Genomic DNA, 71,623 nt, shown 5'->3' on the forward strand with positions numbered 1-71,623 from the left:
TGCATGCTCTAAATGAAGAGGTGTACTCACAAAACTTATCATGGAAACTGGCATTTACTAAGTAGTCAGTAAGTGACGGCCGTTATCCACTTGATAGGAGACAGACAAAGAGCTCCATCAGTCTCCCCATCTTTGACCAGTCTGCCCAGTGCCTGCACCACCCAGCAGTGCTGAAGGACCAGGACTGGCAGCTGGAGAAGCTGTGTGTGAAGCCGGACTCTTTTTGATCCCTTTGGTTCATAGCCCAGGCATCTGCAAAAAGAAAAAAAAAAGAAAAGGTTTGCTTTACAGGACAGCTCTGCCCTTTTTGGCCCCTTCCTTTGCCCCAAGGAAATTTCTGGTCTTTGAAAGCCAGGTTTTGTGCCATTCTCCAATTTATTTCCTTATTGTTTCGTCCAGTTCTGGAGAGCAGGCTCCCCAAAGAGCTCAAGATTTCCTTTTTTTTTTATTTTTTATTTCTTTGCCTCTTCCTTCTCTGTTTTCCATATCCTGCTCCTCTTTTCGTGTCTAGCTAAAGACTTGAGTCTTATTAACGTTGCTGGCCCTTCACCTCCTCCACAGAGCACTTGGGTGTCAGAACATCACAACCGGGGTGTCACTCAAACCTTCCCCCTGCATCAGGCATCATTCAGATAGCTCAGAGCAGAGTCAGAAGCAGCAGGAGCTGAGCAGTAATCAGGAGAGTGCACAGGCGGTGGGAGGCAAGGTGAGAGCTGAAGCTGAATCCAGCCTCTGCACCCCAACACCGAATTTGAATCTCAGAGTTTTGGGTGAAGTAGAAAAGAATAGCTCTATTGCTTTGCCAGGCGAAGGGGGATGCAGTGGGCTCATGCCCTCAAAACTATGTGTCCTGACCTGGAGCTGGTAGTGAGGAGTTATTGTTATGGTTCAAAGAGGGTGTGGTCAGCTTGTGGACATTCTTCTGATTGGTTGGTGGTGAGGTAATTGGGAGTCGGTGTCATCAACCTTCTGGTTCCAACAGGTCTGGGGTCTGCGTGCTTGTGGGCAGCAGACAGTTACCTTCTCCCAACTGGTGGAGGTTTCAGTATCTGCAGAACAGCTCAAAGATATTGTGTGTATCCCATGAGGCAGAACCAGGACCCTGCCCCAAGGCTGCACTATTGTTTCTTGACTGCTCCTCCCTTGTCTCTGCATCCCCTCCCTTCCCTGATGAGCAACTGTTTGAACATTCCCTTTGGAACTCAGGGAAGGTCATAGAAGCTGAATGAAGCCTATTTCCTGTAATCAAGAAATGGGGGAGCACGGAAAGACTTTTGTGCCCAAGAGCCCCACGGGGTCCTGCTTGGTTTCAGGACCAGCTGTGCCTGCCAAGGTGGAGGAGGCAGCTACCACTTCAGGAGCCAACTAGTTCCACCACCCCCTGACCTTTGTCTAGACCCAGATCTCTCCAGGAGTATCCCCTTCCTTGGGGGAAGGAATTTCCCTCTCTTCAGGGCAAATACACACCCCCTGAGAAAGGAGGAAGGTGCTGCTATTGTCTGTGCCCCAGTCACTTCTGTTTAGCCAGGAGGCCCTCCCCATCCCATCCCACCGGTCTGTCTCAGTAAAGGCAGCCCTCAGGACACAGGACACAGGCCACAAGGAGACCCGTCCAGACACAGCCCCACCCGACACATGCACTCAGGAGAAGGCAGCTCTGGTCTGTGCCCAGCAGTCACAGTCTTTCCAACCTCTACAAGGCCGTGGAGACCTCACTCAGGAGAGAGGGAGGGAGGCCGAGGGAGAAGGACCAAGCAGCAAGTATAAAAAGTCCACAGGAAGCTCGTGCAATGCCCACCAGCCCCAGAGTCAGGCGGGAACAGAGCTGGCTGGCCCTCCAGAGATGGGAGGGGAGCCCTGGGCCTGAGTATGAGGGTGAGGCAGGAGGCTGATGGGCCCCAGGCTGCGCAGCTGGAGTCTGTCCCCTGTGGACAGATACTCCAAGATGCAGAGGAGGAGAAGCTGAGCCCTGCCCAGATAAGAGAACACATATTTCTTATTCTTGAGGCCAAGGAGACAGACTTCTCATATTTCTCGTTCTTGAGGCCAAGGAGACCTTCCCGACTCTACGTGCACAGAAAAGCTCCTTGGAGGTCAAAAAGAGAGTGATGTCAACCTACCCATAGGCCTCTTCACTAGAATCCATCTTGGCTAATAGATGCGCATGCACACATGGGAGGACCCCGAGATAAACCAAATACAGACTCAGAACCAGGCAAAGCAAGATGATGGGGCAAAGGAAACCCAGAAGAAATGCTCCATATAAGTAAGTCAAACTACCACAAGGGCACAACTCTCTCTCTGAGCCCACCCATATGTCTATCCATACGTACTCTTTTTCCTGCTAATAAACACTTGACTTGTTTCACTACTTTGTTTCTTTGTGGAAATTCATTTTCTGCAAAGCCATACGGGCCAGGGCCTCGTCACTGGCCACTGGCCATCATGGTCTAGTGGCTAGGATTCAGCACTCTCACTGCCTCAGCCCAACTTCAGTCTCTGGCCAGAAACAGAAATCCCCTTCAAGCCGCTGCAGGTTAAGGCCACCCAAGATCAAGGGCAGCAAGCAGAAGGGCCAACGGGGCACAGGGGCAGAAGATGAAGCCGTGGTCCTGGGCAGGACCACAGAGGGTATGGGGAAGGCCCAGCAAAGACGCCTCCAGGTCTGAGACTTTGCAAAGTCTGGATAAGAGCTTCTTGGTCTGGGCTGGAGGCAGGGAAACCCAGCTTCCCCAGTGCCAATTTGGTACCCATGGGACCCAGCCAGCCCTCTGACACTCATTTTGTTGCTTTGCTCAGTGTTTGCTTACTGGCTTGCTTTCATTCTCTTTCTTTTCCCAGCTTTGGCTTCCTCATAAACATCATGTTCTACTAAGGATTAGGTGCTTCAGAAGCTTAGGGAAAGGCCAGGAAGCTCAGGCAGGATCTAGGCTTCGAGGATCTCGGGAACTGCCGGGGCCTTCGTGCAGGTGGAATCATTTGTGTCTAGTGCCATCTTCTGGTCATTTCTGAGAACTACACCTGACGGAGCTAAAGGGCCCGCTTGCCTGCAATGCTGAAAAGCCTCCTCGACTTCTAGTTCAGGGAAAAAGCCAGTCTAACTTGGCAAAGTCTGAGCTTGAGATCATTTCCGAGTGAAGCGATGTTTTAAAACTTTCAGACGCTTATAGGAATCATTGCTGGGCCTGGAGGCAGAGCCAGGGCCTGAGCCATTCTTCTAGGAAACTCTGGAACAGTTCTTAAAGGATCAGCAAGTAGCTCTTCCTCATTTTAGTCAATACCTGCATACAATCCTTTTTACATGTGAAAATAACTCTCTGTGTTTTGCCCGTAAGAAAGCTCAGTGGTCCACCTCTCCAGGCCAGCCCTCTCCAAGGCCCCTCACCATACAGCACTTCCTGCCCTGGGCTGTTGGAAAAAAATCACATCTCCCCAAGGCCGTGCATTCCTTGGGGGTTTAATCCTGCTGTGGCTGCAGGCACCTCTAGGTGCCAATGATGCCCCACCCCATTTAGTGACCAGATGGGGTTTCTCCTGCAAACGCCCCCCTCCCACGGGGATCACGAACTCAGACGGCCAGACCCAGCAATACCACTTCAAGAATAATATCCTCCAAAGAAGTACACAAGCATGGAATGGTATTTGTATAAAGTTTTCCTAATGGTGTTTAGAATAGCAAAATACTGGCAATAATCTACATTCCTCTCACCAAGAGAATATAAAATAAATTGTGGATTCCAATATAATAGAAAGCTAGGTAACCATAAAAAAAGAATAATATGGAAAGAGCTCCAAGATATACTGTTATATGAAAACAGAGTACATAGTATGCTAGCATACACAAGAGTATGTGTGGATGGATGGATGGATGGATGGATGGATGGATGGATGGATAGATGGATGAATAGATAGAGTATGCAATCTAATATTTCTAGAACAGTATACAAGAAACCAATAATATTGGAGCCTTTATGGAGTGATTATAGACAGGTATGAGAGGAAGACCTTTTAATTTTAAAACAATTTATTTTAAATAAGTATATTTACTTTTTCAAAAGTATATAAAGAAAAAAAAATGGCCCCTGTCACATGGAGGCTGACCAGGAGCTGGCAGGGAAGCATTCCATGGCAGGCCATAAGCAGAAAATGAACGATACATTTTGTAGGTAGATTGTAAATTTTATGCCATTCTCTGTATTTGCTTCTTTTGTTATTCCAGGGCTTTCCGTAAAGCACTGTTTGAACACTCCAGGCTTGTTTCAATTATGCTGCGGGATTTAGCTAGCAACACCGAAACTGCTAAGATATAGGTTCTGCCTTCAAAGAGTTCCCAGTTTCTTGAGGCGAAGAAACATTTATAATACCTTGCAATTAATACATTTGGATTATCTATTGCTATGCAACAAACTACCACAAATTTAGTGGCTTAAAACAATAATTTATGGGAATTCCCTGGCGGTCCAGTGGTTAGGACTCAGAGCTTTCACTGCCGGGGCCCGGGCTCAATCCCTGGTTGGGGGAACCAAGATCCTGCATAACGTGGCCGGAAAAAAATCCCAATAATTTATCACTCTTCCCTTATGTTTCATGGGTTAACTGGAACCGCTGGGAGATTTTTATTTGAGCTCTTTCACGGAGTTGCAGTCTGGACTTGTGGTAATGGAGTTGGAGTCATCTGAAGGCTCGACTGGTCTGGATGTTGAGTGCTGGCCCAAGGCCATGGAAGCCCCCCATGGGGCTAGTTTGACTCCCTCACAGCATGGCCATCACGATGGTAAATGGCTTCTCCCAGAGGCCGTGGGTCTTCTTATGATGTAACCTCAAGAGTCAGGCAGCTTGGTCAAAAGCGAGTCACCGGGCCAGCCCAGAGTCAAGGGGAGAGGACTATAAAGTCATGAACACTGGCAGGTGTGGTTCATCAGGGGTCATCTTTGGAGAATGGTCCCCACAGGCTAAGATAAGACAAGTCCAGGGTGCCATAGAAGCCCAGATCTTGACCTTGATTGAATATCTGTCCCAGAGCTTAATCCTCAGAGGAACACTTTCATGCTTTTGAAAAAAAGGCTTGTTGGAGAGTTATTATGCAAATTTCAAACCTGGAAAAATGAGGAAACCAATTAGGAAGATTGCAAACCTTGTTTCTCATTTACTGCATTCGAGAGATACTTGGTCAAAAACAAAAACAAAAAACCACACATCCCGGAACCAACTTTATTTAGCTGAAAACTGAGGAGCTTCTGGAATGTCAAGGCAGAATCAAAGAAGCCCTGCTATGGCACGTGGGAGGACCTCTGGGTTCTCAAGACCGCCCCGTCTTCTCTCCACAAAGCACAGATTCACACACATCCTCTGAAAAAGGAAAGGCTTTCTCAACTTCCTCCCTAATCCCCATCTCCTGAAACAAGACCACCATCCCTACTGGGCTTGCTTCATCCAAAAATGGACCCAAATAATCAGCAAGGAAGTTATATGAAATCTTTAAAATGCTGATGAGATTCATCCTTCATCTTCATTCAGATACAGATGATGTAAAGAGAATAGAACACAAATAGGATATCTTACAAAACTAATAAAAAATAGCATCTTTTGAACAAGATTTAGTGATGTGAGGTCATCACAATAGGTTATTAACAGAAAAAAGAAAAGATACAGTAACACAACATTGTAAATCAACTATACCCCAATTAAAATTTAAAAGAGAAAAGATACAAAACTATCCACAGTATTTACCAACACAGGAAAAAAAGATGAGTGGAAAAGACACTGAAAATATTATAGTGATTCTCTCTAGTGGTAAGATTTTTTTTTTTTACATCTTTATTGGAGTATAATTGCTTTACAATGGTGTGTTAGTTTCTGCTTTATAACGAAGTGAATCAGTTATACATACACATATGTTCCCATATCTCTTCCCTCTTGCATCTCCCTCCCTCCCACCCTCCCTATCCCACCCCTCCAGGCGGTCACAAAGCACCGAGCTGATCTCCCTGTGTCTAGTGGTAAGATTATAGGAGATTTTTCTTCTTTATCTATTCCTGTATTTTGTACAATAAGCATAGAGACTTTTTATAGTCAGGAAAAAATTCCATATATGCATATGTATCTACTTTGGTCTCTTCTCAAAATCTGCTTTCTCATTTCCCACAGGAATTTCCCTGTTGACTCCAGTTTGACAGCTTAACCAGGGGACAGCAAGTTAAGGCCTCCCTAGGCTGACAGCAGTCTCCTGTTTGGATTCCACTCTGGTGCTTGATATTGGTACAAAGGAGCTTGTTAAAATGTTGAGCTACTTGTGATCATGTCGGGGGGCTGGAGGGCATCTGGAACGAGAGGTTGCCATGGTGAGGAGGGCTGTTCAGGCAGTAGTTTGAACAAAAGACATTCGACTACTAAGAACAAAGGCAGAAGAAGAACAAGCAACAGCAGAAACATCCTGTAGGAGACTCTCCCAGTCTATCCACTCACTCCACACTCTCCCTCTCAAAGGTGCACTGACCTCCTGCACCTCACAATGGGCATCTTTTATTGTCATCATTACTATCATCAGTATCGTCACCACCACCACCACCATCATCACCATCATCATCACCATCATCATCACCATAATCACAATCATCATCATCACCATCACCACCATCATCGTCATCACCATCATCACAATCATCATCATCACCATCATCATCATCACCGTCATCACCATCACCATCACCATCATCACCATCATCATCATCACCATCATCACCATCACCATCATAATTTACCATCATCACCATCACCATCATCACCATCATCACCACTACCAATACCTCCCCACCTAGAATGTTAAGCATTATCTCATTTAATCCCACTAACAACCTGCTCTATAGGGATTATTAGCTCCATTTTAAAGATGAGGGGCTTCCCTGGTGGCGCAGTGGTTGAGAGTCCGCCTGCCGATGCAGGGGACACGGCTTCATGCCCCGGTCCGGGAAGATCCCACATGCCGTGGAGCAGTTCGGCCCGTGAACCATGGCCGCTGAGCCTGCGCGTCCGGAGCCTGTTCTCCACAACGGGAGAGACCACAACAGTGAGAGGCCCGCGTACCGCAAAATAAAAAAATAATTAAAAAAATAAAGATGAGAAAACTGAGGATTATTGAAGGCCTTGCCTTCGGTCAAATAGCATAGTAGTCAAGTGCACAGTCTCTGGAGCCAGAGAAGCAGGTGTTTGATTCCCAGCTCTGCCACTTCTGGTTGTGTGACCTTGGACGAGGTACTTAATCTCACTGTGCCTCAGTCTCTTCATATGTAAAAAAGAGACATTAATAGTACCTACCTGTATTCATTTCCTATTGCAGTTGCCACAAATTGCCACAAATTTGCTGGCTTAAATCAACACACATTTTTTCTTTTTTAGTTCTGAAGGTCAGAAGTCCAAAATGACACCTATGGAGCTGAGCTCAAGGCCTCTAGAGGGCTGTTTCCTGCTGGAGACTCCAGCGGGGAATCCATGCCTCACCCCTTTGACCTACTAAAAGCTGCTTCCTGCCCCTCCCTCCATCTTCAAAGCCAGCGCTACAGCATCTTCTCTTTTCCCTGACCTCCTGCCTCCCTCTTGTAAAGCAGGGATCCCCAACCTTTTTGGCACCACGGCCCAGTTTCACGGAAGACAATTTTTCCACGGAAGGAGGTGGGTGCAGAGGATGGTTCAGGCGGTAATGCGAGCGATGGGAAGTGGCAGGTGAAGCTTCGCTCACTCGCTTGCCTGCCACTCACCTCCTGCTCTGTGGCCTGGTTCCTAACGGTACTGGTCCGCAGCCCGGGGGTTGGGGACCCCTGTTGTAAAAGATCCTCCTGATTACATCAAGCCTACTTTGATCATCCAGGATCATCCTCCCACCTCAAGATCCTTAATCACATCTGCAAAGTCTTTTACCAGGTAAGGGAACATATTCACAGGTTCCAGAAATTAGTATGTGACTGTCTTTTGGGGGAGGCATTATTCAGCCTAGGAAGGCTATAAATGAGATAAATATAAAGGGAGGGCTACAGAACACCATCTGGCATGATGCTATATAAGTGTTAGTTGCTGTTATTAATAAAAGTCTCACACACACACATACATACACACACACACACACACACAAACACACAGATGACACGGTGTAGCTAAGATTCGAGCCCATGCCAAAGAAAAGCCCAGATGTCATAGGAACCATAAAATCCCAAAGTGGAGTGAAAAATCCCAGATGGGGAAAAAGTTTTGCCTGATTCTGCAACAGACCCAGGAGCATCTGTCTGGATTCCTTGATTAGGAAGTGCCTTGGATTTGCAAGTCAGTTGGTTTCGACCTCAACCAATAAGATAACACAAAATGCCAGACATGATCTCTGAATTATGGAAGGAACTGGGCTTCTCAGCTTTTATCAGGGTCTAGATGTTTCCCCGGGCACAAGGGAAGTTGAGCTGTAAACATAAACAGAATCACAAGTCATGCCCTCAAGCTTTAATAGCAAGTTGGGGAGTTTCTCCCATGTTTTGAAAGGGCAAATAGGCCCTCGTTAATTTCATTCCATCATTTAGCATTTCTGATGGTTTTGACATTCTAAAAAAAATGAGTGGCTGCTAAAAAAAAAAAGAAAAGAAAAAGTCTACTATTTGGAAGACAGCCCGGTGAAACAGAAAAAGGGGAGAACTGGGTTTGGAGCCACCAGGCCTGGACTCCCATCCATGCTCTGAACCAACATCTTTTGTAACCAAGGGTGGACCCCTCCCCTGGCAGGGCCTCAGTTTCCTCAACAGTAAAGTGAAGGGGCTGAGGTCCCCCCAGTTTCTGATATTAGATCATTCATTGATTCAATTCTTCTGAAATGCCTTCCTATTTCCCCTACTCCCTCTCTCACCAAAAATTTCATCTTTTTTTTCCCTTCCCCCCAAAGGAGGCTCTTTACTTTGAAAACACTCATTATTTCTAATTTACACAACAAGTCTAGCTGATTTGAATAGATAGTAGAAGAAACACGGATTTGGGTTTTGCTCTGTCATTTACCAGCTGTGTGATTTTGAACAAATTACTTAACCTCTCTGTTTCCCCAGCCCTAAAACACAGATCATTCCTCCTCATAGGAATGTTGTGTGGATTAAATACACACAAAGAACTTAGAATAGTGGCTCCCATTTAGCAAGTGCTTAATAAAAATTGACATTAACCGTTATTATTGGTGTCATTATATATAATGTTATTATTATCCTTTTCTTTGGCGGATCTCCTAAATCCCACCTTTTGGTGATTTTAATAAAGGCATTTTGAAAAAGTCATTTCAGACGACAAAGTCTCCTGTCCTGGTGCCCCTCTTCCAGGAAGAAAGGAAAGAAAGCAAGAGGGAAGAAAAGGAGGAAGCCAGGGAGGGTAGGAAGGACAAAGAGAGGGAGGAAGAAAATTCAAATGCCCAACATCAGAGGGATTTAATCACAAGGAAAGAAAAACACCATTAAAAGCTATAATTTATGGCTTTCAAGAAATTATATCGATTTGAAAAGGAGCATTGAAATTGTGCCTCCTTAGGAGTAAAATAAACAGCTTTCTGGAGGGTTAGGAGATAATTTTACAGGAAAACTGAGTTTGTTTAAATGTCAGAAAAAGTGATTAGAATATTTGACTTTCTCCTGCAATAATGGGAGCAACTGGCCTGGAAGATTTTCACTCAAGTTGTTGACGGTGAATTTGACTACAATTGAAATGCGCAGACAAAAGCTCAGGTCCCTGATGACATCCAGCTGGCAGCCAGTCAAGAAGCGGATGGTCACCCACGTCCGGAGACCTGTCTCGGGCCCCCGCCCGGGGATTCCCCCAAAACACGGGACTCTCCTATGGCACCTGCCTTCCTCACAGGGAGAGCAATTCTGATCAAACCCACACTGAGCAAGTATTTGCATTTTATGGGGTTTTGTTTAATTACAAAGCTAATACATGTTTATTACAAACAGTTTGTTAATATGAGACTAAAAAATAATTTTACTTAATCACTTGCCCTCACCCAAACCCGATCCCATCAGCAAAGAAGACTGCAGTAAATATTTCAGGACTGGGAAGACACTTCGTCAGCATTACAAAGAATGTCCATTTCAGGGGCTTCCCTGGTGGCGCAGTGGTTGAGAGTCCGCCTGCCGATGCAGGGGACACATGTTCGTGCCCCGGTCCGGGAAGATCCCACATGCCGCGGAGCGGCTAGGCCCGTGAGCCATGGCCGCTGAGCCTGCGCGTCCGGAGCCTGTGCTCCGCAACGGGAGAGGCCACAACAGTGAGAGGCCCGTGTACCGAAAAAAAAAAAAAAAAAAGTCTATTTCAACCCAATTGTTCACAGCATCTATTACAGTGAAATTCTAAAGTAGCATTTGCCAAAGTGTGTCCCTAGACCACCAATGCATGAAAGTCTCTACCAAAAAAAGGAGAAGAGGCGGGTCAGCTGTACCCATTTCCCAGACATGCACGGTGAGCACTATCATACCTAAGGCTCAGAAGCTGTGCAGGAGAAAAAAACACTTTTTAAAAATTTAACCAAGCATTACCCAAAACATCCTGAAAACCCAGAATCCCATGGAACACACTTTAGGAAACACTGCATTTAGAAGCAAAACAAGACGATCTCCTATGACAGTTATTAACTATGATTTTTCTAGATTTTTTTAGCCAATACTATAACATATGAAAATGGAAATAATTGGAACTGTTAGAAATCAGACAGAAATCATCTGTTGGCAGACGTTTTGTTTATCTACAAATTACAAAAGAATAAGCTCTAAAACTATTAGAATTAGTAAGAATTCAGCCAAATTGCTAGAATAAAGGCCAAATATTCAAAATAATGGATTTTCCATAGTGTGGCAATAACTAATTAGATGTTAAGATATTTAATCACAATAATAATTTTTTAATTATGGAGATATACCTATAATGAAAAAAAGTTAAAATTTTCATTAGGGAGATGAGACGGCATTTTATGAGTAAAGCTCAAGAAGGAATGCTTAAATAAGGGAATTAGCAATGGTGTGAATTTAAAGAAGGAGTGAAGAAATTTTGGAGCAAGTTGGCCTTTAACTTGAAAAATGGTGTGCCTCTTCCTTCTGGCCTCCATGGTTTCTTATGAGGAATCCTCTGTCATTTGAATCATTTTGTCTTTATATATAATGCCTCATCTTTCCAGATGCTTTCAAGATTTTTTTTCCTTTGTCTTTATTCTTTTTCTTTGTCTTTAGTTTTTGATTATGATGTGTCTTGACATAGATTTCTTTGGGTTATCCTATTTGGATACACTGGACTTCTAGAATCTGTAGGTTTATGTCTTTTTGCCAAATTTGGGGTGTTTTCAACCATTATTTTTCCAAATCTTTTTTTGGTCCACATTTTATCCTCTCCTTCTAGCACTACAATGATACAAATGTTAGATCCTTTGTTACTGTCTCACAGGTCCCTGGGACTCTTCTCATTTCTTTTTTAGTCTATTTTCTCTATGTTGTTCAGATCAGGTAATTTCTATTGTTCTATCTTCAAGTTCATTGATTTTTTTTCTTCTTTTATATTTGTTCTGCTACTGAGCATATTCAGTGACCTTTTTATTTCAGTTCTTGTATTTTTCAATTCTAAAATTTCCATTTGGTTCTTCTTTATATCTTCTGTTTCTTTGCTGAGACTATTTTTTCCTTTGTTTCAGACATGTTTGTTATTACTTATTGACGCATTTTCATAGTGGTTGCTTTAGAATCTAAATTCTGAATCATTTCTGTGTTAGTGTCTATTGATCCCCTTTTCATATTCAAATTGACATTTTCCTGGTTCTTAGTTTGAGGAGTGACTTTAATTGTATCCTGGCCATTTTGAGTATTATCCTGTAACACTCTGGACCCTATTTAACCTTCTTTTTTTGCAGACAGTCACCCTGTTTAGGTGTGGTATGCAAGGCCCAAGTGGAGCGGAAGATCCCCGCTGGGCCCCACTGACACTATCCCAGGAAAAGTAGAGCACAGACTCACACCACCTCATTGCCCCCAGGTTGGGGTGGAAACTCACTGCCTCTAGATGTGGCCAGAAGTCCAGCTGGCCACTTAGCTCTGCCAGCACCACAGGCAATGGGAGAATTCAGAAGGAACTTGGGGGAGTTTTTCCCTTGGTGTTTGGCTGGAATGGGGTGAGTGCTAGCTGCTAGGCTGCCCTTCTCTCAGACCTCTGGTTAGAGTGAGCAGGCTTCCCTAGGAGAGCTTTCTCTGGTCATACCTGTTGATGGTTCCAGATTGCTGGCCACACACAGACACAGGAACCCCTGGACTCTCACTTCCCAGGTGCCCTGAAGACCTCCCTAAGGGACTTCCCTGATGGCGCAGTGGTTAAGAATCTGCCTGCCAAAGCAGGGGACATGGTTCCATCCCTGGTCCAGGAAGATCCCACATGCCGTGGAGCAACTAAGCCCATGCGCCACAACTACCAAAGCCCACACGCCTAGAGCCCGTGCTCTGCAACAAGAGAAGCCACCGCAATGAGAAAGAAGCCCACACACCGCAACGAAGATTAGCCCCTGCTTGCTGCAACTAGAGAAAGCCCACACGCAGAAACGAAGACCCAACACAGCCAAAAATTAATTAATTAAAAAAAAAAAAAAACTCCTTAAGAAGGGCTGTCAGTGGAGGGGGTCAAAGTGGAGATCAATCAGTCTTCCTGGGTCAAGCCCAAATGCTCTGCTGACATTTTCATTTTTTCTTTTTTTAAAAAGCTTTATTGAGTTATAGTTCACCTGCCATAGAATTTGCTCACGTAAAGTGTAAAATTCAATGGTTTTTATTCGGAGACTTGTGCATCCGTCATCACAATCAATTTTAACATACAGTTCACCCTTGAACAACATGGGTTTGAACTTATACACAGATTTTTTTTCAATAAACATATTGGAAAATATTTCGGAGATTTGCAACAAGTTTGAAAACACCCACAGACAAACCATGCAGCCTAGAAATATCAAAAGAAAAAGTGAGGTATATCATGAATGCATAAAATTTATGTAGATACTAGTCTATTGTATCATTTATGATCATAAAATATACACAAACCTATTATTAAAAGTTAAAATTTATCAAAACTTACACAAACACTTATAGACCCTACATGGCACCGTTGGCAGTCAAGAGAAATGTAAACAAATGTATGTAAAATGCAGTATTAAATCATAATTGCATAAAAGCAGCAGTGATGTAGCTGGTACTGCTAAGAAGCATCAAGCAATAACGATGGAATCAAAAGTGAAAATAATTGAGAGAATGGAGGGAGGTGAAAATATGGTAGGCCTGAAGGAATTGGAGGCCCAGAGAAAGGACGAAGAGAGACAAGAGGAAGACGAAGTAACTGAAGAAACGAAGAGATTCATGACACAGGAAATGGCAACGGGATTTTCTTTATTTGAGGAGGCACTGTTAGTTTTTGAGGCACAGGACCTGAACGTAAACAGTACACGAAGGTTGCAGCAGCCGTTCAGAGTGCAATCCAGTGCTACCATGTCATCTATGATGAGAAAAAAAGAGCTACTACCTAGACATCATTGGATCGTTTTTTCAAGAGGGTAGATAGAATTAAATCCAGCAAGGAACCAGAACCTGTGCCATCAAAGTCAGGCGTGAATGACATTGCAGCTTGCCCTCCGTCTCCCATTGCTGAGGATCCTTCAGCGCCACCATCTCCCACCACCTCTCCCTCCTCCAGTCGGTAACTCTTCTTGCCTGTTCACGCGATGCCAGCCCCTGGATGCCAGCTGTTGTACTGCACTACTGTGCTTTTCAAGGTACTGGACTGTAAGATTAACAATGTTTCCTTTAAAAAAAATCATAACTGCATAAAATTAACTGAAGTACATACTGTACTGGCGTAACATTTTTGGAGCCATCTCCTGTGGCTCTGGAGGGTGAGTTCAAGCGTTGTGAGCATCCACTTGAAACTCTGTGCGACACTAACCATCTCCAAGTGAACAGTTCGTCTCTCCGGTAAATTGCATACCACAGTAAAAAGTGATGTCTCACAGTTCTTCATCATGCTTAGTGCAATACCATAAACCTTGAGTAAAACCATGAGACCCATACGAAGTGCCACCGGTGATGCTGGATGTGCCCCCAAGAAGCAGAGAAAAGTCATGATGTTACAAGAGAAAGTTGAATTGCTTGGTGTGGACCATAGACTGAGGTCTGCAGTTGCAGTTGCCGGCATTTCAAGATAAATGAGTCCAACGTAAGGACCATGATAAAAATGAAAACGAGGGCTACCCTGGTGGCGCAGTGGTTGAGAGTCCACCTGCCGATGGAGGGGACACGGGTTCGAGCCCCGGTCTGGGAGGATCTCACATGCCGCGGAGCAGCTAGGCCCATGAGCCATGGCCGCTGAGCCTGCGCGTCTGGAGCCTGTGCTCCACAACAGGAGAGGCCACAACAGTGAGAGGTCCGTGTACTGCAAAAAAAAAAAAAAAAATTATAAATAAATAAGCAGTCTGATGATATATCAGTCAAGCCTCACCCCCATTCTTCTCTCCAAGTCTCTCCCCAGTGCATATGAATGACTTCTTCCCAATGCCCTAGTGCAGGGCCATGGTTGACTCCATCTAGACACTGAAATGGCCACAACCCCCGATCTGAATCTGCCACCCATCCTTTTTTTTTCTTTTTTTGTGTGTGGCTGCGTTGGGTCTTCGTTGCTACGCATGGGCTTTCTCTAGTTGCGGTGAGCAGGGGCTACTCTTCGTTGCCGTGCGTGGGCTTCTCACTGCGGTGGCTTCTCTTGTTGCGGAGCACGGGCTCTTAGGCACACTGGCTTCAGTAGTTGCAGCACGCTGACTCAGTAGTTGTGGTGCCCCGGCTTAGTAGCTCTGCAGCATGTGGGATCTCCCCAGACCAGGGCTTGAACCCATGTCCCCTGCCTTGGCAGGCGGATTCTTAACCACTGCGCCACCAGGGAAGCCCCTACCCATCTTTTCTGAGGGCACAGGACCCCTCAGCTCCTCCCTAGGGTCTCCTCTGCAGCCCCTTCCCAGCCAACTTCCTACAGAGGCTACAGCCCACTGTAACCACAGTATAATGAGAGGATGAGAGGAGGGGGAGAAGCAAGAAATCAGGGTCCCAATAAGCCAGACCAGTATTAGATTCTATTCTCCGTGCTTACGGAAAGGCATTTGACATTTGAGGGGTTAGCATCCTATTTTATCTATTCTCCGAAGACTAGAAAAGTCCACAAAGGATAACACTCCTTTCCCTTTGCTGAGATAAAATTTGAATGATGTACTTCATGTATTCATTCAATCAAAAAATATCTGTTGAGCCTCTTTTCCGTGCCAGGCACTAGTGCAAGACGCTGGCATTCAATGATGAGCAAGACACAAGTCTGCCTGCAAAGCAGTCAGATGGAGGGGTAATGCAGACAAGCAGAGGGGCGGGTACAGCGCAATCTCAGCATCATCCAAGCTGTTTCAGGGAGCCCTGGTGCGGGGGGCAGGGCCTGCAGGTGGGCCTGCATGTGGATCCTTCTGTGTGGACCACTCTGCTGGTGACTGAGCTCATCCTCCGCTCAGCCCCGCATCTCAATAAGGCCTTCCTGGATGCTTTCATCACTGATACACAGGAATTTTCATTACACATCTGAAGTCAGTTAGTATTTTCATTTATTCTTTCCCACATTTTGAGAGTAGAATGCTCTGCTTTTGCACATAGCTCCTCAACCTTGGCACTACAGACCTTTAGGACTGGATAATTCTTGGTCTCAGGGGCTGCCCTGTGCATTGTAGGATGTTTAGCAGCATCCCTGGCTTCTACCCACTGGATGCCGGTGGCACGTCCTTCTCCCAGCTGTGACAACCAAAAATGTTTCCAGACCTTGCCCAGTATCCCCTGGGCCCCCAGCAAATCACTGCTCTTTGCTTATTCACAGATTTGAGTAGCCCTGGAGGCCTCTGAACATTTCCCCTTAGAGTATAGAGGTGTGCTTCTCACCGGTGTGGTCAGTAAGCATTTTGTGAATCCCAACCTGCTATGGCCAAGCTCCGAGAAGCACAGAGAGCAGTGTTCAGGAAATATGCAGCAGGGAATGGGTGAGAAGAAAGGGCCGCACTATCATCAAAGCCTCCGATGCAGGGGCTTCCCTGGTGGCACACTGGTTAAGAATCCACCTGCCAATGCAGGGGACACAGGTTCGAGCCCTGGTCCGGGAAGATCCCACATGCCGCGCAGCAACTAAGTCCGTGCACTGCAACTACAAGAGCCTGCGCTCTAGAACCCACGAGCCACAACTACTGAGGCAGTGAGCCACAACTACCGAAGCCGGTGCGCCTGGAGACTATGCTCCACAACAAGAGAAGCCACCGCAATGAGAAGCCCATGCACTGCAATGAAGAACAGCCCCTGCTCGCCACACCTGGAGAAAGCCTGCGCACAGCAACAATGGCCCAACGCAGCCGAAAAATAAATAAATAAATTTAAAAGAAAAAAAAAAAAGGCTCCGATGCAGCCTAAGCAGCGTCCACTTAATCCATCAGGACACAGGCAGTCACTGAGGGCTTTAGAGCAGGCAAGTGACCAGAATCAGACTTCAGGATGATACCAAGACAGCAGAATATCGGAGAGACTAGAGGAATGACAGTTTGGAAGCAGGGAACCACCAGGCTTTGGGGACAGGACTGGCAACAGGTGATGGCATTCCGATCTAGGAAAGTGGCAGAGTGAGCTGGGAGTCAAAAAAAGGCCTACAAGGCACCTAGGAGGTAGACCCTACTAGGAACAGGTGGAGAGTGGAGAGGCCAGGGAAAAGGGGCCTCAAGGCTGAGGCAGTGGGAAGCACGGGAAGGGCTGGGGGCTGGTCAGAAGCAGCTTAACTGTAGACACTCCATGGAGTGTCTCCACAGAGTTTGCTGAGAACTGGAGACCAACTTATCCATTTACCAAGAAGCAGTGAATTGTACTGTTTCCATCGCACCTCTGTGGAAGGAGCTCAGTAAAGAGAACGGACATTCGCATGAGTGGTTAGCTAAAGGATAATACTTCTGATCAAAAGTTAATAGTAGAATTCACAGTTATCTCAAAATAAGGTTTTTAAAAAGTCAGTGAGGGAGTTCTCTGGCAGTCCAGTGGTTAGGACTCGGTGCTTTCACTGCCATGGCCCTGGGTTCAATCCCTGGTCGGGAAACGATCCCACAAGCCGCGCAGTGTGGCCAAAACCCAAAACCAAAAAACCAAAAAAGCCAGTGATACATTTAGGATAAAACCAACAATGCAAAAAATATATATGCATCTTTAAGAATTTTTTGTAATTTCCCAATTTTCAACAATTGATTCCATATTTCTTTTATAATCACAGAAGGAACACAAGTCAAAAAAGGGCAGAATATACAAAACATATCGAAAAGCAATGGTCTGCACACTGACATATTCCTCAAAGTGTTTACGTAACCCCTGTCACACCTTTGATTGCACACCAGGTGATATGATCTATTCTCTCCTGCCAGTGAGTATAAAATAAATGAGGATTAAAGTCAAAGTTCTTCTGGAATCAGCTCAAAGAATGCTCATGTCAGTCCTATTCTCTTTTCTTTGTCCTTCTTCAGTGAGGGTATTTGGGAAGTACTCATTATGCCAGACTGTTTGGTGACGCAAGGCAGGCCACAGCCAGTGACCCCGGTGCCCATGTGGCCAGTTCTGTTAAGCAAGATGAAGGCGTGGCCTTGTCCTTGATGGGGTGGGGCCCTGCAGGTTAGGCGTGGAAAGGCTCACCAGCCTCACAAACCTCCCGGCCGGCAACCCTGCTACCCCCCAGCTGATGCCCACCTCCAGGACCGGTCCCGGAAGACTGACGGCCAACCTCTGCTGGGCACCGTTGAAGAGAGCCTGGGTCCATCCCTCTGATCCCCGTCTTTCTTTTGGGGATTTGAAGGTTAACTTTTTTTGCAGGCTCAGCGGCCATGGCTCACGGGCCCAGCCACTCCGCGGCATGTGGGATCCTCCCGGACCGGGGCACAAACCCGTGTCCCCTGCATCGGCAGGCGGACTCTCAACCACTGCGCCACCAGGGAAGCCGAAGGTTAACTTTTGATGCAAAAATATGAAGCCTTAAAGTTGATTGATCTTTCTCTTTTTTAATACTGACTACGGGTCTTTGTCTTAATTGTGTCAACTCTAGGTCTAATTAAATAGCTTCTGATTAAAGTAGAAGGGCCCAGGCCACAGACTGCTCCCAAAACAACCCCTGAATGATTTAAACAATCTTGCAGTCTTCCCCCAGAAAGCGAAAACAAACACTGTACCCTTTGTATTTCCCAAAATATGAGAATGAAAAAAGTCTGGCTTCACTTCAAGGTCAGGGTGAGCAAAACGTTCATCACTGGAAGGTCTGACCACAGGGACGCCGCAGAGGAGGCTGAAGGCGAGTCTTTCCTGACCTCTGGCCGGAGCTGGCTGGCAGGTCCAGCTGGCACATCTAGACTGCGAGACCAGCGTTCTGTCACCAAAACACACAGCTGAAATGGAGGATTGCAGGCCTCTAGCCAGAGCAGATGGCTATGGGTAAATGTTAATTCATATTAAATGACACCAGACGATCATAGTAACTGATGTAAGGGACAGGGTAAATAAGGGATAAAATGACAAAGGACGTAACTAACAAGCCCAACTTTCTTGTCTGAGGATTCTACTTATTTTCACTGTTTTATTCCTTCCCCATTCATGAGAACTCCACCCTCAGGACCTAATCACCTCCCACAGCCCCACCTCCAAATACCATTAAATTAGGGATTAGGCTTCAATATACGAATCTGGGGGGAGACAGAAACATTCAGCCCTCTGCCCCCAACTCCAATCAGTGAGCGACTGTACTCAGTTCTTTCTCTGCAGGGTACTTCATGTGCACCTTACCCCATCATGCTAGTCATCAGCTACCCAAGCTGACTGACCCTTATAACCTCAAAGACAGCAAGAGCCTCTCACAGGTCTCCCTGCCTTCGGTCTCCCCCCACTGGTAACATGACACAGCCAGGATTCAAAACTATGGCTGGCTGACCCCAAAGCTGCTCCCTCTCTTCAAAAAACCCTAACGTCCTCCAATGCGCCATTCAAAGTCCCAGTTCAGGTTTTTCCAAGTCTAACAATCCAACCTTGCCAGACCGTCCCCTCCATTCAAACAGTGACATCCCCACCCCCATTAAATGGCTGATACATTTCTGCTTTGGTTTCAATTATTCTGCCCACCCAACAATGACCTTCTCTAGTTCCAGGCTTACCTAAATCCTACCTCTTTCATGAATCAGTTCAATTATACCTCCTAAATTCCCACAGCAATCATTCACAAGTTATTTAGCAATTAAGTACTATTATTATGACATCTCATCTATTATCATCTTGAATGTTTTTCCCCCCTCAGGCCACTCAGCGCAGCATGTGGGATCTTGGTTCCCTGACCAGGGATCCCCTGCATTGGAAGTGCAGTCTTAACCACTGGATCACCAGGGAAGTCCCTAACATCTTGAATTTTAGCTCGGAGTAGGGAATCCTCATAGACTGCTGATGGGAGAACATACTGGCAGTTCCTTAAAAAGCTACACATAAAATTACCATTTTTACCGTAGACTTCTAGGTATCTATCCAAAAGAAACGAAATACCCACTCCACTCACACACAGACTTGCACAAGAATGTTCCTAAGAGCCAAAAAGTAGAAACTTAAATCTTCATCATCTGATGAATGGATAAAACGTGGAATATCCATACAATGGAATATTATGCAGGAATAAAAAGGAACAAGCTACTAACGTGAAGGAGCCCTAAAAATATTATGCTAAGTGAAAAGACACAAGGGACCATATACTGTATCGTCCCATTTGTGTGAAGTATCCAGAAAAGGCAAATTTATAGAGAAGGAAAGTAGACTAGCAGTTGCCTGGGGCTGGGAGTGGGAACAGGGATCTTCTGGGGAGACAAAAACGTTCTCAAATGGGTTTATGGTGATTTTTGCACCACCTGGTAAATCAAATCACTGAACTGTACACTTGATATGAGTCCACTTTATATGTAAAATGTATTTCAATAAATCTGTTCACGTTTTTTTTTAATTATAGTAGGCGCTCAAATATTAGCAGAGTAACTAACCTTACTGTTTGTATATTTTCTCACCACCCTCGCCCCTGCAACTTGACCCTAATCTTGAGGGCAGGACCAAGTCTCCCACGTACTGTGCTGATTTTCAATACAAGTTGCACCTAACCCAAACCTATACACACAGTGTTCACAACCACTTGTGGATGCGATTTTTGCCTTGTCAGGCTATGGAGTGGGTGATGCCATCAGGAGAGAAATGGTGTCTGTGGATAGACAGGCAGAATAACTGTGTCTGAATCCCAGCAGCTCCTCCACTTCCTAGCTGTGAACTCAGGGCACTGCCCGCTGCGAGCCCATTCTCCAGGCTCAAAATGGGAAAAACTACGGTAGCTACCTCGTAAGATTGTTCTGAGGATGACATGAGATGATCTGGAGAAAACGTTTAGCGCGGTGCTTGGAACATGTAACAGCTCATTGCACGTCGACTTCAAACACACAAACCCGACCACAAATGCACACACACCAGAGTCGTCTCTTTAAACAGGAAACAACCTTCAACAACAGAGGGTACGACTACAGATGACCCACCCCTCTTCTTCTCATCTACCAGGCGAGGGGCCCTGGGATGTCTCTTCTCCCTTCCAAGCCCACTGAAATTCATCTGTGACCAGAAATACTATTAATCATCGAACAGGAGGAACTCGACAGTGCCCACGATTTTCATCATTTAGTTTGTCTGACTCTCCATCCTCTCTCATCCTACAAGGTGGGATTTCACTTCCTGGCTCCCTCGGTGTGAGCAGGGCCACACATCCAGTTCTAACCAACGAACGTTGAGGAAGTGACATGTCACTTCCAAACCAGAGCGTGTGTCTGTACAAGACTCTCCCGGAGGAACTAATAAGCGGCCCAGCTGTGGCTGCACTGTCAGCTACGTGACGCCAACATGGGGCGGGGGACCTGAAATGGTCGGGGAGGATGAGTGGGAAATAAACCTGCTCTATGTCGTTTTGCGTCACCCAGCCTCGCCTGACAAAGTCACAAGGCTCTCAGGCTGTGAAACTGTACATTTTATAGTGTTTTCTTTTTTAATTTATTTATTTTTGGCTGCGTTGGGTCTCCATTGCTGCACGTGGGCTTTCTCTAGTTGTGGCGAGTGGGGGCAACTCTTTGGTGCAGTGTGTGGGCTTCTCATTGCAGTGGCTTCTCTTGTTGTGGCTCGCGGGCTCTAGAGCGCAGGCTCAGTAGTTGTGGCGCATGGGCTTAGTTGCTCTGCGGCATGTGGGATCTTCCCGGACCAGGGCTCGAACCCATGTCCCCTGCATTGGCAGGCGGATTCTTAACCTCTGTGCCACCAGGGAAGCCCTGAAATTGTACATTTTAAATCTCTCACCTAAAAAAACCTTCCTGGGACTTCCCTGGTGGTCCAATGGTAAAGAATCCGCCTGCCAATGCAGGGGACATGGGCTCGAGCCCTGGTCAGGGAACTAACATCCCACATGCCGCAGGGCAACTAAGCCCGTGCACCACAACTGTTGAGCTTGCCCGCCTCAACTAGAGAGCCTGCGTGCCGCAAACTACAGAGCCCACGCGCCCTGGACCCTGCGCGCCACAACTAGAGAGAAGAGAAAAACCCTCACGCCACAACTAGAGAGAAGCTCACGCTCCACAACAAAAGATCCCGCACGCCTCAACAAAGCGCCTGCGTGCTGCAACTAAGACCCGATGCAGCCAAAAATAAATAAAATAAATTATAAAAATAAATAAATAAACAAACCTTCCGAAGACCCTTCATTCCCCTGGCTTCTGTGCCGAGGCACTCTCCCTGTTCTGTCAGCCTCTCTGACCACTCCTCGTGGCTCCACTCCCTCCCTCTCCCCTGCTGGTAACCAGGGCTCTGTCCTCAGCCCTGACACTTCTCAATCCACACGCCCTCCAGGGAGATCCCAACCTGCTCTCCCGTTTCATCTACCACACATACGCTAACGCCACCCCACCCGAAGCTCTCTCGAGGACTCCCCATTTCTCTCACACCCAAAGTCCTGCTGGGCACCTCAGTCAGCTGCTCCGCAAGCACCATCAATCCCACACGTCCAAAAGCAAGCACGCTGTCTGCCCAGCCGCCTCGAGCCACGCGTTTCCCCCTACGAGCCTCACGTTGGCTAGCGGCACCTGAGCCTCCTGGAGGCTTCCAGACCAGAAACCTGACAGTTAAGCTGGATGCCTCCGTCTCCTTCATGCCTTCCTCATTCAACCAACCATCCTGTCAGTTTCGCCTCCCATAAATGGTATTGTATGGGGGGCAGGGGGATGGTTTGTTTTTATTTGTTTAATGCTTATTACAGTCATCAAGAAAAGAAACTGTTTCAGGCTGAGGGAGAATCTTATTCTGGTGTGAGGCATGACAGTGATGTGCTACCTGGGACAAACAGTTCGGTCTAGACCACGAAAGAAGAAAGCTACAACTTCTGAGCGCACAATCATGAAACGATGGCAGGAGCAGCCTGCATATCCAAATCATCCCTGTAGCCACTTGCTCAAGTCAAGGTCTCAGAACACAGCCAAAGGAGCTTTTGCTCTTTATTAAATTCTCTTCAGCATCACTCATTGTTCAAGTTTAAGACAGGGCAAATCCTTTCTAGTATTTATGGGGCTCTCATCTTCTCCTCATCAATATATCTATAAAGAAAGCATCCACTAACTCATCTCTATTCTCTCTAACCTGCTTGATTTTCGTAAGTTGGAAAAAGCAATCTTGGTGTCCCAGAACCAGAGCCAAGGCTTCCCAACATCTTCAGTTAAAATACCAGTTATCTCCCAACCAGGGGAGAGCACAGCAACATTACCTACACTTTACAGTACACAGCTCAGTGGCTGCTCTACCACACAGCAGTGTGGGCTCATCACCCCAGTCTTCTTCAGCCTCAAAAACCATTCAGAACTTACTGCCCATGTAGAAGAGTTCTCATGGCAGCACACTAAGTGACAAAAAGACCAAAAAAAAAAAAAAAAGAAAAGAAAGAAACTGTTTTTATTGCTTTACAACAAGCCGGCAACACACACAACAGAATAATCATACACGTGACACTTGTACATCCCCGAACGGAGTATAAAACCAGAATGTGCTCCTCCACTTAAAACGTTATTTGTGAAAAGTGAAATCCACAACTTCTGCCAAGAACTTTACTGTTCTCAAGCAGAACTGGTACTTAAAGAGGCAAAGAAAGCGATGATCAAACTTACTGCCTATGTCTGATCATGGAATTCAAAGCCTTTTATGCTCAGTCCAGGCAGTGCTATTACCGCACATTTGAGGTGACCATCCTAGGCACTTTAAGACTCTATAACATTTTTCTTTCCAAATTCTTCTGCAGAAAGAGCTGTCAAGAAAATTGTTCTAAAATGCAACTATGCATAGCAATTTATGTCTCATTTCTACTTCTTTCCTCATGATGGAAAATCTGATCGGTCCTTAACTCAGCCTGATAACAGCTCTGATGGCCATGCCAAATATCCTACTGTACAAACAGGAAGCCCAAACCCATATTAGGCATGAGAGGGTGACACTTCTAAATACTTCCTATTATTCTGGACACACTGGCACCTTCCCTTCAGTGAGCTCCAAGATGCTGTGGATTAAGTCACCATTTTAATAATATCTCAACAGCAAAATTACATGGCAAGTACTACCTGAAAATTGGGAGGGGGGCGGTGCCAATGAGATACATGTGACTTGCCCAAAACTGTAAAACGTGACTGTTGGAATAATCAACAACCTGAGAGAATTGCTTACTCGAAAAAACATGACTAAATCAGCTAATTTGTTTGTTTGTTTTTTAATTCAAGGTTTTCTCTTACTTCCAGACAAAGCACAGCATTCTTCAGTCAGAACATCACCAGTCAGGGTGCTGAGAATTAGTGGCTTTACACTCCCAGACCTAGCAGTCTACCTGGCTATTAGGTAAAAAGTTTCATAGCTCAGAAATACATCATATGAAATGTTAGTTCAAGATGTGTGTGGACGCAATGTTTACCTGCTGCAACAGCAGAATGTTAAGGCAACATCAGAACACAGAGGTGTTTCAAAACACTACCCCTACTCCCCACCTGGTAAGCAGAGCCAGATGATGTTACTCAATCCTTAATACAAAAATGTCCCCAAATAATCTGCTGAACTTGACTTTGCAGTTTAATCTTTGATATTTTGATGGCAGTGAGAGAGAACCCTGGGGCTATACTTCCCTTGCAAAAAAATTCAACATCTGATTTACTAAGAAGGTTTAAAATGAGGAAGGAAAATATAAAATAACTTGTCCTTCGCTTGGCAACCATCCTTTTGAGTTAACTATTTTTATACGGTATCCAGGGCATACCTGGGTATGGATGGCTAATTTGGATATAGAAAACATCAAGGGTCACTCCTGGAAGAATCACAAACAAGACAGTAAAGCTCTCCATCAGTACATCGACAGCATCAGGGTAAGCAAGAAAAGAACTTTACCAAGAGGTTGGCATTTACACTTTTTGACAGAACTGAAATACACTGAGTCACAGAGCAAATTCACTGAAACGACAAAGAAAAACTCTGTCCTTGTAAAGGCTATTCTTTCACCCCCAAAAAAAGTGTTTCAACTCTGATACACCACACAACCGGTTAAGAAAATGAAGCGCGGTGTTTAGCGATGGGCATCCTAACGACCGTGAGAGGCGCCGGGCTGGGGTCGCGGGGCGCGCGGAGAGCCCCTACTTCTCCACACAGGCCGCCGCCGTCTCCTTGTTGAAGCCGCGGATGGAGAGGTCGTAGACCACCTCCTCCACTTTCTTCACGTCGTACTTCAGGCCGTCGTAGCGCTTCCGCAGGGAGTCGTTTTTGAGGTTGAGGAGGCGGAAGCCGGAATCCAGCTCGTTGATGAAGGTGGAGATGTGCAGGGGCCGGGAGTAGTCTCCGGCGGTCACGCTGTTGACCGACAGTCTCGACTGCGGGACAGAGAAGCGGGGATGTCACAGCAGGGCTCCTCCTCCTGGCCGCGGCCACCAGGCCCGCAGGCCGCAACACGTCTCCATACTGCCCCTCATAATTCCAGTTCTGACAACTGCTTGATCTTACTAACTTACTTAATAACTTAAGAAATCATTGGCCTTTTGTTGGAGTTTCTGTGGCCTCCAACTTTTCATAAATATGAATAGGTTATAGTGAACACCTTTATAACAGCTTTTTCTCTTCTTTTGAATTACTTTTATGGGATAATTTCTCAGGAGATGAAGGAGATAAAGGCAAGAATAATTTATACAGTTATATAGTTAAATTGTTCCCCCAGACAATTATATGAATTAATGCAGTCACCAGGAATCTATGCCTCACCACTACTTTGAAAGGAGGTATTCTCATCTTCTAAAAATGCACACAATAGTTAAGTGTGCACAGCCACCTCATCGTCTGAACCGCTATCCCAGCAAAACCTAACACACACAGTACACAGTCAATGACTACCCTGTGACCGACAGGTGGCTTAGAAAAGAACGAGGCTTCTGAATTTTTGTACCCATTTTAAAAAACTGACAATGAAGTGGAAAAATCAAAAGAGCAAATGACAAATCACTAAGCTTCTTACCAGTTCACTAGCAAGAATGAGAACTCCTGAGAGATAATCTTCTACATCCAGGTGAAATCCCTTCTCCCGATCTGGCTCAACTAGAAAATATAACAAAGACAAGGTCGTGATGGAAATACAACTTACACCGAAAAACTTTTTAAACTACAGACACATACACACACGTGTAATTTCTCTCAAAGTGAAAAAGGAACAAGTCCTTCAAAACTATCTTTTGAATGTGGACATATCCTTGGCACTGTGGACTTTTCATGCTCTCAAGCAGAATTCAATTTTTCCTTCCATTCTTCTTTCAAAATATAATACCACCAAAGGGTTTCCCTGGTGTCACAGTGGCTAAGAATCTGCCTGCCAATGCAGGGGACATGGGTTCGAGCCCTGGTCCAGGAAGATCCCCCATGCCGCGGAGCAACTAAGCCCGTGCGCCGCAACTACTGAGCCCCCGCGCCTAGAGCCCGTGCTCCGCAACAAGAGAAACCACCGCAATGAGAAGCCCACGCACCACAATGAAGAGTAGCCCCTGCTCGCCGCAACTAGAGAAAGCCCACGTGCAGCAATGAAGACCCAACGCAGCCAAAAATAATAAATAAATTTTCAACCAAAAATAATAATAATAATAATACCACCAAGAATATATGTTATGTCTGAGAATACCTTTGTTTTTAGAAGTGCATGCTGAAGCACTGAAATGACAAGTCATGGTGTCTACACCCGGCTTTCAAACGGTTCACACGTGCCCCCAAGGCACACACAGTAAGAGACTAAGCAGATGGGCCAAAATGTGAACAAGTAGAGGATCTAAGTGAGGGGTACACAGGGGTTCACTGTACTGTTCTTTCAACTTTTCTGTAGGCTTGACGTTTTTAAAAACTCAAAGGAACGCCCAAGTACAAAGAGCAAGCCACTACATATTTTTAGTTTTTCTGTTTCCAAGTAACCCGTTTTCCATTTAGCTCTCATTTGTTTCCATAAATAGAAAGCCCCCCTGCCAAAACCTCAGCTGGCCCTGCAGGTAGACACGCCTGCGGACACTCACTGCCAAGGATCTCCGTGACCGCCTCTCGAGTCACCAGGGTCTCCGACTCCAAGTACACGACGAAGGCTGCCAAGAAGACCAGGCGCTGTAGCACAAACCTCCAGTGCTCGTGAAACCTGCAGCGAGTGTGAGGCACCAGCGTCAGAAAGACAGAACGGGGGCAGCCATGGCCAGACACGTGAGGAGTGGGGCCATTTTCAAATAAAACTTATAAAACGTGTAAGAGCAATGTGACATTTAAGTATATGAGATGGAATCAGCGTTAAGTACACTGGACTGGATTTGCCAGTCCAAATTTATAACAATTACTTACTATAATTTTAATGAATGAGAAGCATGGTCCAATTTTGATGAATGCAAAACTTTACAACCAAAGGCTATGGACAAGAGCAACTGTGCTTTAGAAGTTTAATCAGTAAATACAATAACACTGCTCTGAGAAAAATAAATGTGGGCGAATGAAGATTGATGAGTGCCACAACTGTACATCAGCCTCAGCACCTGACTGTGTTATTCTCTGAACTGAGTGCAGGGTATCAAGAAACTCCTGATTCACACACATAGGAAATAACTACCATTTGCAGTCACTAACCAGGTGAACTTAAAACCTTGGGATACTGCGGTTAAACCAAGCTAGGAGCCTGAAAAAGAAATAGAAATTTTACAACCCCTAGATATTTATGCTATGCCTCCTGATTTTCAAATGTGGCAACAAATTCAAGACCATCTTTCAACAAAACCCAGGCCAAACAAAACATTCTGAGGTCCAAATCAGCCAGAGGGCAGCCTGTGTGTGAACTCCAAACAGCATGGTCTCTAAAGACCCTGCCAGTTCTATTGTCCTACTTCTCTAAGCATCAGTTATTACCTTACAGCAGGGGTCAGCAAACCTTTTCTGTGATTGAGGCTTTGTGGGTCACTTTCAGTCTCTGTCACATACTCTTGTTTTTTTTTTTCTTAACAACTCTTTAAAATATAAATATATTTATATAAAATATAAAAGGCCACAGTAGTTTGCGGGCCCCTACCTTGAAAGAATCTTGTGAGGTTATACTATCCACTCCCCACATACATGTCCTAACTATTCCTTGCCTATAACGTGTCTTAAAAGAACATCTTCTCTAGTGAGAAAGCAAGCGTAAGTAGAAAAGTTTAGGTTCCTATTTACTATATTTCATCAACACTCAGTTTTTCCCAGTTTAACATCTACGAAATCATGATGTATTGTACAATCTACATTTCACAATTATGATTAACAAATTTTTTCCCTAGTGGTATGAAAAATAACATTGTATCTTAAAATTAATAGTGTTGTACATTCAAGGAGATACAGCATATTACCCACATATGTCACTTGGCAGTGAAATTCGATATTCAGTATATTTATACACACACACATACACTGCCACTTAATCTCATAACCTTAACAGCAAAGATAGGGTTCATCCAACTTCACAAGTATACTAGAAAGATATTCTCTATTTTGACCTTCACACAATACATATTTTCTTTTAATTACCTTTTCATTGCAAAAATTATACATGTTCCTTAAGAAAATTTTGAAAGTAAAAGGGAGAAAAAAATAAAATCAACAATTTTGTCACCATTAAAATACCACCACTATTAACAGTTCCATTTCCTTTCTGTTGCTTCTCCTAAGTAGAGGGATTTTTACCGAAGCAATCATTTTAGTACATATAATTTTTCTCTTGCCTTTTTTTACTTAACGTTATAAAAGATGTTAGTTGTCTTACAAACCTGTAATACTGTTCAGCAGGAAACTTGGTCTTCAAAGACGTCAGATGTGTTTTTACTGTACCAAAATGTTCTCGAGCTTTCAAACACCTCTTTGGAACTGATCACAAAAAGATAATCAAACATAATAATGACAGACTGAGCAGATTTCAAATACACTTCTTGCTTAACAATCTATGTAGTCTACCTGGAAATTTTTTTTAAATCTCATGACCAAATGTAGGGTATGCAGCTCTGCTTTCAATCTGGCTCTCAAAATTTCATATCTAGCTTCCCTACTAAAAAATAAACAAACAAAAAATTGCTAAAAGGGAATATGTTGGGTAACGTACTGGTAAACTGTCATAAATAACCTCATCTTTAAGCTGCCTTTCCTAGTCAGTCCCCAAAGGATGCCTAAAATTGGACTGCTTCTAGCTCCCATATTTGGTCAAAAGGCAGCTTTATAATTATTCTCAATCAGGCTGACCAACTCTGTATCACCTAGAAAAATGACTTGCCCCTGACACCTGTTAATTACATCATTATATCATTATCTATCTGAAACTATATTTCAGCTCTCTCAGTTGTGCTGACTACATCTTACAATGGAGGTTCCATGTCTAAACTTCTCGTACTTGATACCCAAAGAAGAGCTGCCTGTAAACACATTGACAACATTTTACACTGGCCATTTCATTATCTACAAATGCATATTAAATTATTTTCAATGACTGAAAGAGTGGGTTTAAGAAAAAGAGCCAGATAAAAGTTGCTAGATACACAAGACAGCTATGAAACTACCACAATTATCATCAGTATAACTCTATCACAGGAGAAAACATTCCTATTTCCACCTACGTGAAACTAGAAAATCAGCTATGAAACTACCACAATTATCATCAGTATAACTATCACAGGAGAAAACATTCCTATTTCCACCTACGTGAAACTAGAATATCAAAATACACAGAATTCTGGAAATCTGTAAAATGATCAACTCACCCACTTCACCAATTTTTACTCACCATAAAGCATGAGAGACATTTTTCAGAGTAAATAATACAGATTTGATATGCCTTCTGGATGTAAATTAACTCTTTAAATGAGAGATCAATAAATTGGATAAAAACCTTCAAAATCAAAACGAAGAACTTACTGTCCTGAAACCCAGCACCCTGATGGACCCCTTGCAGTAGCGTTAAAATCTCTCGAGCTGTTTGTTCTAAACTCTGTACAACTTTTCGGATTTCCTAGAAAGAATTAAAGATGAAAATATCAAATAAATCCAAATAATCATTATATTATCATAGCCTCAAACCAAATATATACTAAATAGCATATTTGATCTATGACACCTTCACGTAGATTCAAAACACTAGCAACATTTACAAGGACATGAATGGTGCACAAAATATCCAGATTTGAATTCTGACTTTTCCACTTACTTCCTCTATGAGACCTTCGGGAAGTCACTAAAAAGCCTTGGATTCCTGATATAGACTTCAAAGGCTAATTGCCACCCACTCACCCAAAATATCCCACTCCAACACTAAAGGAGATGAGGCACCCACACGTAAACCAACAAGAGAAGAATGAAACGCAATACAAGGATCGGGTATTTTTCATTCACTCATTTTACAAATATTCACTGAGCACATTTTTAGGCACTGTGTAACTACTGAGGAACCAAGCAGGCAGTCCCTTCCTTCCTTTAGAGTATAATGCGGGAGGCGTTTAAAAAATAACCATCACACAATTTTTTTTAATGGTAACGCACTACTAGAAGTAAACATAACAGGGTAAAAAATTATTCACATTTTGACATCAAGGAGGTGAACACGAGACAACCAGGAAAAGAGTGGAAAAGTAGTGCATTCCGGGAAAAGTAAGCAGTACGTGCAAAAGTCCTGAGGCAGGAAGCTATTTGGGGAACTAGAGGAATAAAAGGGAGGTAAACTGAGCATAACACACAAGGGAAGAAGGCGTAAAATGAGACTGGAGAGAGAGACCTGTGAGTCACAGTAGTCTGGATTTTTATCCTACGTGGAATGAGAAGCCATAGGAGAGTTTTAAAGAGAAGGGCACACGTGCTTTTAAGACACCAATAAACAAACACAACAAACACGTGTCGTCTGAGTCCCATGCGCTAACTGAGGCTTCCACATAATCATACGCTAAAAAGGAGAAAAACTGACACCCAAATGAGGTAGGTGATGCCAAGGAACCGAGCCCCGAACACAGGGAACCAGAACCTGGCAGCAGAATCGGTGGCCGGGGGAGGGAAGTGCCCTGAGCCAAAACAAGACGGGAGCAACCCACCCCCAGAGGCTTCCCCACCGCTCGAATCTGAGCGACGGAGGAGGGCCGGGCGTCGCGGCCCAGCTAGGCAAGGAGAGGGAAAGGGGATGGGGAGAGAGGGGGCTCGCCTCTCGGATGTCCTGCTCGGCAGCCAAAAAGCCCTGCAGCTCCACGAAGATCTCGCTCACAGACATGGCGTCGGCCGCACGAGTGTCAGCCAGGGCGGCGAGGGTGGCCAGCCGAGTTCCTTCGGGAGACAACCGGCGCCGTCAGTCACAACGCCCGCCACCACCGCGGCCGCGTCCACCGGGCCCTGCGCTGGGACTGTCGCTGGGGTCCTCCCAGGCCCACGGCGCGCAGAAGGCCGGGCTGTCCGCCGCTCTGCCTGAGGCGCTGTCCGGAAGGCATAGCAAGGTGGGCAGGGCTCTTCCGACAGGCATCACCGAAAACAGCCCGGGAAGGGGTCCTCGGACCACGTGGGCCTGAGGACTGGGGCTTGGGTTTAGAGGTGTGGGGCATCCCGCTATTAGCTCGTGAAGTCCACCCCGCTGTCTTGTTGGGTGTTTGGTGCCAGGAGCCCTGCACGATGCCAAAATCTGAGGATCCTCAAGTCCCTTATATGAAATGGCGTAGCATTTGAGTATAACCTACGCACATCCTCCTGTAATACTTTGCTTACTTGTAATTAGGTATTAGTTGTTATACCTAATAAAATGCATTAAGTAAATAGTTGTAAATACACTGCGAATAATATGTACATAGTTGCTGGTGCACAAAAATTCAAGCTTTGCTTTTCGGAGCTTTGGAATTTTTTTTTGAATATTTCTACCTGGGGTTGGTCGAATTTGCGGTGCGGAACCGCAGATACGGAGGGCTGACTACTGTACATGGTGTTTTATCCAACAGCAGTTGGCGGGAAGATGCTTCGATACTGAAGGGTACGCATATAAAGAATGTAGATTGCAGTCTTCGTAAAAAGGGAAACAGTACATTCGTCTCTGCAAAAAAATACTCGGGAAAAATAGTGTATGCGGGACTGTAATTAAGGGGATGGATTGAAAGTGAAATTTTTTTTAAATTTTAACTTCTCTGTAGGATTGTGTTGCCTTTTTTTAGATTATATGAATTTTTAAGCGTGCCGGGTGGGAAGTTTCTCTTCTTCTCAACTACTACCTTCCCTCATTCCCCTTCCTTGAGGCACGGGCTGTAATGATTTCTTGTTTAACCTTGCAGTTATTCCATACATCTACCCTACAAATACAAATGTGTATGTGTGTGTAGGATACACTCCATATGAATTTAAATGATTACTTATATCAACTAAATGATAGTTTATTGTTTGCTTTGCGCCAGACGTTATTCGAAAACTTTACATGAAAGGTCATATTTTATCTCCAATATACTTCTGCGAATTTGATACTATTTTTATCTTATAAATAATGTTACTATGTTAACAGCTTAATTGACTTGCCTAAGGTCATATGCAGCTATTACAAGATGAAGCTGTAATCTAAATGAGCTGTCTTCATCACCATGCTATTATCATCATATATATATTGAAATTTCTTTTGGGAATTCGCTGTGCTTTTTGCACATCTTACTATAAAGTTTTCATCTTTCTCATTCAATTCTAGTAATCCTTATCACTTAAAAATTAACATTTTCTCATTTTTTTTTACCATTTTTAAAAATAATTTTTGAAATGCAGACATTGTTAATGTGAATTTTTTTGTTTTTGGTGGAATGGACATGTCCTGTTTATTAACACAGTCCCTTATGGGCTATTTCGGTTCTTTCTATTATAAATAGCATTGTGATGAAAGTCACAATTGTGATGAAAGCCACATTGTGATGAAAGCCCTTATCAGTGTGTAAAATCATTTCCTTTTGATATACAGATGGGCAACAGGCACATGAAAAGATATCATCAGGGAAATGCAAATCAAAACCACAATAAGATATCACCTCACACCTATCAGAATGGCTATATGAAAAAGAAAAAAGGGACTTCCCTGGTGGCGCAGTGGTTAAGAATCCATTTGCCAATGCAGGGGACAGAGGTTCGAGCCCTGGTCCAGGAAGATCCCACATGCCGCAGAGCAACTAAGCCCATGCGCCACAACTACTGAGCCTGCACTCTAGAGCCCACCAGCCACAACTACTGAGCCCACGTGCCTAGAGCCCTTGCTCTGCAACAAGCCACCACAATGAGAAGGCGGCACACCGCAGCAAGGAGTAGCCCCCGCTCGCCGCAACTAGAGAACTAGAGAAAGCCCGCACAGTGATAAAGACCCAACGCAGCCAAAAATAAATAAATTTACTTTTTTAAAAAAAGACGAGATAACAGGTGTTGGTGAGGATGTGGAAAAAAGTGAACCTCCTATGCTGGCGGTGGGAATGTAAATTGGTGGAGGCACTATGGAGAACACTATGGAGATTTATCAAAAATTAAAAATAGAACTAGCATACAATCCAGCAATTCCAGTCCTGGGTATTTATCCAAAGAAAACAAAAACACAAATTTGAAAAGATACATGCACCCCAATGTTCATAGCAGCACTAGTTACAATAGCCAAAATATGGAAGCAACCTAAGTGTCCATCAACAGATGAATGGATAAAGAAGATGTGGTATATAGATGCAATGGCATACTACTCAGCCATAAAAAAAGAATAAATTTTACCAAATGTGACAACATTGGTTGACCTGGAGGGTATTATGCTCAGTGAAATAAGTCAGGCAAAGAAAGACAAATACTATATAATATCACTTATATGTGGAATCTAAAAAATAAAACAAATGATCAAACATAGCAAGGCAGAAACAGACAAACAGATACAGAGAACCAACTGGTGGTTGCCAGGGAGGAGAGAGGTGGGGGGAGGGGCAAAATGGATAAGGGGATTAAGAGGTACAAACTACAAGATATGAAATAGGTAAGTTAAAACTAAATAAATAGATAAGTTACCAGGGATGTAATGTACAGCACAGTGAAAAAGCCAAAATTTTATAATAACTCTATACAGAGTATAACCTATTAAAATGTCAAATTACCAATTGTACACCTGAAATTAATACAATGTTGTAAGTCAACTATACTTCAATTAAAAAAATTAAAGTTAGAAATTTTAAAATGATAATAAGATCATTCTTTTGATAAGTCCTGTTTTTAAAGTCTTGACATATTTTGCCAAATCCCTCTGCAAAGAGCTTGATTTCATTTTCATTCCCCTGCCCACCAGGGCCTGAAGGAGCCCGCTTGGCTGCTCTCTCCCCAGTGTGAATATTAACACTGTAGACATTCTGGGCTAATTTAAGGGTGAAATTATACCTTATTTAATAGTACTGCAGACAAGGTCATGGGTGGTGCACGTCTGCAAGGTTCATTGAAGGGCAAGAGGGGAGAAACAGAAGTCTGGTTGGGAGCTGTGGCCTGCAGTCCGAGAACAGGAGAAGGGGTTAGGGAGTCAGTGCAGAGAGAGAAAAAAGAGATGGGCCTTGGGCTGTGTAAGCAGGAGATTTTATAGAGCTGACATAATGACAGCTAGAGAGGCCAGTGCCATTGACAGAAGAATTTATTCCTTGCGTCTCCTGAGAAGACAGGGCGCACCGTGCCAGGCAGGGCCACATGGGGAAGCACCAGGTTTGGTCAGGAAGGAGGAGCAGGAGTGAGGGAAAGCCAAGCCAGAGCCTGTGTCCCTGTGTCCCTGTGGCCGCGGGCAGGGCGGGGCGGGGCAGGGCAGGGCGGGGCGGGGCAGGGCAGGGCGATGAGCTCAGGACTGGCCAATGTGAATGCTTCTGGTGGACTTCAGGCTATAGGAGTGGTCTCAAGTTGCCTGGTACCTCGCCTTGGCATGATTTAGGGGAGGGGATATTGGCTTGGTGTGTGAGAGTCAGGTAAGGAGATGCTCCAGGCTGAGCCCTTTGCTGTCTCTAACAATTGGCTAGCACTGGGAGGGACAGTCTCTCTGCAGCCAGCAAGCTTTTTTTTTTCTTTATTGAAGTGTAGTTGATTTACAATGTTGTGTTAGTTTTTGGTGTATAGCAAAGTGATCTATATCTATCTATCTATCTATCTATCTATATATATATATATATATTCTTTTCCATTATGGTTTATTGCAGGATATTGAATACAGTTCCCTGTGCTCTACAGTAGGACCTTGTTGTTTATCCATTCTAGATACAATAGTTTGCACCTGCTAACCCCAACCCACCAGCAAGCTTTTTAAGGTGTCAAAACATCAGAAAATGCAAACATGATTAACACAGGCTGGGAAGAGGGCACCAGGATTCAGACTGCAGGACCCAGGACACCATGACCCACAGCCCCACTGAAGGCAGGAAAGGATCCTGGGATGAAGGAGGGCATTGGTGAGTCAGTCCATGGGTTTTCAGAGGGAACCTGGGCCCTCTAGGCAGGCCCCACTCTCCACTCTCCCCACCCCTATCCCCCCGGCGGTCCACCCAGCTTTGCCAGGGTCACTGCCACACTCGGGGTCTGGATTTGGGGCTGTGCATGATGTTAAACCCAGAACAGGGCAGGATGTGGCCCAGGTGACAGTCATCTACAGGACAGAGGAAAAAATGTCCCTCCCAGCCTCAGGTCATGTGGCCCTAAATGGTCTGCAGACTGAATTTTTAGTTTGTCCGGTGACATGCATTGAGGCTCCACTGTTGAGCCGGGTGACACAGATGAGAACTGCTCCCCACTTCTTCCCCTAAAATTGTCCCTATCAGTTCCATGCCCAGAAGCCCTGTGTCTGAGCAAGGGGCAGCAGGGCAGGGCCAAGCAGGCTGACTCTGGTAGCTGGGCCCACGTCCCAGGAGTGGCATGTTGGACGGCCCTGCAGGGACCAGGCAGAGCGATGGAAAGGGGGGAGAGCAGGGGAGGAGGAAGGTGGGCAGGGCTGGGCAGGCACCTCAGCCCCTGCCGGTGCCCACTGGCTCCCCTCTCAGGACCACCCCACAGAGCCCTCTCCTCCCAAGGCCCAGCTGCCCGGACACTCAGCACATCCCTCCTCGCCCTGCAGCTGGTCCCGCTCTGCCGCCAGCCCCACCTCAAATCACAGCCAGCAGCCCTCGCCATGCTGGACCCCCAGCCCATAGGTGGTGATGGTGACACCATGGGAAAGGCATGCCACTATTCTGTCCCAGCAGATATGCGAGGGCAGTTGGGGAAAAGGAAGGGAGAGACCTGCAGTGAGCACACTCAACCATCCAATCAGGGGTCTGCGGAAGTGCCTGGAAGCATGTGGGTTGTTAAGTGCCCAGGCAGGGAGGGCTGGGGTGGCCCTGGCAACGTCTGCTGGGGACAGGATGCAAAGGCAGTGTGTACGGGACGGTCCAGCTCAGTGAGAGCCGTCCCACCCAAGCAGCCTCCCTGCCTACATACAAAATCAGAAAGAAGGAAGAAAGGAACGGAGGGAGGGAGGGAGGGTGGAAGGACAAACACAGGCGACACTAGCCTGTCACCTGGGGCACGCAGAAGGCCAGCTGCCAGTCTGATCGTTAGGAGTGCAGACTCCCCCACCCCTACCCCAGGAGACTTAACAATCATCTCACCCAATGTCTTCTTCACGGCTGAGAAGACTGAGGCCCCACCTGAGAGGAGGACAATCTCCCCTGGCACATGGCTGGGGGGTTTCTGGACTCTCTGACCAGGATGCCACATCAGCTCCCGTGACCACCTGCCCAGGTCCCACAGTGACCCTTGGGCCCTGGGCAGCCGAGGAACAGCAGAAAAAGATGGTCCCCAGCAGGGCCAAAGCGTGTGTCACGGGAAGGTGCTGTGAATGACCCAGACTCAGAAGCGGGGAAATGAAACAGGTCCTGTCTGGGCTGCGGTGCGATCCAGGGGCTGAGAGACCCTGTCCCCAGTTAAGGGCTGACTTCTGTGGTCTGGTGAAGGCCATGGAGAGGGTGGCCTGGTAGCCTTCTGTGAACATCCAGGAGCTCCTGCAGCACCTGGCCCTAAAAGGCAAGACAGGTCCAGGACCAATCAAAGTATTTTCCTCAGAAAACCATTTCAGGCTGCACCAAATATGGTAACTGTATTCATTTCCTAGGGCTGCCATTACAAATGATCACAAACTGAATGGCTTAAAACAGAAATGTCTTCTCTCACAGTTCTGGAGGCTAGAAATCCAAGTTCCAGATGCTGGTAGGGCCATGCTCTTGAAGGCTCTAGGGAAGAATCCTCCTTTACCTCTTCCCAGATTCCTGTGGTTGCCAGCAATCCTTGGCGTTCCTTAGCTTCCAACAGCATCACTCCAACCTCTGCCTCTGTCCTCACGCGGCATTCTCCCTGTGTGTGTGTGTGTGTGTGTGTGTGTGTGTCCCCAAACGTCCTTCTTCCTGTAAGGACATTAGTCATTGGATTAGGGCTCAATTTTCTCCAGCACGACCTCATCTGAACTTAATTACATCTGCAAAGACCCTGCTCGCATCACAGGTACTGGGGTAAACACTTGAACATATCTTTTGGGGGGATGCATTTCAACCCAGTTCAGAGATCAGTTCCCCATATCTCTACTCCTGATACTCAAAGTGTAATCCTCGGAGCATCAGCCTCACCTGGGAGCTTGTGAGAGACACAAAACCTAGGGCCCTGCCCCCGACCTAGGAATCAGAATCGGCAGTCCATATGCTCTTTCAATTTTGCGAAGCCTTGGGTCACCACCTGATTCTTTGGGGGCCAGGAATTCCTGGAGGGGACTGAGAAGATTCGAGAGGAGAAACTCCCAGAAAAGAATTGCCAGTTTGCCTTCTTCCCGTCTTTGCTCCTCCCCTCCGCTCCCCATAGGAACTAAGAGATAAGTCAGGTATTCAAGCCTGGGAAAGAGAGGGTTGTTCACACACACACCTAAGGGAGGGTCCTTCAGGGAACCATAGAACTTGGTCTGTATCCTCTTGGTCAGTCCCCCTCTGGGGGACACAGGGGCCAGTATCTGACTCATACATCAAATATCTAACTTTGAGAACAGCCAAGATGCCTGCCCTGCAACAATGCAAAGAGGAAAAAGCATCTCCTACAACAGAGACAAGAGAAAATGTGGTCCTTACTAAAGGATGAGATCAGCGTACAAAGGCCCTTCCAAGGCGAGCACCTGGCCACAGAGCTGACCTCAGCGGACGGGTGGAACCACGGGCGGGCAGGCTGCCGAAATACTGAGCATCAGGCCGAGGGAACACCTCCAAAGGGCGGCAACCCTGGACATGCCCTGCGGCACCGGCCAAACAAGCAGTCCCTTCCGCCCTCTGGCCGCGCTGAGCTGCGCGGGGCCCGAGGCCCCGCCCCCGCCCCCCCCAAGCCCCGCCCCAGGCCCCTGCCGTCACTTCCGCTTTGGAGAAGCAGAGGGCTCGGCCCTTCCGGGAGTGCGGCGTGCGTCTCTTTCGCCTGCGAGCTGGCGACATGGCGGCCTTCACTGGTCCGGCCAAGCCGCTCCTGTCCCTGAACCCGCAGGAGGATACCAAGTTTAAGAAGGAGGTGGCACAGGTTCGCCGGCGCGCAAGCAAGGTGAGCGGCCAGCGCGGCCCGGGCCGCGAGGGGAGGCGAGGGACGGGGTCTGGGGGTCCTGCCCGGCGCGCCTCGGCCTCCCCACACCTGTGCTTTGTCTGGGGTCACCCCGGGCGGGCCCGGACCTCACGAGGTAGGAGGCCGAGATTTCCCCGGGAGGACCGAGAAAAGACGAGGTTGGGCCGTGGGCCTTAGGGTCCTCCGTGGGGTAAGGGGTGGGTATGGGGGAGGGGTGCACGAGGAGAGGAGAGGAGAGCCAGCTGCTGGGTCGGCTCTCGTCCCGCTCGCGGATCAGCCTCACCCCGGAGCCGTCCTGCTTCCGCTTTGACCCCGAACTGGGGAGGTTCGTTTGCCCGGTTAGTGGTTTTGGAATTCTTAAAAAACAGTATTTGACAAGCTCCATTTGCTGCCTAGGAGTTGGCACTCCGGGCTGGGAGTGGGAGGCTGAGAAGACCGCTTACTGCTTGATGGTTGTCCTCTTGGGGAGATAGACATTACACAGCCAAATTTTTTTTTAACCTTTATTTTTGTTGAGGTATAGTTGATTTACAGTGTTGTGTTAATTTCCGCTGTACAGCGAAGTGATTCAGTTGTATGTATATGTGTATGTATGTATATACATATATATATTTTCCATATTTTTTCCACTATGGTTTATCACAGGATATTGAATGCAGTTCCCTATGCTATACAGGAGGACCTTGTTGTTTATCCATTCTCTATATAATAGTTTGCATCTGCTAACCCCGTCCTCCCAATCCATCCCACCCCCACCCTTGGCAACCATTCGTCTGTTCTCTATGTCTAAACAGCTAATTCTTTAGTGTGTTATGGTAAGTGGAAATACAGAGTAGGTTCTTGACCTCTTGTCTTAGACTGAGAGCAAGGAGTTTCACAAGTTTTGTTGCATTGTGACTTCTTATTACAAAGAAAATATTTGCCCGGTCTTTGTGTCTTCAGCAACAGGAGAAACAAAAACTTACTCCTGGAGTGATCTATGTGGGCCACTTGCCTCCGTCGCTTTATGAAACCCAGATCCGAGCATATTTCTCCCAGTTTGGCACTGTGACAAGATTCAGACTGTCCAGGAGTACCAAGGTAGGATTTTTGTATTGAATTAGATTGTTTTATTTTCCAAAAGTGTATCATCCTTGACAGTTTATGGAGCATGTTTGCATGTTATCACTTATTACTCTTCATTCCAGAAAGGGGTTGGATAAGGTCTAGAACCTGAAGCAGCCATGAGAGCAAAATCAGTATTCCTGTAAATGTTTGCTTTGCTTTTTAAGAAAGAAAAGGTAATTGCTTCAAGTCCTCAAAGTAAATTGACAGTCCCAATAACTGAGTCCTGTTTGTCTTGTGACTGCTAAGCCAGGGGTATGTGAACTTCAGTTTGAGGAGCAGGTTCATACATCTTGTATCAGCCTCTGATATGTAGCATCACTGTGACAGCAAAGGTTTGTATGGTGGGTAGTTGGGTAAGGACACTGGAGCCAGACTACCTAGGTATGAGGCCTGTCTCTACATGTTATTGGTTGTGCGACTAGGGACAAATTCTGTAACCTCTCCATGCTTCTGTCTTCTGATTTTCATATTTGTAAGATACCACCTCCTAGGAGTATCTAATCGAAGATAAATATGGTAATAAGTGTAAGATTCTTAGAACGCCTGACACACAAAGTACTATATAAACGTTATTGTTTTATCATACCTACGTCCTAATAAGGAAAGGTTTATGTGGTTTGTTTCATTAATAGAGGAGTGGCCCACTTTAGTTTCTTCCCACACATACACTTTATTGGTTGTAACCGTAGAGTTCTTGTTATTGGAATCTCTTTTTCTCAGTATGGTTTTTCCACATTTTCCCACTTGAGTTAAAGCAAATCAGAGTTAACTATTTGTTGTCACTGCTCTGTTCCTTTGTTTGAATATACTACAGTTTATTTATCCACTCTCCTGTTGAAACCTAGGTTTTATCCAGTCTTGTAGGTGAAGCTGCTAGGAACATTCTTGGTGCAGGTGTAGGCAACTTTCTCTAGAAGGGTATTTTTCAGACCTTCAGTCCACAATAAGAAATCTACAAGGCAACACACATGTACGTGTACATAAACATAAATGAAAAACAAGTCCCAGGAGATGATACTTAACCTTTCTATTCAGTTTTGTAACAATACTTTTCTGACCTACTAAATTCATTTTGTTGCCCTCTAAAAGGTCAGACTCTGAGTTTGAAAAATAGAGCTTTACAGCCTATCCTCAGGATGACTGAGTGCAGAATGAGTTTCTCCATATTGAGTATAGCTGTTCCCCAACTTTGTATTCTGAAAATGTTCGGGTCTACAGGGAAGTAGAAAGAATGGTGTAATGAACGTCCCTCCCCTGGATTCACCCGTTATTAATATCCTGAAACATTAGCTTCATCTCTTCCCGTATCTATAAAAAGGTACACACCTCTGTTTTGTTGAACCTTTTGAAGCAAGTGGCAGTTGTAATGCTTTAATACTAAATGCATAATCATCAATTTAAGAATGAGGACATTCTGCCATGTAATCCCAGTGTAAAAATCTCATTTACTGTCCATCATCACATACACCCGTGGTCCCTGCCCACCCTGGGATCCAGTTAGGGTTCGTGCATTGCATGTGCTTGTTTAGCTCTTCATCCTGTCTTGAACGGTCTCTTTACTCCTGTTTTGCTTGTTTGCTTTTTCTTGACATAGGCTTTTTTGGAGAGTTTAGGCTAGTTGTCTTGGAAAGCGTGCTCCTTGCTGAGATGCACTGGAATGCATCATTTCCAGCTTTGTTGCATAGTAGTAAAGCTACCGCCTCCCCACACACCCTGGTTTTGACTATTTGCTTGGTATTGCCAGCATTCTGGGATTACTAGGTCGAGGTGTCGGCTTTTAAGTTTTTGGTTTTTTGGACACCTGACGTGTATTTTCACGTCAGGTTTCAAAAGATTTATTAGTTCACAGTGTGGTACATTGAGCTAGATTTCACAGTGTTTTACACTCCACCATCCTTCCTCTCCTGAGTTGGGATTGTAAAAGGACTGTCAGATTTTTAAAGTTTTACCAGAATCGTCCTGTTGCGGATAACTGAACTGAGACTCTGGGTTGTGGCCGTGTCTGAGTTGTTAGTCGCTGGTGCAGGTGGTGCTAGGAGTGAGCCTCCTGGCCTCCAACTCTGTTGAGCCACACACCCTTTAAATGGTTTCTCATTTCCAGGATCACATGACCAGTTCTGAGCCATATCTGAGAATATGTTGTTTAATGCAAGATTGTAAAGTATTTCTAGTCGTTGTCGCTAAGAACTGGATCTGTAGTGGGGAAAAGTTCTTTTTCTACTGCCCTCCTAAGGTCCCTGGCTGGCACCCTGTGAATTGGACTGCAAAAAGGGATTAACAAGACCAAAACAAACACCTAAAATGTATGCTTACACATGGGACTGCTTGGAGAGGAATAACTCAAAGGGTTGGTTAGAACTTGGGCCTATACAGCATCTTGGCAAAGGAGCAAAACATTTTTGGAGGAGCGACAAGACGAAGGAAAAGTGCTTTGAGTTTTTAGGGCTGCAAATTGTGGGAAGGCAAATATACGGGAGACTAATGATGGATAAGGTCTACTTCGTAAAGCTTATTGTGTAGAGTCCTCTAACTTCTGTCTTTCTGGTAGAGGGAGGAAGACACCTTTGTAAATTCATGTCCTGTTTTTAGGTAAATAAGGGGAGGACAGAGAGTTTTTCTTGTATCTGTTTCTCAATTCCTTCATCTCAAAATAATCCTACGCCAAAGGAGCGGATGTTGGGCAGGCATACCCTGCCACCCTGCAGTAACATGTTTTGAGTACTTGACAGACATCTTGTGGAGCGCTTACGGATTATTTCATATTTTCCTAGCAACCCTCTGAGAGTGGTTATAGAAGGAAAAACTGAGGCTTGAACATTCCTTACCCGATTAAGTGTCAGAGCCAGGGTCCAAACCTGGGCATTCGGACTCTAGAACTCTTGTTACCGAGCTCAGTGAGAAAAATCCACTGTATGTTGCAGTGCAGAGGCCAAGAACTCCGGATGTCCATGTCAGAGGATGTCCTTTGCCCCCAGCCGTGGAGAAGCCCAGTTACTAGTAAACATGACAGTGAATCAGTATTTTATTAACTTTAGAGACACTGAGGAGTTCATTTCTTTTCAGTTTTTCCATATAAAATGGGAATTATATCACATGCATTCTTTGTGAAGTATTATACCATCTCCTGGGTAGTATTAATAAATACATGGATGACGTGACCACCACCCATGAGATCAATAACAAGTAAAGGGCTGGGGGGCCTCCCACATTTCCTTTATGGTGGGCTGTTGCTATTGGATGAATTCCAACTACAGTAATATATTCATCGTATGTAATCAAAGTCCCAGGAATGCCTCAAAATCAGGGGCAAGTTCAGACTATTCTGAACTTTTCTTTCCCCATAACAGTCCCCGGACTATGTGATTTGAAGTTGGAATCAAAGGTGTCTTAACGTTATTCAGTGAGGGGGCTAATGTACATTATTTAAACTAATGACATTTTAGGAGTTTGATGGCACATCAGAATTTAATTGTTCTGCTTTCTGTGGTGGGTTTTCCATTGCAGACTGGAAATAGCAAAGGCTATGGCTTTGTGGAGTTTGAATCTGAAGATGTTGCCAAAATAGCTGCTGAAACCATGAACAACTACCTTTTTGGCGAAAGACTCTTGAAGTGTGAGTACCCGTCTTACCTGTGGGGCTGTGGGGATGCCTCCCGCTGACGGGAGGGAAGGACGGGTTGCTTAGCTGCTTGGATCCCCCCACCCCACCTCTGGGGTGATTCTCTTAAGCAGTGGTACAAGGGTTTAAGTGCATTTTCCAGACAGGGTCTAATGGGAACTTCTAAATCTTCCAGAGTGAGAGCTGCTTTAGGCTGAGATGGGGTTGGTTAGGTTCCTTGAGTAAATAGGAAGAGCTTCCTAGCGGGATGTGGAAGGGCTCCCTGAGAAGGAGTCACTGAAGTTGAAACCTGAGAATTACGAAACAGTGAGCCAGGTGAAGGGGTGGGAGTGAGGATTTGCTGAGGGGACAGCAGCTGCAGAGCCAAACTGACTGACCATATTCACCTGCAAGGAGAATCACAAGAGGTGCAGGAGGAGAATGAGAGGAAGGGAGGTCAGGTTACTGGAGGCCTTGTAAAGCGGGAGACCAGAGTGTACCCCGAGGACAGCAGGACCCACTGATGGGTTCTAGACCGGATGACCTTTAGCGTGAGGAGTCACGTTTCAGTCAGCCCACATGGCAGTGGCTGCAGCACCTCCACGAGAGAAGCCATCGGGAGTGGTGGGATGGTTCACCCTGCAGGTGTAGGGCCGCCAGCGACTAGCGTCCCAGAGCAGCGCCCTCCAGAGGTGGGGCCGAGCTTCCGGCCGCCCTGTGCTCAGGCTGGAGGGCGCCCATCCCAGTGCCCAAGTAGCACCCCTCTACTTTGGCTCCTGTTGCTAAGAGAGTCCCAGTAACTCCTGAGGTCCTGCGTTCGTTCACACATTAAAAACGCGGCTCTTGGGCTTCCCTGGTGGCGCAGTGGTTGAGAGTCCACCTGCTGATGCAGGGGACACGGGTTCGTGCCCTGGTCCGGGAAGATCCCACATTGCCGCAGAGCAGCTGGGCCCGTGAGCCATGGCCGCTGAGCCTGCGCGTCCAGAGCCTGTGCTCCGCAACGGGAGAGGGCGCAGCAGTGAGAGGCCCGCGTACCGCAAAAAAAACACAAAAAAGCAAAAACGCGGCTCTTGCCGGGACGAAATGGGCTGAGTGGGTAACCATGTGTATCAGATCAGTGCTGTTCTGTATCTGACTTTTGAAAGATGGCACAAAGGGCTCTGAACTCGGATACGAGTGAGATTAGCCACGTCATCACCAGTTGTTTGTTTCTTTTTTAATTTTTTGGCTGCACCGCTCAGCATGTGGATCTTGGTTCCCTGACCGGGGATCAAACCTGTGCCCCGTGCAGTGGAAGCATGGAGTCTTAACCTCTGGACTGCCAGGGAATTCCCAAACCCTCCCCTTTTTTTTTCTTTTAATGGAAGCAGTTTATCTTGGAGGTGATCCCAGGAAAATACCTGTAAGGAGTGGCGACATGGGGCAGGGGGAGGAAGTCGATAATAAGTTAGTGAAAAGGGTATGTTAGCAAGCGGGTTACCACTTAGGCAGCTGGGTTCCGTCCTGCTGGTAACACTGGGAGACAGAATTATCCCACGTGACAAGCAAGGGAACTGGGATGTTTGTGTACCAACTCCCCATTCATCACTGGTGGAGGGTGGATTCCAGGGGTTTTGGCTTGCCTTGCATGTGGGCCCAGTGTGCATCCGTGAGCAGAGAGATGCAGATAAGCATTGAGCTGCCTTAGTCCTGGGCGGGTGCCCAGAGGATCAGCGCTTCTGCTACCGTGGGTCACACAGTCTAAAAGTAGGGATCCTTTTAGCTTCAGGAACCCTGAGACTTGATACCAACCACACTCTCCTCTGTGCTACTTGTCTTTGTTCACTCACGAACCTCTAGTCCTGGAATTGCTCTTGGCACACACATAGTGAGTGTTTGATAAAAGTTGTGGGCTGTATGACTTTCCCTTGGGCACCTGCTTTATCTTTCAGGCTTCTCCACTAAATGGGGGACGTGTCATTTTGATTGTGCAGTGAGGAATGACACGGGAAATTCTACAGTTAATGTGAAAATCCTTTCCCGCCCACGTGGTTGAAAACCTTTTTTATTATTATTATAGGTCATTTTATACCACCTGAAAAAGTACATGAAAAACTTTTTAGGGAGTGGCATATGCCATTTAAAAGGCCATCATATCCAGCAGTGAAACGGTATAATCAGAATCGGACACTTCTTCAAAAGCTACGGATGGAAGAGCGATTTAAAAAGAAGGAAAAATCACTCAGGAAGAGATTGGCTAAGAAGGGAATTGATTATGACTTCCCTTCACTGGTAGGTATTGCTTTGTATAAAGTATCTAACCCAGTACTTTGATCCCATGCTAGGTTTTGACTAAATTTTGTCATAGCAATCGTATTATCTCCATTATACAGAAAAGGAAACTCCTGAAAGGGATTAGCTGATTTGCAACATTTACCTGATTTAGTAATTTTAGATTATTGAAGTTAAACCCTATTTGACCCAACACCATAATGCTTGTAGATTACTGGTAAACATTGCCAGAATTAAATGTTTGGTTTATTATATGTTATCAGTAAATATCAAGACCGTAAATTGACCATCCTTTTTATGTCATTCTAGTTAAAATTTTGTTTCATGGTCTTCTAAGTTGGAAATACTCCCAAAGTGCATGTCAGAAATAACCAGTCAGCATGAATTCTGTGGATTAAATGAGTGGGAGTTGAAATACAGGAAGGCTCCTTACATGCATGGGTTAACAGATTTTCATCCAGTTCTTCATTGCTTGCTGAACAAGGAGACCTTGCTGAATCTCTCCTCCCTCTTTCATAGTAAGGAGAGTTCTACATCTATAATTAAAAAACAAGAATGCAGGTCATTAGGGTATGGATAGCATAGATAAAGATCTTATTTTTTTTCTTGACTATATCTTGAGATCGTTTTGGCTCTTCCATAGACCCTGTCGGCTTATTTCCAAAAAGTTAATTAGTTGGTAAGAGATGGTATCTGTTACCAAGCTTATTAGGTCTTTTAACCTTATCCAGAAACTGGAAGACCAAGTTGCTATCCTTGGGCCCAGTTCCTGGCTGTTTTTTTTTTTCCTTTCTGTTGTTGTTGCTTTTTTTTTCCTTTTTTTCTTTTCGTTCTCATTGAAGTATTGTTGATTTACAATATTATATTAGTTTCAGGTGTAAAACAGCAATTTAATATTTTTATCGGTTATACTCCATTTAAAGTATAAAACATTGGCTGTATTTTCCTGTGTTGTAATATATCCTTGTGGCTTTTTAATTTTATTTTATTAATTTATGTATTTGTTTTTATTTTGGGCTGCGTTGGGTCTTTGTGGCTGCATGCAGGCTTTGTCTAGTTGCGGTGAGTGGGCTTCTCATTGCGGTGGCTTCTCTTGTTGCAGAGCACGGGCTCCAGGCGTGCAGGCTTCAATAGTTGTGGCTCACGGTCTCAGTAGTTGTGGCTCATGGGCTCAGTTGCTCCGCGGCATGTGGGATCTTCCCGGACCAGGGCTCAAATCTGTTTCCCCTGCATTGGCAGGTGGATTCTTAACCACTGTGCCACCAGGGAAGTCCCATTTTATACATAGTAGTTTGTATCTCTTAATCCCCTACCCCTATCTTGCCCCTCCCACCTTCTCTCTCCCCACCGGTAACCACTAGTTTGTTCTCTATATCTGTCTATTTCTGTTTTGTTATATCTGTTTATTTGTTTTATTTTTTAGATTCCACATATAAGTGAAAACATACAGTATTTGTCTTTCTCTGTCTTGTTTCACTTAGCACAATGCCCTCCTTTCCATCAAATGGCAAAATTTCGTTCTTTTATGTGGCTGAGTAGTATTCCATTGTATATATGTACCACATCTTCTTTATCCATTCATCTGTCGATGGACACTTAAGTTGCTTCCATATTTTGGCTGTAATAAATAGTGCTGCAGTGAACATTGGGGTGCATGTATCTTTTCAAATTAGTGTTTTCATTTTCTTTGAATGTATGCACAAGAGTAGGGTTTTTGGATCATACGGTAATTCTATTTTTAGTTTTTTAAGGAACCTCCATACTGTTCTCCATAGTGGCTGCGCCAATTTACATTCGCACTGACAGTGTACAAGGATTCCCCTTTCTCCACATCCTCTCCAGCATTTGTTATTTGTGGTCTTCTTTTTTTTTTTTTTTTCTGTTCACGCCGTGCGGCATATGGGATCTGAGTTCCCCGACCAGGGATTGAACCCATGACCCCTGCATTGGGAGCGCAGATTCTTAACCACTGGACAGCCAGGGAAGTCCCTGTTTGTGGTCTTTTTTATGATGGCCATTCTGACCGGTGTGAGGTGATACCTCACTGTGCCTGGTGGTTAATTCTTTGCCCAAATCCCAAACACAGCCTGTATTGATACATGTTAAAACAACACTGTGTCACAGTTTGGGCCTTGGTACTCTTGTGATCCATTCAGGAGCTGGAGAACTGCTTTTCCTGTGCCCCGTATGTTACCTTGTGGGAAGCAGGCTGCTGCGTTCACTGTCCTGGACTTAAGCAGGACAGACCTCCTCTAGGGCCTGCCTTTTCATGTTCGTCCTGGCTCCCCACTTCCTGACGCAGGATTCTCTGGCCAGCTCCAGGTTCTAGGCCTTCACTTCAGCCTCTGCAACTTCTGCTGCAGAAGTTCTAACTTCAGTTAGGCCCCTTTTGTAGTTTTGCCCTTTACTTAAGATCATTCACTGTATTTGTGGATTTTGCTTTTTAAATTTAAATGCTCCGGGGACTTCCATGATCGTTCAGTGGTAAAGAATCTGCTTTCAATGCCGAGGACTCCAGTTTGATCCCTGGTCGAGGAACTAAGATTAGTTGCCGCGGGGCAACTAATCCTGCACGCCTCAATTAGAGAGCCCATGTTCCGCAAGCTACAGAGCCCACACGCTCTGGAGCCTGCATGCCACAACTAGAGAGAGAGAACCTGCACACCACGACTAGAGAGAAGCCTGTACGCCTCAGTGAAAGATCCCGCATGCCGCGGTGAAGATCCTGCATGCTGCAGCTAGGACCCAATGCGACAATAAATAAATAAATGAATAAATAAATAAAGTCTGCCCTGATCCGCATGTAAATTGGTACCCCCATATAAACAAACAAATAAATAAATTGAAATGCTCTGTCATATAGAATTTGTTCGTAATATGTATAAGGATCTAGTGGTAAGTTTTAAAATGTACATACGTGGCACTGCTAGTTTACAACTTCTTTATGTTTACTTATGTTAAGGTCTTACATAAAAATGAGGAAAATGCTTCAAACACTGGTCCTCGAAATTCCAGAAAGCACCAGGTAAAACTTTAATTTATCATATTAACTACCAGATATTAGAGAAAGATAAATGGGGAAATACATTCAAGACTACTATAGCTGATAAATATGCAGATTGATGAAGTCTCTTAAATTTATTTAAGGCTTTACGTAAGAAGAAGAAAAAAGCGTCTTTGGTCACTCCTAACACTCCTGAGAAGACTGTGGATAGCCAGGTAAGATGGTCTTCAGAATTTTGGGAATCAGAAACTACAATTTAAAAGAGGAAAAGCAGTTGCTGCTACTGTCACTTTGCTCAAATTTCATTTAATCTTGGGACTTTTTGGTAAGTCCTTACTGATGATTTAGCAGGCATAGTAGAGTCTTCCATCTCATACTCTGTCGTGGAACATACCATATATCCATTAATTGTGAATTTTCATAGTACGTGTGATAAGCACCTAAGCTCTTGATTATGTGCAGCTGTATCACCAAAAGATGGAAACAGGCCTAAAATAATATGCGTAACTTTTAATAAGAGGGGGGAGGTGATGGGGGGGTCATTCCTAACATCTTCCCACATTCATGTATTATAATCTTTAACTTGTTGAACCCAGGGCCCCACGCCGGTTTGTACACCAACATTTTTGGAGAAACGAAAATCTGAAGCGGCTGAAATGAATGACGACGATAAAGATAATGAGATAGTTTTCAAACAGCCCATATCTGGTGTAAAAGAAGAAACAAAAGACACTCAGGTGCCTACAAGTTCAAGGAAAAAAAGACGAAAACAAAGCACCCAGTAATTCTGGATGTATTGTGTATGGTGGTTGTTCTGAAAAAGGTGATTTTATTATGGAGGCTGATTCTTTGTATTTAACTAGATAAGGTGGAATGCAATCAGTAACAAGATGGTTGGAGAAAAAACTGTCAATTCAAGTCAACAGGGAGAGCAGTCAGTGATTTTGGCTTCCCCGCCCTCGCAGAAATGCAGGAGTGAGCACCAGCTCACAGCAGCCCGGCTCACGCTGCCTGTGCCCTGTCTCTACGGCTCTCTTCAGCTTGCATAGCTGCCTTTAGTTGCTCTGCCTGGGTGGCTTAAGTACTAGGCTGTAGCCTTTGTCGTTACCATCAAATAAAGAAAATAAAATCTTTACTAAGTGACCATGTAAGTGGTTCTCTGCTAGACCCATCAGGTGGCTGAAACTGGACGTTAAATTGTATGAAGGGTGAGAAGGCAGCGTCACTATTAATAGGGATTCATTTATGTATATGTGATCATTTTTACCAATGTTAAGTTAGTTTGGGGTGGGCTAGCGTGGATTAATTAATAACTACATCCTGTGTCAGTATCATCAATCTGGAATTAGACTTCAAGATTCAAACAGTGACTGCCAGGTAAACTTTTTCTATATTTTTTTTGTATGCAAGGGGGACTTGGCTGTCTTGAAGTAAAATTGTTGGTTTTCGCCTTTTCAACTATCTTTAAGTTTCTGATGCTCTTGAAATATGCTTTTGTATCAGCTAATTCAGATTCATTAAAAACATTCATTGCCACCAAACATTTTTTTCATCTAATACTTGTTAAATACTTACTCTTACAAGATACTGGGCTGGGTGAGTTGGGTTTAAGTATATACAAAGGGCATGTTCTACCTCTGGGATAGTCCCTGACGCAAAGAGTATGCTCGCCCTGTGTTCACTGAGCTGCGTATCAGAACTGCCTCCCTCTTTGAACAGTGTCTGAACTTGTCGATCTGGAAGTCCATCTGGTGTCCCCTTCTGGGAAAGCAGCAGGTAAGCTCATCGATGCAGCCTGTCGGGTTTTGAATAGTTCCCGGTTCCCGACCTACAACGCGGCCACCCCAGTGCGGCGTGGTACCACCTATCATCGCTTGACGCGTGCTGTGCCCTGGAGCTGGGAGACAGTGATTTCATCTTGAGCATATATCGCGGCAATGGATATTTCCTACAAGAAACAGAGGTGAAGTTAAAGAATGTTTTCCTGGGGACTAGGTTAGGATCTTCAGAAGAAGTAGCATGGGTTTGATTTTCAAGTTTTGTGGGGAGAAAATCATGAATCAAGCGGAAACCGCATGGGCCAATAAAATATGAAACTTCGCAGTATGTGGGGTAAATAAGGTGAAGAGGATACAATTCAAAACTGTACCTTCAGAATGACCACAAGTATGTGAAATGGTATTCTTCTTTAAATAGGAAGTTAAACATCAAAATTCTAATTTGAAAACAAGCATCTGTTGCTTTTATATATAATCATTACAAAAAACTGTAGAGGAAAAAGGCATTATTCCAGAGACAAGATTCAGTTGTAGCCAGACATTTCACATGCTGTGTCCTATTTGCCCTGAGACGGGGCAGCAAGTGAATAAATGCTTGACATGGTGTGAGAAGAGGTTTTCTCCTTTTGCTAGCATTATTTGGAATACATTGTGGCCATATCCAAGGCAACTGATTGCTATGACTGGAAATTGTCACCCTGGCTGACCATATGCTAGTATGAACCCCAGTCTTGGTGTGATACAACAAAGGCTGTGGCTCAAAGACTGATACAAGGTAGGCGAGATAGGGCAGCTGTCCCCATGCAGTGGCTGTGAAGCCGATGGCTGCATCTCCTTAGCCCACAAGTGTGATGCATGTATATACATAATTTTGCACTTTCTGTAGGAGGAAATAATCGTGGCTTAAACCTAACTATGCCGTAGGCCATCCTGTGGATCACAAGGCGACTGGCTATACTGGGTCGAAGCCCGACCTTCTGCAGAGTTTTGTTTTACATTTTTAAATGATTGAAAAAAATCTAGAAGTAAATGTTACGGAGTTCCCTGGAGGCCTAGTGGTTAGGATTCCGGGCTTTCACTGCTGTGACCCCAGGTTCAATCCTTGGTCGGGGAACCGAGATCCCACAAGCCCCCAGCCAAAAAACAAAGAAAGTAAATTTCATAGCATGTGGGAATTCTATGAAATGTGAATTTCAGTGTTCATGGATCAAGATTTATTGGGTCACAGCCACGTTTATGGACCTACTGCCTGTGTATGGCTGCGTTTGTGCTAGAAGAGTTTCGTTGTGATAGAGGCCGTGAGTGGTCCCTCAGTGCTTAGTACTCCTGCTTGCTGCATTACAAATTGCAGTGCCGTGGTTTTAGCTTGACACACTTTGCCACATGTATCGTGGTACCATGAATTTTGTGTATTTTTAACCATTGCATACCCATCATGTCAAAACAAGAAGAGAAGGTGGACTTCGAGTATCATACTTAAGCTTGCGGTGGAGTGTGGGTTGTTTTATTAAATTAGATTGGCAAAGCATCGTGTCTGTTTTGCAGTGACTCTCCAGCTGTGCTTAAAAAATACAATATATGTTGACACTACCCAGCCAAGTACCCATCACAGTATTCCCAACTCAGGAAAGCAACAGCTAGAAGAAATAGAATTTTTTAAATGGAGTATCTCAGCACACGATTTCTCGATTCCCCCCAAAAATGAGAATGAGACTGTACTTAAAGTTTCCTAGTGGCTTATTTGATAGGCAAGCAAGGAAAGCCTTTTACCAATGACAAAGTAATTGTGTCAGATTGCAGCAGCTGAAGAAATGGGTCCAGATAAAATAAACGTTTAAAGACTTGACCTTTTAGCAAGAACAGTTTCTTGAATAGAGGAAGCAACATGAGTCCGTTTAAAAACAAGGCAAATGATTTCAAATGTTTCTCCTTGGCTCTTGATGAGTTAAAAGATGTTCCCAGTACTGCTCAACTGAATATTATTCAAAAGGTCATTATTCAAAAAGTCCTCGCCAAGTTTGACGGGCAAGCGTGACCAACTCAGCCTGGTTTGCCCAGAACCTTTCTGGGTGTAACCCCGGACGTCCCACGTTGTGGGAACCCCCTCAGTCCAGGGCTCACATGGAGCGTTTACCACTCTAGAAATGACTGAAGCATTAGCCTCTCTGGGTAGTCTGTGTGGAACAACTATAAGCAAAAATATTTTCACAGTTGAGAAAAAAGTCAGTACAACCTGGAGTGGAATCTTCCACCATGTGCCACAACCAATGGTGGTATAAAAATATGTGGGAAACAGAAAAAGGCTTAGTTAGACAAACAGTTTGTGAAAGCAAAGTGTTTAAAGCCTGGTGTATTATTGTGTTATTCACCAGCAAGTACTTAGAAAATATGTATGTGAACATAAAATGCTAATTTTACTGTACGTTAATTTTTAAAACTATATAAATTTCTAAAATTAAGGAAAAATATGTGAGTCTATCCTGTTGCTGAACCAATAGTGTCACTGGTGTACTTCATTTGTTATGGCCTTAGCTATCATCACTCGGTTCCGTGAGTTTTTTGATAGAAATAGAGGCTAAAGTCCTGACTTGACCTCACACACAGCAGTTTGATGGCTTAGCTGTGGTAAAGTTTTTCTGAGACTCTCTGACTTCACCACCAAGATTGCAAATTCCAGAATGAAAAGAAGCAATCTGTACCATCATGGAACGCTGAATGGTTTTGGAAATTAACTTTTGCTGGAGACTTGATGTTTCTTAATGAATTTAAGTCAGTGAGTTCAACTAAGAATTAAGTCAAAGCACCATGTATATTCAAAACTTATTGGTGCTAAAGTCACTTTGATCACAACTAACACTTAAACACAAGAAATGTCCTGCTGCTTTATATACTTGCTGTGCTGTCAAAAGTTAAAGTTAAGTGAGATCTCCATACCCACACAAATTTGCAGCAGATATAGTTTCCAACCTCAAATTACAGTTCCAGCAGTGTTTTTCAGACCTCAGTACAAGTGCAAAGGAACTCTATTCCAAAATCCTAACTGGATTAAATTCTGTGAGATGGATGGCCTGCAGCTATCTTTCAGCTGAAGGTGACTACCTGCAATGTAATGAATGACGTGCTAAAGGGCGCGTGTCAACACGAAGCGGAGAGAATTGTACAAATGTCTTCAAAGTGAGGAATATACTCAAAATCAAATGTTTGGGGATTGATCTCAGTACTTGACAGTACCTATCGGTGTGAAAAATCATTTCAGAAGAAAATACATAAAATATGATTACAGATCAACATTAAAAGACGAACATTTGCAGATGACTTTGATCATAGGAAAGAGTAACTTGAGACCTTCTGTGAAAACTAATTCAAAACGTATCAAAGGACTTCCCTGGTGGTGCAGCGGTTAAGAATCCGTCTGCCAATGTAGGGGACGTGGGTTCGAACCCTGGTCCGGGAAGATCCCACATGCCACGGAGCAGCTAAGCCCGTGCACCACAGCTACTGAGCCCGCGTGCCTAGAGCTCATGCTCTGCAACAAGAGAAGCCACTGCAATGAAAAGCCTGCGGGATTTTAATTAATTTTTTTTAATGTATCAAAGACCTAAGTGTAAAACATAAACTAAAAAACTGAATCACTTTGCTGTACACCTGAAACTAACAAAATACTGTAAAACAACTATACTCCAATTTAAAAAAGCAGATAAGCTATGGCTGGGTGGAAATAGCTGCGAAGGACTTTTTTCCAGAAGGGAAACAAAACAAGCAGCCCAAATTGTCTTATGGAACCCAATTTCTGCCTTCTGACCATAAAATGGAAAGTAATAGACTGTTTTCTTTTTTTTGCCTTACCATGCGGCTTTCAGGATCTTAGTTCCCCCACCAGGAATTGAACCTGGGCCACTGCAGTGGAAGAGCAGAGTCCTAACCACTGGACCACCAGGGAATTCCCCAGACTATTTTCTTTTTCTTTTTTTTTAATATTTAAAAAAATTTTATTATTTATTTTGGCTGTGCTGGGTCTTAGTTTCGGCACACGGGATCTTCCTTACGGCATGTGGACTTCTTAGTCGGCATGCAGGATCTATTTCCCCAACCAGGGATCGAACCTGCGCCCCCTGCATTGGGAGCACGAAGTCATACCCACTGGACCACCAGCCCCCCCCCCAGACTATTTTCAATACTTGTATTCTCATTAAGGACTCAGGCATGATATATGAGATAATAAGGAACATTTATTAAATACTCGCATGTGTCAAATACTGCTGTAAGCATTTTCAGCATATTAGCTAATTTAATCAGGACAACCTGTGAAATAGATACATCTGAATCCTGAGGAGACTGAAGCCCAGAGAACTTAAAAATGGTGAGCCAGTTCAGCTTACTCAAGCCATTACTCATGCCCTCCAAAAGGACGGGCATGCAAGCTAGATGGTTAGTGACATTCGGAAAAAGAGGAGACGCAAAAGACTTGCGCTGACAAGACCTGGTGACTTATTAAAGTGGAGGCAGAAATGGGGCACTGGGGCAGGCTGGGGAGGAGGAGGCCAATGAGATGCATGCATTCTTAGGAGCTTGGCTTCGAAATAACTGACAGCAACAGAACGCTAGGTGGCAGTAGATCCCAGGCACTTCAAATCCACAATCTATGCCATTCACTTGAGGAGCCTGGGGGCTTCCCGGGTCGCGCAGCGGTTAAGACAAGAATCCGCCTGCCAATTCAGGGCACACGGGTTCGAGCCCTGGTCCGGGAAGATCCCACATGCCGCGGGGCAACTAAGCCCGTGTGCCACAACTACTGAACCTGCGCTCTAGAGCCCACGAGCCACAACTACTGAGCCTGAGCGCCACAACTACTGAAGCCCATGCGCCTAGAGCCCGTGCTCCGCAACAAGAGAAGCCACCACAATGAGAAGCCCGCGTGCAGCAACCAAGAGTAGCCCCCGCTCGCCGCAACTAGAGAAAGCCCACACGCGGCAACGAAGACCCAACGCAGCCAAAAATAAATTAATTTTTTTAAAAAAGGAGCCTGGCAAAACGCAAAATTCTTAAAGGGATTAACCCTAATGGTAACTTTAAAAAAAAAAAAAAAAAGACCTCCCTGTGCAAACTGTTATATACAGAATGGGTTAACAAGAAGGCCCGGACCTACTGAATAGCACAGGAAACTACACAATACTCTGTAATGGCCTATATGGGGAAAGAATCTAAAAAAGAGTGGATATACGTATATGTATAACTGATTCACTTTGCTGTACAGCAGAAACTAACACAACATTGTATATCAACAATACTCCAATAAAAATTTTAAAAAAAAAAACAAGGTCCTACTGTATAGCACAGGGAACTATATCCAATATCCTGTAATAAAACATAATGGGAAAGAATATTAAAAAAAGAATATATGTATAACTGACTTTGCTGTACAGCAGAAATTAACACAACGTTGTAAATCAACTATACTTCAATTAAAAAAAAAATCTCAGGACTTCCCTGGTGGCGCAGTGGTTAAAACTCCATACTCCCAATGCAGGGGACCCAGGTTCCATCCCTGGTCCGGGAACTAGATCCCACATGCATGCCGCGACTAAGAGTCCACATGCCACAACTAAAGAGGCGGCACAACCAAATAAATAAATAAAATAAATATTAAAAGAAAAAACCTCCCTGGGAAGCATCATTTTACACACACACACACACACACACACACACAGCACTAATTTCTAGACAACTAGAGACAGAAACTGCCACTATGAAATGACTCTTAAGCAACTGGATGCTTAATAACATCCTTTGGGTAATTGGTTATTGTTAAAAATGAATTTGCCAAAGGATTTCAGATCACCAGTAATACAACATACTGATGACATGAACCATGAAAGTTTTTAGCTTATAAATTTGCATGTAGTTATGAACAAGCACAGCTTAGGGTCATTGGGCAATAATTATAGGTAAATGGTTTTATAATTTGGTGTTCCCCGGTGTGTATTAGAATTTGGTGGCTGTAATTTTTTTTAAGGATTTTTAAAATTTATTTATTTAATTAATTTATTTTTGGCTGCGTTGGGTCTTCGTTGCTGTGCGCGGGCTGTCTGTAGTTGTGGTGAGCGGGGGCTACTCTTTGTTGTGGCGCGCGGGCTTCTCATTGCGGCGGTTTCTCTTATTTCAGAACGTGGGCTCTAGACGCATGGGCTTCAGTAGTTGTGGCTCGCGGCTCAGTAGTTGTGGCTCGCGGGCTCTAGAGCGCAGGCTCAGTAGTTGTGGCGCACGGGCCCAGCTACTCCACGACATGTGAGATCCTCCCGGACCAGGGCTCTAACCTGTGTCCTCTGCATTGGCAGGCGAATTCCCAACCACTGGGCCACCAGGGAAGCCCTGGTGGCTGTATTTTAAAGAAGATTTCATACAAGAACTTGGCTTTACTGTCATCATCACTGTAAACATCTTTAGCCCATGGTGTTCAGAGTATCTCCTATCCTGCACTCTCTGTGCTCATTTAGTTTTATTTTTTTATTCCTGAGGCCTGAATTATAAGCACGAAGTAAACACTGGACTTAAGATTTGGTGCATTTTTCTATTTCAATTAGTAAATCTCAACATTTGGAATTATTTTCAAGTTATAGCTAGGTGTTATATTTCTGGCCATTTTCCTCTCGGAACAAAAACAAACAAAACATAGTTGTTTGGGAAGCTAGGTTTTCACTTGGGTGGAGAGCTACTGTCCCATTGATCCAATTAGGGAATATTTCACATGCTTACCTACAAATTTCTCCTGTCCCAGGAACCAATCTGTTTAGAATTAAATTGCTCACCAAGTAACTGGGCGGCCTGCTCTGCTTCTGTGTGCTAACAGAAAGAAGGAGATGAATCTGTAGCCATGATATGGAAGTTACATTTCTGTGCTGATAAGTGGCCAAGTTTAGAATCTCCCATTATAAATAAGTGCTGTCAACCCTACGGTGCCCAGGAAAAGCTCAGACATTTGATACTTTCCAAACATAGTTTCCGTAGCAAATGTGCCCTGAGCGATGCTGCTGGTCTCTGGCAGCTCCATTCACAGGTTCTCCTGTGATTTGAGCTCCAAAAGGAAGAACTGTAGCCTTGGCATGGGGGGAGGAGCACAACTTTTGCAAGAGGAACTAAGGAAACAATCCTAATTGCCCATCCAAGAGAGAAACTATTCAGATGGTTTTTGGCAGGGATACAGGATCGTCATTGATGATTTTTTTTTCTTCTGAAGGAAGATAGTGTCATGTTTTTCTTCTATTTCTGCTTTAACGCTTAGCTAGATGATAAATATTGTGGCTTTCTTCTAATTGGCTTTTAAAAAAATCACTGCCGATGCATTTGCCTGGTATAATAAAAATTGCAGGGACTTACCTGATGGTCCAGTGGTTAAGACTGCCTACTTCCACTTCAGGGGGGTACAGATGCGATCCCTGGTCTGGGAACTAAGATCCCACATGCCACGCAGTGTGGCCAAAAATTAATTAATTAAATTAAAAATGCAAACAAGTCGTTTAGTAAATGCAAACTGAATAAGTGTTTCCTACCTTGCAAATATGTAACGTAGCCCGTTACCTGACTGATGTTAAAGTAGAAACAGTCGTATAGAGGCATAGGTTAGTCAGACAGCTCACTGTTTATGATTTCCTGGTGACTTTTTGCCTTTTTTTTCAATTTAAGTCATTGCCTGTGTAGTTAATACATGCAAAAGGTACCGAGGGAAAAGCCAGTCTGTCCCATCCTGTTAACCTGCTCACTGTGCTCCAGCCCACCAGCCTCCCCAGGAAGCTCCCCAGTCCCTCGAAGAAAGAGGCCCTGTTTCCTTCCCCTTCATCGTCTGTTTACTGTTATTCTAATTGTCTATCTCCCCAGCCCACCCCAGGTACCTGCATTACTAAGGCTGGGAGCTCTGTCTTACTCTGGTTGCATTCCCAGTGATTGAGACAATGCTGGTACATGAACTGACCCACTCAAAACATATCTGAGTCCCGGCCATGTGTCAGGCACTAGGGATTCAAAGTGAACAAAAACCAGCAAAAACTGTTTACAGTAGCCAGGACATGGAAACAACGTAAACGCCCATCGACAGAGGAATGGATAAGGAAGATGTGGTACATATATTCCGTGGAATATTACTCAGCCATTAAAAGGAATGAAATTGGGTCATTTGTAGAGACATGGATGGACCTCAAAGACTGTCATACAGAGTGAAGTAAGCCAGAAAGAGAAGAACAAATATTGGATACTAATGCATATATGTGGAATCTAATAGATGATCTTATTTTTCAAAGCAGAAATAGAGACACAGACGTAGAGAAAAAAACATATGGATACCAAGGGGGAAGGAGTGGGGTGGGATGACTTGGGAGATGGGGATTGACATATATACGCTATTGATGCTATGTATAAAATAGATAACTAGTGAGAACCTGCTGTATAGCACAGGGAACTCTACTCAGTGGTCTGTGGTGACCTAAATGGGAAGGAAATCCAAAAATAGAGTGGATATATGTATACGTATAGCTGATTCACTTTGCTGTACAGTAGAAACTAACACAACATTGTAAAGCAACTACTATTAAAAAAAAACAAACAGCAAAAACTCCTGTCCTCGTGTAGCTTACATTCTAGTACTGTGAGACGAGCAATTATCAAAGAAGTAAGAGAAATATATACTGTGCAGAAAGTGGTCACTGCTGTGGAGAAAAATAAGACAAGGGTACAGGGACTTCTAGGGGTGGAAGTGGGGCTGCCCTTTAAGGGGGTGGTCAGGAAGGCCTCACTTTGAAGTTGACATTTGAGCAGAGACCCCTTAACGTGGGAAGGGAGCGAGCCATGCAGAGATCTTGCCCCAAAAGCTTTCCAGGTGGAGGGAACCGTAAAAGTGCAAAGGCCCAGAGGTGGGAGCAGCCCTGGCTAGTCCAGCAACAGCAAGGAGACCAATGCAGCTGGAGCAGAGTTGGCAAGGAGGGTGGTGTGAGAAGATGAGGTCTTCAGTGAAGAGGGAGAGGAGAGAGATGCCAGACGGGGCTGGTCCTTGGAGGACATTGTTATTTCCTGGCCTTGACCCTGCGTGACATGATAAGCATGGGTGGATTTCCTTTTTTTTTTGCCTGTACCTCACGGCTTGCAGGATCTTAAGTTCCCCAACCAGGGATTGAACCCTGGCCTAGGTGAAAGCACCAAGTCCTAACCACTGCACTGCCAGGGAATTCCCGGTGGGTTTACATTTTTAAAGGATCCCTGCTGTACTGAGAATAGACTGAAAAGCCACCAAGGAGGAAGCTGACACCCTAGCCATCATCCGGTGGGCGTCCATGGTGGGCTGGACCAGGGTGATACAACGGAGGAGGCAAGGAGCGCTTACCTTTCGAAGATGTTGTGAAGGTGGCAGTGAGATTTGCTGATGACACAGGTGTGAGAGTGAGAAGGAGGGGTCAAGTGCGACACCAAGGATTTTGAGCAGAGCATCTGGAAGAACAGAGCTGCACAGAGGTGAGGAAGCCTGTGGGAGGAAGATGCTTCAAGGAAGGGCTGAGACCAGGAGCTACATGTCAGGCAGAAGTCAGAGGTGCCTATCAGACATCCGCCTGGAGATGTCCCTGAACTCAGGTCCGGCTACTCGCCGCTCAAAATCAATGCTCTAGAGAGAGACAAATGTTGGTAGGAAGGAAAGTTGCCTTTAATCAGAACGCCGGGGACTTCCCTGGTGGCGCAGTGGTTAAGAATCCGCCTGCCAGAGAGAGAGTCATGGACATATACACACTAACAAACGTAGTAAGGTAGATAGCTGGGGGGAAGCAGCCGCAAGGCACAGGGATATTAGCTCGGTGCTTTGTGACAGCCTGGAGGGGTGGGATGGGGAGAGTGGGAGGGAGGGAGACGCAAGAGGGAAGACATATGGGAACATATGTATATGTATAGCTGATTCACTTTGTTATAAAGCAGAAACTGACATACCATTGTAAGGCAATTATACCGCAATAAAGATGTTTAAAAAAAAAAAAAGAATCCGCCTGCCAGTGCAGGGGACATGGGTTCGAGCCCTGGTCCAGGAAGATCCCACACGCTGTGGAGCAACTAAGCCCACGCGCCACAACTACTGAGCCTGCGTTCTAGAGCCAGCGAGCCACCACTACTGAAGCCCGCGCACCTAGAGCCCGTGCTCTGCAGCAAGAGAAGCCACTGCAATGAGAAGCCCGTGCGCCACAATGAAGAGCAGCCCCCGCTCGCCGCAACTAGAGAAAAGCCCACGTGCAACAACGAAGACCCAACACAGCCAAAAATAAATTAATTAATTAATTTAAAAAAAAGAATTATATATTTGAGACATTCAGGGACAAGGTTAAGACAGAGGACCCCACTAGAGGGTACGAGGCAACAAGACCCAGGTTCATAGAAGACCATAATTCTTTTTTTCATATAAGCAGTGCTTTAATAGCATTGTAGGATTTTATATGTTGTTTTTTCATTTTCATTCAGTTCAAAAGATTTTCTAATTTCCCTCTGCCTTATTCTTTGACCTGGATTATTTAGAAGTATGTTATTAAGTTTCCAAATATTTTCCAGATTTTTTTCATTATTGATTTTTGTTAATTAATTTCATTGTATAAAGATAACATACTTTGATTTGAATCCTGTCTAAATTTATTTAGACCCGTTTCATGGCTCATAATATGATTTATATGGGTAAATAGTCCACGTACATTTGACAAAAATACGCATTCTGCTGTTGTTAAGAGAACTGTTCCCTAAGTGCCAACCAGGTCGAGTTAGTTGATAGTGTTACTAATTTTGTCCAGTTGTTCTATCAACTATCAAGAGAAGAGTGTTGAATCTCCGTTTTTGTTTTTTTTTTTTTAATTTTGACTGCGTTGGGTCTTCGTTGCTGCGCACAGGCTCTCTCTAGTTGCGGTGAGCGGGGGCTACTCTTCGTTGTGGCGCGCGGACTTCTCATTGCAGTGGCTTCTCTTGTTGCAGAGCACAGGCTCTAGGCGCACAGGCTTCGGTAGTCGTGGTGCGTGGGCTCAGTGGTTGTGGCTCACGGTCTCTAGAGCGGAGGCTCAGTAGCTGTGGCGCACGGGCTTAGTTACTCCGTGGCATGTGGGATCCTCCCAGACCAGGGCTTGAACCCGTGTCCCCTGCATTGGCAGGTGGATTCTTAACCACTGAGCCACCAGGGAAGCCTCTAACTATTATTATGAATTTGAGAAGACCATAATATTGTTGTTGATGATTAGGGAGCCTTGGTCAAACTTCTCCTGTGATTCGTAGCATCCAAACTTGTGTAACATAAATTCCTCCCATGTGAGTCCTTGGCCTGCTCTTAACCATGCATCCTTGATCTGTGCTTGGCCCCCTGAACTCTTCCGTAAGTTGTGCCATTATCTCCTTTTCTCCCCCTCTTAAACCAGTTTGAATTAAGCTTCTGTGACAGATAACCAAAGATGGGCTGACAGATACAGGTGACAGAGTTTTAAAAACTGGCAGATTTGAGACTACAGGCTTAAGAGTCAAGTCTTATCAGAACAAAGAGCATTGGAAATTATGCTGTCAGAGAGGAGCCTGGGAAAGAAGCGGGTTTCCGGAGCCACCTGGTCCTGCTGGGCTGACGTGGCCTGGCACAGGAGCTGCAGAACATCCCTCCCACCCCAGGGAGCTCGGGAGATAGAAACCTCCCTCTGCTGCTCCTGCGGTCCTCCTGTGAGCAGGTGTTGCTGCCTTTAAACGGGGCTTCCAAAAGTCTCAGCAAACTGAGGGCAACAGCTCTAGGAAGCCTGCAGGGGGGCGGGGGCGGTGCCTGACACCTGCTTTTGCTAGGAAAATGCGAGCAAGCCCACACAGACTCTTGCCACCCCCCAGTGTGGCCAATGGGGGAGTCTCCCCCGCCCCCCGTTTGCATTGTAAACATGTCTTGAATAATTTCGCCCCTCTTTTTCTGGTTAAACATTACCCACAGCTGCCTGCTGCATGGAAAAAATGGCCAACAAATCACCAAGCAGGTATGTGTCAGTGAAGACTTTCCTGCGCGCTCACCAGCAGGGACACTGACCCTTTGTGGAGGCTGTAAAGGTCACCTGTGCAGAGGGCGGGGGGACGGTTCATTGTCCCTCCAGGAGCTCTGGGGGTCAAGGAGCCGGAGCTTTTTCCTCTGCCGCTGTAAGGACCTCGCACGCATTCAGCGCAACGCGGGCCTGGGGCTAAGGTCTTTGTTTTTCCTTCCAAAAGCTGTGTGTTCAGAAAAAATTGAAAATACGTTCTGCTTTTCAGTACATTGTGTAGCTTCCCGCGTGTTCCTCAGAAACAAGAGAGAAACCTGTGGTTACTGAAGGAGTTGGGGGACAAACGGGCAGACGGGGACGGACACATACACACCACTATAAATAGACAACTAATAAGGATCTGCTGTACAGCACAGGGGACTCCGCTCAGGACTCTGTAATGGCCTACATGGGGAAAGAATCTAAACAAGAGTGGACACATGTATATGTATACCTGATTCACTTTGCTGTACACCTGAAACTAACACCACATTGTAAATCAACTCTACTCCAATAACAATTAATATAAATAAATAAGTAAATAAACAACAGACTTTCATGTCGCTTTATTTATGGCACTTATTGCTGGGGAGGTTGATGTTACTTAGAATACATACCATGTCCTGGGAGAAGCTTTGAACATACTCATGTAGGATCCATAAAGCATATACACGTGCATATGAGTTTCATTTATTTTTTTCATTTTTTTTTGATGCAAAAATATCACACAGGAAAAAAAGAAAAGGAAAAAAAAGGCTAAAAAGAAAAACAAAATCACACAGGCAAGCTAACTCAGACCCAGACAGACTAAGCAAATGGCTCAGGCCACAGAGCTTTTTTGCAGGTGGGAGCACATTCCCCGAGTCTGTTGGACCCGAAATCCTACATTTGGTGCACTTTTTGCCGCCTCCGATCTATAAATGAAAGAATGGCAAAATTTTAAATTTAGGGCGTCCCTGGTGGCGCAGTGGTTGAGAATCTGCCTGCCAATGCAGCGGACACGGGTTCGAGCCCCGGTCTGGGAAGATCCCACATGCCGCGGAGCAACTAGGCCCGTGAGCCACAACTACTGAGCCTGCACATCTGGAGCTTGTGCTCCGCAACAAGAGAGGCCGTGACAGTGAGAGGCCCACGCACCGCAGTGAAGCGTGGCCCCTGCTCGCCGCAGCTAGAGAAAGCCCACGCACAGAAATGAAGACCCAACACAGCCAAAGATAAGTAAGTAAATAAATAAATAAATAAAAATTTTTTTAAAAAATTTAAGTAGGGATCAAAACTGTAAATTGATTTTCCCTTTCTTGGTATTCCAAAAACACTTCCTGGGACTTCTCTGGTGGTCCAGTGGATAAGACTCCGCGCTCCCAATGCAGGGGGCCCGGGTTCGATCCCTGGTCAGGGAACTAGATCCCGCAGGCACACCGCAACTAAGAAGTCCGCATGCCGCAAGGAAGATCCCATGTGCTGCAACTAAGACCCGGCACAGCCTAAATAAATAATTTTTTTTTTTTTTTAAAAAGCACTTCCTGTCTTTCCGTCATTTTCAAAACTCAGCTCTATTGAGATACAATTTACATAAAATAAAATTTTATTTAAAAAATTTTAAGCGTACATGGGAGTTTGGGATTAGCACAACATTGTTCTAATTAATGCAACATTGTAAATCAACTATAATTAAATTTAAAAAACACACACACACACACACATGGAGAGAAGCCTATGCTTTGGAGGACAAGCCCCACACCTGGATTTGTTTCAAAACTTAGTTTACTAGGAAAACCCATTATCTACCTGTGTTGTTGCTGAGAAGACTAGTCTATATGTGTCTATATGTGGTTTTGAAAGGAGGCGGCTGACTCAGCTCCACCTACTGGGCCCCCTGGACATCCCTTCAGGACCCTGATCAGAGAGCAGATGTATTTCCAGTGTGTCAGGCATGGTTCCCGGCATCGGTGACCCGGTTCCAGCCGTCACAGAGCTTACTGTCCAGTGGAGAAGACAGATACCAAACAGGCAATTATAAAAATGGTATATGTAGACTTGTGGTTGCCAAGGGGGAGGGGGGCGGGGGATGGTTTGATTGGGAGTTTGGGATTAGCAGATGCAAACTATTATATAGAATGGGTAAACAACATGGTCCTACTGTAGAGCACAAGGAACTATATTCAATATCCTGTGATAGGACTTCCCTGGTGGCGCAGTGGTTAAGAATCCACTTGCCAATGCATTGGACACGGGTTCAAGCCCTGGTCCGGGAAGATCTCACATGTCGCAGAGCAACTAAGCCCGTGCACCACAACTACTGAGCCTGCGCTCTAGAGCCCGTGAGCCACAATTACTGAGCCCACGTGCCACAACTACTGAAGCCCACGCACCTACAGCCCGTGCTCCACAAAAGAGAAGCCACCACAATGAGAAGCCTGCGCACCGCAACAAAGAGTGACCCCCGCTCACCGCAACGAAGACCCAACACAGCCAAAAATAAATATAAAAATAAATTTAAAAAAGACTACTATAAAAAATATATATATATCCTGTGATAAACAGGATGAAAATATAATGAAAAATAATGTATATTTACGTATAACCAAATGACTTCTGTACAGCGGAAACTAACACAACATTGTAAATCAACTATACCTCAACAAAATAAATTTTTTAATAAGTGGTATATCTGATGAAAGGCAAGTACAGTAAGCCATGGGCATAGCAGGTGGACTTAACCCAATCTCGGGAATCAGAAAGTTGCTCAAGCATTCCAGGAAAGAACGTGACCCAAGCTCTGAGGGGGCAAGCAGGGTGACCTTGATGAAACAAGTGAAGTCCGATAAGGCTAGAGCCTCATAAGCAGCACAGGGGCCCAAGCTCATTACAGTAGGGGAGGGCCTGGGACTTTGTGTTTTTGCCAAGTTCTCCAAGCTATCCTGACGCCCTGAGAACCACGGCCTTAGAAGTGTACTACACGAGGCTCCATTTCCCACACCAGGCCAAACACCACCCCTCACCGGATGGAACTTGCTTGCCTCCTAACAGACCTTGTGTCAAGTCTCCATATTGTGCAATCCTCTATCACTTCTTCAATTTTTTTGCAGACTATGGGGTTTTTGTTTTTCATTATTATATGCCTTCATTTTTTATTATTATTTTTTAAATTGATGTATAGTTGACTTACAATGTTGTGTTAGTTTCAGGTGTACAGCAAAGTGATTCAGTTATACATATATGTATGTGTATATATTCTTTTTGTATATGTTCTTTTCCATTATGATTTATCACAGGATATTGAATATAGTTCCCCATGCTATTCAGTAGGAACTTGTTATCTGTTTTATATACAGTAGTTTTATGCCTTTATTTTAAAAATCAGCTTTGTTCAGGTACAATTTATAGACAACAAATTTTACCAATTTTAAGTAAGAAATTCAATGAATTTTGACAAATATATACAGTTGTAAGACCACCATCACCCGAAAAAGTTATTTTGTGCCCTTTGCAGACAATCCCCTTCCCCATTCCCAACCCTGGGCAACCGCTAATCAGTTTTCTGAAAGAACAGTTTTGCCTTTTCTACAATTTCATATAAATGAAATCATACAGTATGTGGTGTTCCATATCTAAGTTCTTTCATTTGTATAATACTTTTGAGATTCATCATTTAGATGTACAGATCAGTAGTTCATTCCTTTTAGTTGCTAATTCGTATTCCATTGTGTGGATGACCACGGTTGTTCACCAGTGGATGGACGTGTGGGTTGTTTCCAGTGTTTGCCTATTATGGATAAATAGTCTATTAAAACAAGTAATGTAGGTTTTTGTATGAATGTGTTTTCATTTGTCTCCAGTAAATACCCAGGAGAGGGATCGCCAGGTCACACGGTAAGTGTATGTTTAACTTTGTAAGAAACGGCCCAACTGCTTTCCAAAGTGGTCGTGTTGTGTCCCACCTAAAATGTGTGAGCATTCCAGTTCCTCCACGTCCAGGTCAACTCTTGGTCTGTTATGAAATTTTTAAAAAAATTTTATTGGGTGGGCTTCCCTGGTGGCGCAGTGGTTGAGAGTCCGCCTGCCGATGCAGGGGACACGGGTTCGTGCCCCGGTCTGGGAAGATCCCACATGCCGCGGAGCGGCTGGGCCCGTGAGCCATGGCCGCTGAGCCTGCGCGTCCGGAGCCTGTCCTCCGCAACGGGAGAGGCCACAACAGTGAGAGGCCCGCGTAACGCATAAAAAAAAAAAAAAAAAAAAAAAAAAAAAAAAAAAAAAAAAAAAAAAATTTTATTGGAGTAGAGTTGATTTATAATGTTTTGTTAGTTTCAAGTGCACAGAAAAGTGATTCAGTTGTACTGAATGTATATTCTTCTTCAGGTTCTTTTCCATTATAAGTTATTACAAGATGTTGAATATAGTTCCCTGTGCTCTACAGTAGGTCCTTGTTGGATATCTATTTTATATATAGTCGTGTGTGTATGTTAATCCCAGACTCCTAATTTATCTCCCCCACCCTCGCTATCCCCTTGGGTAACCGTAAGTTTGTTCTCTATGTCTGTGAGTCTGTTTCTGTTTTGTGGATAAGTTCATTTGTATCATATTTTAGATTCCACATATAAGTGATATCATATGATGTTTGTCTTTCTCTGACATCAGTCTTTTTAATTTTACCCGTTTCAGATTGTGTTTTAATAAAATCGCTCTTCCTGCAGGAAGGAAAATGAGTTGGAAGGGACAAAAGACCCACCGGGTGTCTTTTGCAGGAGCCTAGGTGGGAGGCCCTGAGAGAATTAGAAAACCTACTGTCTACTTTCTCATCAGCAGACAGAGGGGCTGCGGGAAAGGAATCGTAAGGAAGAAGAATTTACCTTTGAATGTACGGGGCACACTGATTTCACAGAGAAAACATGGATCTGACCAGCGTTGAACGGGGAGTGGCAGGGCCAGAAGGAAGTGACTCTCCTGCGGATACCTGCTCCTGACCCTGCTTTGGAGACTGGGGACCCCAGCGGTAGAAGGGCAGGGGCAAAGTAAAGGCGTAGTTCTTCTGTCCTTGGCTGAGATGATGAAGTAAATCCTCACAGGAAGGGAGTTATAAGTAGTGCTTAGCTGTCTTTAGAAATCATTCCAACAGCACTCGATTCATTCAATATTCACTCTCAAAGTGGCTGAACTTGATGGGCACTGTGTCTTGTCTGGGAGCACAGACCTCCCGTCAAGTTGCTCACGGTTTGGGGAATTCCCTGGCGGTCCACTGCCGGGGCCCCTGGTTGGGGAGCTAAGATCCCACAAGCTGTGTGGTGTGGCCAAAAAAAAAAGAAAAGTTGCTCACAGGTTAGTGAGTGAGTGAAGGGAGCTGACCATCACTTCTAACAGTGTTTCCTCAGGTCTCTCATCTATTCGTTTGTAACCCCTTGCTGAGTGGGCCCAGACATGCCCAAGGACAGCCCTGGAATGAACATCCCTGCACCATCCCTGTCGAACAAGGTGAAGTTCACGGCACTAACTTTGCAAGGATGAATTAACGTAGTTTCTATCTTCTAGGGTTCCAGCCCTGAGTGGGTACACACTCAGCTCTGGTTCCCAGAAGCCACCCAAGCACCTGTTTAACCTCAATCCCACCCTGAGCAGGCTGAGATGGGGGTCACCCCCAGAGAGACACTAGGAAGACAGAGGTTATAGATGTATACAATGCCAATGAATGGCACAGCTCACGGCTCATCAGATTTATCAAGAGGTCACTCAGCTCTCAGCGTTCCTGGGGAGAAAAATGCTCATTTCTTGGGAGAACAGAAAGTGGAGCTTCGGCTGAAACCACTTTGCCTTCAAGGGCAATTTTTTAATCCCTTTGTCTGGTGCATGAAATCAGTTCCCAGAACACAGGGGTTATTAATAACTGTGGGACCTTTTCCCAGCCTCCAGATCAATTGGCAGAAGCCTCTGATTCCTCCCTTCTGGATGCTTCTATTATTTAGAGCTGGGAAGTGGCCTCCTCCTTGAAAGGCGTATAGTTTTTTACGTGACTTGGGAATTACATAGCGCCCTCCCAGCCCCCAGCCCAACAAACCCAGTCCACCAGGAGGCCTCACCCTCTAGTCTGTCTTCCCGAGCTGGCTCAGCCTGCTGGGGTCTTTGCTTCCGCCGAGATGGCCAGCGCTCTGCAGAGCGGTGCAGCCTGTACCTCTCCTCCAGGCTGGCTCTTCACGGCCAAGTGCAGGCCCGAGTGTTGACAGGGATCCAACTGCCAGCAGTGGAGCCGGCCTGATTTAGAATAAGGTCACTTTGAGCCGGCTCCTCTCCTGCAGCTTGTGGAGGCCCCGAGGCAGCTTGGGTAGGTGCTAAGTAAGGCCCAGATCTCAACCTGGGGACATGGGGGAAGGCATGCCGGCAGCTCCCATGCAGGGGGAGTGTTGTAACACAGGTCTTCCTCCAGAGCTGCCTCTGTCCTTCTCCTCCTCTTCCCACCCCTCCTGGGGGCCCAGCCATGCCCGTGGCCTTCCCAGGCTCTCAGCTCTGGAAATTTGGACCCTCCGACTTGCATCCTCCAAGCTCCACACCACTCCCCTGTCTGCCTGCCACCTCCCCAGAGGTGGCTGGCTGGTACCCTAGCCCCAGCACAGCACGGGGGAGGGGCGGGCCTGAGGTTACCTCCTGGCCCCAGGCCTGTTAGCTCCCTGTGAAGAAACTAACACGAACACCAGTCTTGTGAGGGTGGGTGACAGCGGCCGCAAAGCCCTGCCCCCACGCGCACACAGCGGGCACATCCTAAGGGACGCTCAGAGCTGACCGCATCTTCCCCACAAAACGGCTGCCCCCCCAACTTCCTGTCTCAGTCAACAGCATCACTGCTCTCTTAGTCACTCAGACTGAATGACAAAACAATTGTCCAGCTTTCATTAGCCCATGTTTCCCTTTTGTGGCAAAATATACATAACATGAAATTTACCATTTTAACCACTTTTTTTTTTTTTTTTTTTTTTGGCGGTACTAGGGCCTCTCACCGCTGTGGCCTCTCCCGCTGCGGAGCACAGGCTCCGGACACACAGGCTCAGCAACCATGACTCACGGGCCCAGCCGCTCCGCAGCATATGGGAACCTCCCGGACCGGGGCGCGAACCCGCGTCTTCTGCATCGGCAGGCGGACTCTCAACCACTGCACCACCAGGGAAGCCCCGTTTTAACCACTGTTGAATGTACAGTACAGTGGCATTGAGTATGTTCACACTGTGATGCTGTGATGGTCCGTCTCCAGAACTTCCTGACTTCTCCAGCTGAAACTCTGTCCCCATTAAATACTAACTCCCTGTACCCCTCCGCCAGCCACAGCACCCACCCTTATACTTTCTGTCTCTATGAATGTGACTATTCTAGGTGCCTCATACAGGTGGAATCACACAGTATTTGCCATTTTGTGACTGGTTTATTCCACTGAGCATAATGTCCTCAAAGTTCATCCAGGTTGTAGCCTGTGTCAGGGTTTCCCTCCCATTTTAAGGCTGAATAATATTTCATAGTATGGATATACCACATTGAAAAGAATCCAATCATTGGTCTATTTTTTTTTTTCTCTTTTGGCCACACAGCACGGCTTGTGGAGTCTTAGTTCCCTGACCAGGGACTGAACCCGGTCCCCTGCAGTGACAGTGCCAAGTCCTAACCACTGGACTGCCAGGGAATTCCTTCCTTGGTCTGTTTTTTTAAAGGGTTTTTGGAAAGGAAATTAACACACAGAGTTTTTTTAAGTTTTCCAAAGTGCTTTTTTAAAAATCACCCATTTTATTTATTTATTGGCCGCACCCCTCAGCATGCAGGACCTTAATTCCCCAACCAGGGATCGAACCTGGGCCCCCTGCATTGGGAGCGTGGAATCTTAACCACTGGACCCCGAGGGAAGTCCCCAACGCACAGAGTTTTAGAACCCACACAATACAGAGGACTGTGCAGTGAGAGCATGTCTCCTCCCAGCTCGAGGGCAGGGCCATCCCCTCAGCACCAGCCCTCTGACCCTCCCCCAGCAGTGACCGTCCCACTGCCCGTCCCTGGTTGCTGCCCGATATTTTCCAGTTCTCACTGGCTTCTCCAACCCAGACTCTGCCTTCTGGGAGCTGTCCTGCCGGGCTGCCAGCGGGGCATTCTTCAGGCGAGCCCTGGCCTTGGCTCTCACCCACAAGGCATTAAATCTGTGGATCAATTCGGAAAGTCTCTTAAAAGTATTTTGGTCCATGAACATGTGATGTCCTTCCATTTATTTAGGTCTTTCTTAATGTCTTTCAACAACATTCATTGTACAAATTTTCTACTTCTTTTGTTAGGTCTATTCCTAAGTATTTTATTCTTCTTGATGCTATTAGAAGTGGAATTGTTTTCTTCCTTTTCTTCCTTTTCAGAGCAAATGTCTTTTTGCTTCACTGGGATCCGTTGGAATCCTCTCCGGGTTGCTGAGTGATGACAGAGGCCTTGTGTAGGCAGGCGTCCAAGGCCTGGATGTCTCGTGGGACACATGTGTGAGCTCTCTGAAGAAGCTGCAGGTCTCCACAGAGCACACTTCCCTGCTGCGGGATACTGATCTCCAGTTTCAGGATTCCAACCTCACAACTCAGCTCTGGCCCTGACGGCATCCCCCATAGCCACTTTCTGGGTTTTCCTCCCTGCAGTGTGTATCCTCTTGGGTAGAGTTCAAGAGCAATAGCTCAAATGCAGTAGCTCCCACTCTGTTCACCTGACAGGTAGAGGCTGACTTTCCAGCTCTTACAACTTACTGTAAAGATATAATAATTAAGATCGTGTACTAAGGCACAGGAAAGGAAGAATAACCTGATAGAATCAGTAGAGAATTTAGAATATATGTCAAAAGTGGCATTACCCCCTTTGGGAAAAGGATGGCATTTTCAAGAAAAGGTTTCAGAACAACTGATTGTCGATTTGGAAAAAATAAAATTAGTTTCCTACCTCACACCATGCACAAAAGTAAATTCTAGGTGTATAAAAGGCACAGGGTTTGTAAAAAAAAACAAAACCTTAAAAAGCTAGAGGGAAATATAGGAGAATATCCTTATGATCTTGAAGTGGGGAAAGGACTTTTTTTTTCTTTAAAGAAGAAACCAGAAGCATAAATCAAAAAAGAAAAGACTGATTAATCTGATCAGGAAAACACACCGCTATAAAAGTGGAAAATCAAGATCCAGACAAGGAGAAGGTATTGGCTGTATACAACTAATGAAGGACTGATATCCTGACTATAGAACATTTTCTAAAAATCAATAATAAACAGACAAGCAGCCCATCTGAAAAAGTAGCCCAGGCAGAGAAGGAGATCCAGATCGCCAGTGAACACATGGAAAGACACTCAGCCCCATGAGGAACCAGGGAAACGCAAATTAACACCACGAAGAAATGCCATTTTACATTCTTCACATTAGTAAAAAATATTAGTGGGACTTCCCTGGTGGCGCAGGGGTTAAGAATCCACCTGCCAATGCAGGGGACACGGGTTTGAGCCCTGGTCCGGGAAGATCCCACATGCCGCGGAAAAACTAAGCCTGTGC

General features: G+C 45.1%; 2 protein-coding genes and 1 non-coding gene across 4 annotated transcripts; 1 reads left to right on the plus strand and 2 right to left on the minus strand.

The window, feature by feature from the left end:
- Positions 1-24,091: 24,091 nt before the first annotated feature.
- Positions 24,092-31,116, minus strand: TSN (translin). Its single transcript, XM_065880687.1, has 6 exons — positions 30,889-31,116; positions 29,619-29,712; positions 28,484-28,580; positions 26,726-26,841; positions 25,690-25,769; positions 24,092-25,054 (listed from the first exon to the last, which is right to left on the minus strand). Exons 1-6 carry the CDS (start codon positions 30,952-30,954, stop codon positions 24,821-24,823), a joined length of 687 nt encoding a protein of 228 aa, XP_065736759.1. The 5' UTR covers positions 30,955-31,116; the 3' UTR covers positions 24,092-24,820.
- Positions 31,117-38,174: 7,058 nt separating this feature from the next.
- NIFK (nucleolar protein interacting with the FHA domain of MKI67) lies at positions 38,175-49,062 on the plus strand. 2 transcript variants are annotated; one of them, XM_065880789.1, is made up of 7 exons: positions 38,175-38,279; positions 39,240-39,377; positions 42,909-43,017; positions 45,062-45,294; positions 48,236-48,298; positions 48,421-48,492; positions 48,874-49,062. In XM_065880789.1, exons 1-7 carry the CDS (start codon positions 38,175-38,177, stop codon positions 49,060-49,062), a joined length of 909 nt encoding a protein of 302 aa, XP_065736861.1. The 2 variants fall into 2 exon arrangements, with proteins under 2 accessions (XP_065736861.1, XP_065736862.1); XM_065880790.1 differs by having other exon boundaries at positions 45,062-45,273.
- A 4,861-nt stretch (positions 49,063-53,923) lies between these two features.
- On the minus strand, positions 53,924-53,995 carry TRNAG-UCC (transfer RNA glycine (anticodon UCC)). The gene has a single exon. It is a non-coding gene; the product is annotated as a tRNA-Gly (tRNA).
- Positions 53,996-71,623: the final 17,628 nt, after the last annotated feature.

Source organism: Phocoena phocoena, chromosome 7 (assembly GCF_963924675.1).
Source record: "Phocoena phocoena chromosome 7, mPhoPho1.1, whole genome shotgun sequence".
Lineage (NCBI taxonomy): Eukaryota > Metazoa > Chordata > Mammalia > Artiodactyla > Phocoenidae > Phocoena > Phocoena phocoena.

Excerpts from the sequence above, each read along its gene's own strand:
- NIFK (XM_065880789.1), top strand. The coding sequence starts at position 38,175 with ATGGCGGCCTTCACTGGTCCGGCCAAGCCGCTCCTGTCCCTGAACCCG. Across the intron at positions 48,299-48,420 it reads GAAATTCCAGAAAGCACCAG|GCTTTACGTAAGAAGAAGAA; the intron begins GTAAAACTTTAA and ends AATTTATTTAAG. Across the intron at positions 48,493-48,873 it reads AGAAGACTGTGGATAGCCAG|GGCCCCACGCCGGTTTGTAC; the intron begins GTAAGATGGTCT and ends TGTTGAACCCAG.
- TSN (XM_065880687.1), bottom strand. The coding sequence starts at position 30,954 with ATGTCTGTGAGCGAGATCTTCGTGGAGCTGCAGGGCTTTTTGGCTGCC. Across the intron at positions 28,581-29,618 it reads GGGTGCTGGGTTTCAGGACA|TTCCAAAGAGGTGTTTGAAA; the intron begins GTAAGTTCTTCG and ends TTTTGTGATCAG. Across the intron at positions 26,842-28,483 it reads CCTGCTGAACAGTATTACAG|GTTTCACGAGCACTGGAGGT; the intron begins GTTTGTAAGACA and ends CACTCGCTGCAG.